This window comes from Plasmodium gonderi (assembly GCF_002157705.1).
Source record: "Plasmodium gonderi DNA, contig: Chr11, whole genome shotgun sequence".
Lineage (NCBI taxonomy): Eukaryota > Apicomplexa > Aconoidasida > Haemosporida > Plasmodiidae > Plasmodium > Plasmodium gonderi.
In genome coordinates, this window is record NW_021628936.1 from 640,473 (window position 1) to 703,729 (window position 63,257).

At 28.9% G+C, this 63,257-nt stretch overlaps 13 protein-coding genes across 13 annotated transcripts; 5 read left to right on the forward strand and 8 right to left on the reverse strand.

Moving 5' to 3' along the window:
* Positions 1-235: 235 nt before the first annotated feature.
* On the reverse strand, positions 236-2,025 carry PGO_111380 (DnaJ domain containing protein; the record flags this gene model as incomplete). The annotated part of the gene is made up of 7 exons (XM_028688477.1): positions 236-260; positions 367-406; positions 561-610; positions 855-1,003; positions 1,192-1,355; positions 1,537-1,692; positions 2,004-2,025. 7 exons carry the CDS (start codon positions 2,023-2,025, stop codon positions 236-238), a joined length of 606 nt encoding a protein of 201 aa, XP_028544278.1.
* A 3,299-nt stretch (positions 2,026-5,324) lies between these two features.
* PGO_111390 (hypothetical protein, conserved) lies at positions 5,325-6,764 on the forward strand (the record flags this gene model as incomplete). The annotated part of the gene is made up of 1 exon (XM_028688478.1): positions 5,325-6,764. One exon carries the CDS (start codon positions 5,325-5,327, stop codon positions 6,762-6,764), a length of 1,440 nt encoding a protein of 479 aa, XP_028544279.1.
* Positions 6,765-8,201: 1,437 nt separating this feature from the next.
* PGO_111400 (hypothetical protein, conserved) lies at positions 8,202-9,218 on the reverse strand (the record flags this gene model as incomplete). Its single annotated transcript, XM_028688479.1, has 2 exons — positions 8,202-8,551; positions 8,981-9,218. The coding sequence occupies 2 exons, from the start codon at positions 9,216-9,218 to the stop codon at positions 8,202-8,204; spliced, it is 588 nt and encodes a 195-aa protein (XP_028544280.1).
* A 1,758-nt stretch (positions 9,219-10,976) lies between these two features.
* Positions 10,977-14,321, reverse strand: PGO_111410 (hypothetical protein, conserved; the record flags this gene model as incomplete). The annotated part of the gene is made up of 1 exon (XM_028688480.1): positions 10,977-14,321. The coding sequence occupies one exon, from the start codon at positions 14,319-14,321 to the stop codon at positions 10,977-10,979; it is 3,345 nt and encodes a 1,114-aa protein (XP_028544281.1).
* A 2,536-nt stretch (positions 14,322-16,857) lies between these two features.
* PGO_111420 (ubiquitin-conjugating enzyme) lies at positions 16,858-18,789 on the reverse strand (the record flags this gene model as incomplete). The annotated part of the gene is made up of 7 exons (XM_028688481.1): positions 16,858-16,923; positions 17,151-17,195; positions 17,372-17,426; positions 17,638-17,707; positions 17,873-18,023; positions 18,276-18,449; positions 18,742-18,789. 7 exons carry the CDS (start codon positions 18,787-18,789, stop codon positions 16,858-16,860), a joined length of 609 nt encoding a protein of 202 aa, XP_028544282.1.
* A 4,464-nt stretch (positions 18,790-23,253) lies between these two features.
* On the forward strand, positions 23,254-24,163 carry PGO_111430 (mitochondrial import inner membrane translocase subunit TIM23; the record flags this gene model as incomplete). Its single annotated transcript, XM_028688482.1, has 2 exons — positions 23,254-23,419; positions 23,826-24,163. The coding sequence occupies 2 exons, from the start codon at positions 23,254-23,256 to the stop codon at positions 24,161-24,163; spliced, it is 504 nt and encodes a 167-aa protein (XP_028544283.1).
* A 2,303-nt stretch (positions 24,164-26,466) lies between these two features.
* PGO_111440 (hypothetical protein, conserved) lies at positions 26,467-29,538 on the forward strand (the record flags this gene model as incomplete). Its single annotated transcript, XM_028688483.1, has 1 exon — positions 26,467-29,538. The coding sequence occupies one exon, from the start codon at positions 26,467-26,469 to the stop codon at positions 29,536-29,538; it is 3,072 nt and encodes a 1,023-aa protein (XP_028544284.1).
* Positions 29,539-31,257: 1,719 nt separating this feature from the next.
* On the reverse strand, positions 31,258-35,670 carry PGO_111450 (hypothetical protein, conserved; the record flags this gene model as incomplete). The annotated part of the gene is made up of 1 exon (XM_028688484.1): positions 31,258-35,670. One exon carries the CDS (start codon positions 35,668-35,670, stop codon positions 31,258-31,260), a length of 4,413 nt encoding a protein of 1,470 aa, XP_028544285.1.
* A 1,912-nt stretch (positions 35,671-37,582) lies between these two features.
* PGO_111460 (hypothetical protein, conserved) lies at positions 37,583-38,833 on the reverse strand (the record flags this gene model as incomplete). The annotated part of the gene is made up of 1 exon (XM_028688485.1): positions 37,583-38,833. The coding sequence occupies one exon, from the start codon at positions 38,831-38,833 to the stop codon at positions 37,583-37,585; it is 1,251 nt and encodes a 416-aa protein (XP_028544286.1).
* A 1,412-nt stretch (positions 38,834-40,245) lies between these two features.
* PGO_111470 (splicing factor) lies at positions 40,246-41,013 on the reverse strand (the record flags this gene model as incomplete). The annotated part of the gene is made up of 4 exons (XM_028688486.1): positions 40,246-40,296; positions 40,427-40,490; positions 40,646-40,705; positions 40,922-41,013. 4 exons carry the CDS (start codon positions 41,011-41,013, stop codon positions 40,246-40,248), a joined length of 267 nt encoding a protein of 88 aa, XP_028544287.1.
* Positions 41,014-49,742: 8,729 nt separating this feature from the next.
* PGO_111480 (NLI interacting factor-like phosphatase) lies at positions 49,743-54,743 on the forward strand (the record flags this gene model as incomplete). Its single annotated transcript, XM_028688487.1, has 1 exon — positions 49,743-54,743. One exon carries the CDS (start codon positions 49,743-49,745, stop codon positions 54,741-54,743), a length of 5,001 nt encoding a protein of 1,666 aa, XP_028544288.1.
* A 2,174-nt stretch (positions 54,744-56,917) lies between these two features.
* Positions 56,918-59,159, forward strand: PGO_111490 (hypothetical protein, conserved; the record flags this gene model as incomplete). The annotated part of the gene is made up of 2 exons (XM_028688488.1): positions 56,918-57,982; positions 58,335-59,159. The coding sequence occupies 2 exons, from the start codon at positions 56,918-56,920 to the stop codon at positions 59,157-59,159; spliced, it is 1,890 nt and encodes a 629-aa protein (XP_028544289.1).
* Positions 59,160-60,274: 1,115 nt separating this feature from the next.
* On the reverse strand, positions 60,275-62,320 carry PGO_111500 (serine/threonine protein phosphatase 5; the record flags this gene model as incomplete). Its single annotated transcript, XM_028688489.1, has 1 exon — positions 60,275-62,320. The coding sequence occupies one exon, from the start codon at positions 62,318-62,320 to the stop codon at positions 60,275-60,277; it is 2,046 nt and encodes a 681-aa protein (XP_028544290.1).
* Between the last annotated feature and the right edge of the window lie 937 nt (positions 62,321-63,257).

Below are 63,257 nucleotides of genomic sequence, written 5' to 3' on the forward strand. Positions count from 1 at the left end.
ATTTTAAATTGTGTATACTCCCTCGTTACAAATGTAAAAACAACACATTTTTACAAACAAAAAAGCAAACAAATAAACAAAAAAAAAAAAAAAAAAAAAAAACAATAAAATGAAATAAAAAATTTTGAACGAAAACTTGAAATTGTTAAGAAACATTTTTAACAAAATAAAAACGGATCCGTCTTGAACTATTTTATAGATGTACATATATATACATGTGTATACACACTGTATGTTAATATTTATCGAATTCAGATGCTCTGTAAAAGGGGGTAAAATGGCATACATAACATAATTGGCAAATTCTCATAATGTTTATCAAAGAAAGTTAAATTTCATTTACTAAAGTTTAAAACGAAATGTTACCTAAATTTTCTCCCATGGATATCTACCAAAAATGCTCTTCCTGTTTTACAGATGATTAATAATAAGAAATAAATATATAACCAGGCCGTTAAAAAAAAAAAAAAAAAAAAAAAAAAAGTTAAAATATTTATACATGATTCCCTAGTATATATATAAATTATTTTATTTTTATTTCTTTCCATTTTATGCGTTACCATAAGAGTCGTATATGAGTATTGGCTTTTCTTTAAAATGACTCTTCAATCTGTAAGAAAAAGAAAGAAAAAAAATAAGCACAAAAGCTTTAATTTTGAAAAAGAACACATATAATGTGCATTATTTTAATAATACAGAGTACTTAAAATAGTGGGAAAAAACAAAAAAACAAACAAAAATATATATATATATAATCATAATGGTGGATCAAATTAACTAGACAACAGGTGCACATACACACATATGACAGTATGTGGGGACGCATTTTTTCTTTTTTTATCCTCTGCTATTACAGGTACTGTTTGTATACAATAAAGAGGAACATGAAAGGGACGACAAATAGGGGGAATAGTTTAAAAATAAGATTTAGGTAAAAATTTTCCCTCGAATATTTATTCAAAATGTCGTTCAAAGTATAGCTGTAATTGCTGTTAGTGTATCTCTAAAAGGGTAACGAAAAATAAAGTAAAATATATCAAAAAATAAATAATAATAATACATATATTTAATAATAGAATTAAAATACGAATAAACAAATTTCGTGGTGCACAAAATAGGACATAAATTTGCATGCTAAAAAGAAAAGCTCTTAAATGGGTACATTTTTTCTGAAAATTTTCTGTGCGTTACTCTGTTCTGTTCCTTCCTTTCGTTTTCTCTCATTTTACGAACTTCTTCGTAAAATGCTTTATGAAAATCGCTAAAATCATCCGGATTGTAGTAGCTGTGCTTGTTCTTTAAATCTTCCGTCTTATTTCCGTTTCCATATGAATTTTCCCCGTAGTTTGATTTTTCTATGAAGGAGTATGTGAATATTTGTTCGTTTGGTATAGACATTCAGTATGTTTCCTTATAGGAACATATTCATATAAACATATATACATGTGACTGTGTATGCATAAACGCAATCATTTATCCCATTGCTACAATGCTAGAAATGTTAAAATGAATAATGGCTCATAAGTGTGTGATTACGTGAATAATCGTCATTATATAGGGCTTGGTATGCTTCTTGGATCTGCTTAAACTTTGATGTGGCATCTGGACTTTTATTTAAATCGGGATGATATAATTTTACTTTTTTTAAATATGCTTCACGTATTGTTTTTTTGCAGGCATTCTTAGTTACACCTGCGTAGGTTCAAGGAATGATCAAATGTCATTTAGCTTACAGGACACAATATACATATATATATATATATATATATATATATATATACAGTGTGATATAGATTATTTAAGTCTATCTGTGTACAAGTTGAGTTTATATATACAATCCCAATGAACACATAGCATAGGTATAGTTATATATTTCTTTTTGTACTTATCTACATTTTCTTAAGCCTTCTGGGGCTTAATGTTGGTCGTATATATGTGTCATACTTTCTTTTTTTCGTTTTTTTCGTTTTTTTCGTTTTTTTGTTTTTTCCCTCCTTTTTTACCTAAGATTTTGTGATAGTTCATTTTTTAAAAAATTGGGAAAGCTCTAAAATTCGTTCTTATGATTAATGTAAGGGAAAAAAAAAAAATAAATTCTTAACTTCCAGGAATCCCTAAATTATGTATAGTAAACTATGATTAAAGTTTCTAACTACTACATTTTTTTTAAGGAAAACTATAGCCTCGCCTTTTAAGGTAATAAATTTTGCTTCATATTGGATCATACATTTGCTTGTTTGGTATACGCACCCACATTTGTATATGAACAAGCATGTGTATATGCGTGTTGTATATTTTGATACATTAAAAGGTTAAAATTAAACGTTCGAGATTTCTCCCCCACATATATATGGTGATGCAATGGTATGCTTATAAATGTATCTATTTATATATGTATAGCTTTTGAATTTGGCAAATTTTTTTTCCCCTCCCCCATATTTGTGCTGAAAACGTAGTTTTTATGTAAAGCAGTTGAAATTTGAGCAAATGTAAATAGATCTGGATAAAATGTGATTTCGACACAATTTTCCACATTATTTGATGCTATAGTTAGACAGAAGCATATAAAATTCTCTCCTAGTGGTTGGGTTTCATACAGATATTGTGTATGCAAAATTGGGTTCATGTAGAAATTATGTCATTTGTTTATGCGTATTTTTATCTGAATGGTTCTCACAATTGGATATAGGCTGTCCAGTTATGAAAAGTGAAAATAATATTATGATGATAGTGTTAAAAGTTTTTTTTTTTTTTTTTTTTCTTCTTCTTCTTCTTCTCCTGTGTTGTAACACTTATTATATAAGCAGTTTTATTCGAGTTATGCAATGATGAACATGAATGTTGTGAGCAAATAGAAATGCCTCATTTTGTTCTTATTCAGTTAAATGGAAAAAAAATTAAGGGAAAAATAAATTGTTCCCAGAAATGATATATGCCTTTAATGCACATTAAAAACTGCAGCAACCTTTAAAGTTTACACTTTGAAAAAAAAAAAAAAAAAGAAAGTAAAATATGAAGCGGATGACGTGCGAATGATGGGAAATGATATGCAGCAAAATGTGAAAATTCCCACAAAATGAGTTAAAATATTTACTCAACCAATGGGAAAAAACGATAGTAAGGATAGTTGCATTCTTTTATCCACAATCCTCATTGTCGAATATGTTTATTTATTGACAATCGAGTTTGATTATAATGTTGCGATCTTTGTTTCGTGTATGTATATATATATATATATATATATATATATATATATATACATTTATATGTTTGTGTTTATATATGCCTACCAATTTGTCTTTGCCCTTATGTTATTGTTTGGTATACCTCATCTGGAAAGAATTTTTATGACGTGGCAACTCCATAACTTTTTTATGTAAAAACCTTTTAATTATCACTCGTGAGGAGTAAGAAAATGCTTATGAGCAAACGGATAGGTATGTTACTAAATACCTAGTATTTCTCAAAATATGGGGTCTTATATGTGCGTTCCTTATTATCTCCACAAAGTTGTGAAAAACTTGTATGTTTTACTTTTTTACGGACAAATGAAAATATCGTGTAAACATGTTTAACTGACAGAGATCGTTTTTGCACACAGGGAAAAAAGTTGTAAAAAAAGGGGAAAGCATAATTTTGATAAGGAAATAAAATAAGAAGTATTAACATCCACATTAGCAATTCATGTTGTATGTTCTAGAAAAAATTAAGCAACGTGTGAATGATACACCTCATTCATTCCCGGTTTAAATGGAAAAAAGTTTCATTCGTTACAGAAAATAGATCAGAAAAAAAAGAAAAATGCCAAAGTACTAACACCCAGAGAACTCCTTTCCTTTTTCTTGCTTTTTTCTTGCCTTTTTCTTGCCTTTTTCTTGCCTTTTTTTTTTTTTTTATCACCATTTTATATCATTCCATAAACATTTTGTAAATCGTAACATTTATTGAGACATAACATTTGTCACTTATTCGCAAAGATCAATGTAGTTAGGGAGATGAAAAAAGTAGCGATAGCTTCATCAAACATTTTCAATTGTTATTTGTGCGTATTTGCAAAAAAAAAAAAAAAAAAAAAAGGCATTTTATTTTTACCATTCTTTTCCTTACATAGTTGTGACACATTTGTGGACTTTTGGCCTTTGCGTGAAACGATAATAAGAAAGAGCATATATGTAAACATGCACATATGGTATAACTTTTATTTTTTTTTAATAAGAAGAGTTATAGATAATTAGCATACCGGAGAGAATATACATCGAGGGCAATTCTTATCACAGAATGCTTCATAAGTATATAAAATTAGGCTCTGCCACGAAAAAAAAAACTGGTAACATGTGTATGTATATGCATTACAACGATTGCTAACACAATTTACATGTTTTCTTTTTTTTTTTTTTTAAAATATTTTGTATGGAAAAGATGGAAAATTGCTTTAGAAAAAAAAAAAAAATAATAATAAAGAGCATAACAATTTTATAAAAAATATTCAAAAAAATTGGGTGTTATATGACTTATATATACTCCCATGTGTATCGTTATATATCCGTAGATGGGTACAAACCAGTGTATAACTTATTCGTATGTGCATGTCAAATTTGTTATTCTGCAAATGAGAATGCATACCATTTTTATTGATTTCATTTGAGCACCTTTTTTCTTTTTTGTTAGAAGCATATATTTTTTTCTTCTCCTCTTAAAAAATTTTCTTTTCTTTACTTTGCATTGCTTTTCTGCACTTTTCTTTACTTTGTATTGCTTCTCTGCAATTTTCTGTACTTTTCTTCTCACTCTTTTTTTTTTTTTTTTTTTTTTTTTCGCATGAAATTTAAGACATGAAAAAGAAAGTCATGCAGGTATTGCGTGGAGCATGCACATTAACACATATTTAGAAGGTGAGATTTAAAGCTTCTTACACAGCTCATGATTTGTGTATTCTAAGCAGTAATTAATTGTTTGACCACCAGGTATATTTCTCCAATCCCCATTTTTCCATTTTTTGCACAAATGTGTATATATCAGTAAATGTAAACATATGGGGGAAAATTGTAATAGCAATTGCAAGTGCAAGATCTTATGTGATAAAATATAGCTTCATGTAACCATTTTGCTTCACACATATTTTGCTACTACGAGAGAATATTAAAAAAAAAAAAAAAAAAAAGCAGGGAATAGGGGGGGGGTACTTTCTCTTGAGGGGGAAAAAAAAAAAAAATAAAATAAAATAAAAAGGAGAATATATTTTGTATCTAACTATATTATCTCGCAGCAGACCATACACCCCCCCCCCCCCCCTATCCACATCCCCGTCCCTGCGTATATATAAAATGCCAAATTTTTTTAAAATAAAAAAGTCCCAAGAAGAAAACGTATCTCAACCAAAACTAGTAACAAAAGCTATAATTTCATCAGATTTCATAAAAAGGCTACCGAAATATGAAGATAAAAGAACGATAATTTATTACTGGGGAAAAAGAGTGATAAATGAAAATGATGATACACCTGAACATTTACCAACTATATACACAGAATTGTGTAATGTAAAAATTAAGGAAATTAGTTGTAATAAATCATGTGCCTTATTTTTGAGTAATACAGGAAATATGTATTCCTTTGGGAAAGGATTACATGGAGAATTAGGACAAGGAAATTTAATCGTATACAGCATCCAACCAACATTAATCGAATCTGTAAATCAAATTAAACAAATAGCTTGTGGTTATAATCATTCTCTTTGTTTATCTAGTGATAATATTCTTTATACATGGGGACATGGGAATTATAATGGGTTAAAATGTAACATGGATAAGTACGAACCAACCATTTTAAATATAATAGATTATGGAGATGTTATTGAAACTACATTAAATGCTTTGTCGCACTTAATTACTGATTATGAAAAATGTGAAAAGAAAAAAAAATTATGTACACAAATTTATGCAAAATACAATCAAAGCATAGCTGTGTGTGACAATAATAGTTCAATGTATATTTGGGGAGAAACATATAATAATTATTTGAAATATATTCCTACCTTCTTTTATAAATTTAAATCAAACAAAATAAAACAAATAGCAATGGGTAAAAATTTTGGTATTTTACTTTTAATAAGTGGAGAATTATATGGATGGGGAGATGGAACATATGGAGAATTATGCAGAAGATCTTTTGACGATGAGGGAGGATGTTATTTTATTTACCCTGAGCCATTAATATTAAGGGATGCTAATAATAAAAAATTACCATGTATTAATAAAGTAAGTGCAGGAGCTAGACATGTGTTGTTAATAACAGAAGATGAACATGTGTGGTCATTTGGAGATAAAATTTCAGGGCAATGTGGAATTTCTGGTTTTCAAAATATTGTAACTACACCTAAATTTGTTGAATTACATGAAAATAATCAAAAAGCAAAAAAAGTTTTTTGTGGAGAAAGGCATTCGGCTTGTATAAATAAATTTAATCAGCTGTACATGTGGGGACATTCTGCACACCATAAATTAATTTTTACAGCTAGTTCAGATTTTTTATTAAATCAAAATGTTCAACCTGGTATTTCTATTCAATCTGGACTCAAGCAAAAGTTTAATAAAGCCACCTTAATCTATTCTATGCTACATCAAAAAGTTACCAATGCATATTTGGGAGATGACTTTACCATCGTCGTTGTAGGTGGTGAGACATGTGAAAATGCAAAACATGGAGATCAGTATTCCGACAAAACATTTTATTCTGTTCAAGAGGAAAGTGCTTACATTTCAACGTAGTTTTTATAGATCCAGTGCTTAACATTTTGATAGGAAACTTAGATAAAATATTTAATGCGCTTGTGATGCAGTAGCAAAGCATACATACGGTGCTTCCTCCGAATAAAGCAGTATCCACAGTAGGAAAAAATATGCACTTGTTTTTGAAGAATCCTCATTTTGCTTTGTTTTGCTTAGTTTTGTTTTATTTTATTTTACATATACTTTTTTTTTTTTTTTTTTTTTTACCTTATTTTATTTATTTTATTTTCTCCATTTCGAATGTGATGCATAATTTTTTTACTTGTTTAATCATCAAATTGTTTGAGGGGAATTTTTGTTATTCGTGGGATTTTATGCAAGAACGGATGACGTACATGTATATGTGTGTCCCGTTCACTCATTTTTTTTTTTTTTTTTTTTTTTTTTTTTTTTTTTGCCACCTTTTTGTTAATTCCTCAAGGGGCACACAAACACAGTACAGTAAAGTTAAATCCCCAGTCATTTCTCAGCTTTAAATATTTTTTTTTTTTTTTTTTTTTTTTTTTTTTACGTTAAAACTAAATTTTAAATTGCATATATATTTTTCTTTTTCTTTTTTTTTCTTGTATGGATAACATCTTTTTTTGATTAATTTATTTTTTTTTAAATGTAGAATAAGTTCACTGTGGGAATTTTGTTTTGATTTTTTAACACCCCACCCCCCCTTCCCCAAGGTGTGTTTATTGTTTTTAACGCATCAACAATTTTTCTACTCCTTGAAGTGGTCAATTTTAATGAAGAATATGTAAAAAAAAAAAAAAAAAAAAAAGATAGAAAGAAAGTAATAAATAAATGATCATTTTTTGCATAACATTTATTTTTATTTATTCTGTCTATATACTTCAACACGCAGGAGATAAGTATTTTTCACTATTTTCTATAACTCGGAAAAAAATAAATAACTTAGCAAAAATGGTATATGCTTATAATGAGTTAGGCAACATTCAAGTAAAAGCGCTATTAAATTTTATAAAATCCGTGTATCTCATTTTCTGTGAGGAAAATATTTACCACTAAAACTGCATGTCTTTGTGTGTGCAGCATTCCTCATGGGTGCCTTCGAAACGATTACTAGATACCTGCGTGGAGGTACCTTCTTCGAGTGGGTATATATATGCATATATGCATATTCGCGTACTAATTTGTTCGCGTACTAATCTGTTCGTGTGTTAATCTGTTCGTGTGTTAATCTGTTCGTGTGTTAATCTGCTCATGTGTTAATCTGCTCATGTGTTAATCTGTTTGTGTGCGTGTTTATATGTAGACGAGGCAGTGTACGTGCCCTACGAGGAAAAGGTAAATGCAGAGAAATTTTTAAAAAATTAAAAAAGGTCTTCTCCACTCCATTGCGTTGTATATGCCTACTGAATTAGCAACCTGCTTTTTTATCCTTTTTTTTCAAGCATTACTTGTTCTCTAAACAATCGTTTCATAATTTTGCACTTGCTTTTTAAAGTGAATTATGGAGAAAAAAGTCAAAATGGACTCAACATACGTTTCAAGAATTGAGAAAGAGTTTATTATTATACAAATTAGCAAAAGCCATTTTGCTACAGAAGTGTGGCATCTTGTCTTGATATTTGCATTGGTTGATTCTATAATTTTCCCGGACATCATAAGGGAAAAATAAAATGTGCATACATTTGTAGCGACCTTAACACTGCAAAACATTATCGTCAAAAATGTCGATATGATAATCTCATCCTCGCTTACAACTTCTTCGCCTTTTATCAATGTAAAAAAAAAATCGATGAATAAGCTGGAAACTGCGAAATTGGAAAAAAAAAAAAAAAAAAAAATAAAATAAACAAAATGAAATGAAGCTAAAAAGGATGAAATGAAAAGCTTGATATTGGCACTTTAGTTGTTGCAAATGTAAGAATGCAAACACGTGGGAACACATTTGTTTTCCTTCATATGCGATATATGTTTATTATTTTATTATTTTACTGTTTTATTGTTTTACTGTTTTATTGTTTTACTGTTTTATGGTTTTACTATATTATTTTGTTCTACTGTATTACTATATTATTTTGTTTTATTTTATTTTTTTACGACGAAAGTGCTTAATAATACAAGCAGAAAATAATAGTGAAGATCTGTTGTGAAGATACAACAAAATGATCTGTGTGTGTAAAAACATATTGGGACACATACACACAAAAGTCGGTCCAAATTACATTTTGAATAATTACCCAAATTAGCCGCAGTGAAAAAAAAAATGGGGTAAATGTCAAAACACTCTTGACGCAATATTATTGAAAAAAAAGATGAAAAAATGAATATATATAACAATATTATGTCTATGTAGAAAAAAATGAACCAAATATATCGAAGAGGTGTTTTGTAGAGAGGAGTGGGACCACTAATTTTTCTTCGAAATAAAGACCCACGAATTTTTTCATTCAATCCTGTAATTACCCGCATATACATTATTCTATCCCCCTTATATATGCATATATATATATATATATATATATATATATATATATCTTTTTTAAGGACAAACACAAGGTCCAATACGTTTCATATCCCTCACTATGATTTTCTATATCGTTGAACTTTCTTCAATTTCCTACATATATAGACCTTTGATGAGCCCCCCCAAAAAATGTGATACTTAAGCAAAAAATGGAAAGATAAACTAAACATAATTAATTGTGTAAGCAATTTTGTTATGCTTCCTGTGATTATACTAAAAAAAAAAAAAAAGTGGAAAAAATTCTACGTATACTTTTATCTATATAAAAAATACTTTATGTGTGGTAATTCTATAACCTTTGAAGCGGTATGCTTGTGTGGGGGGATAATTAAAACATAAAAAAAAAAAAAAAATAATAATAAGGGAAAATAATAGAAAATATTAGAAGATAATAGGAAATTGCGAAAAAAAATGCACGTACTGAAAAATAATAATCGTATGAAAAATAATAATCGTATGAAAAATCATAATCGTATGAAAAATCATAATCGTATGAAAAATCATAATCGTATGAAAAATAATAATCGTATGAAATATAATAGACGTATGAAAAATAATAGACGTAATGAAAAATTATAAATGTAGTGGATGAGTGTTTTTTTTTTTTGAATAAATACATATATGTGTGTTCAGATGAATAAAACATTATTATGTGAAATATAATGATGTCGTATTTCGACACACGTCCAAATTTTTCAGGTGTAAATGATGGAGGTCATGAAGTTTTATTCCAAAACAAAAAAAAAAAAAAAAATTATTCTTCGAAATCATCTGCAAAGCAAATGTGTAAAACGAATTAGCAAAATTAAGAACCACTGTGATACAATTTCAAATGTACAAACTAAAATTAACTTTGCATGGAACTTTAAATTATGCCAAATGCGCTTAAATTAAGCATCAGAGAAAAGATATTAATTATGAATGTAATTCATTATACTTAGTATATAATTAATGAAAAATTGTCATGGGAATGTAAAAAAAAAAAAAAAAAAAAAAAAAACAGACACATTTTTTTCCTACGTTCCTCTATTCAACTGTTCCCTTTTTTTTTTTTTTTTTTTCTTTTAGTGTAAGGGAACTACGATTTGAACATGGTAATTTAGAGAATTTACTTTCGTAAGAAATATTACTCTCAATTTCAAATGTAATAATGGAAGTCATTTTATATATCTCCATGTATTGTTACCCTCCTCCATACAGTTAAAAAGGTTTCATATAATTTTTTTTTTTTTTTAAATGTCCCATCGATGAATATATACGAGCACATACCACATACACAAACACAAAAATTTCCCTGCTGTCAGATTAATTTTATAGTGTTAATTATATGTTTAATATCCGTATTAGATATATAAGTGTACATTTTGGAAAATTCGATTGAGGAAATATTGCTCTTCTTCTTACTAAGGGATATAGCATATTTTTAGTAACACATAATCGGAACTCAATAAAAATAAAGCTCTTCTTCAGCTCTTGTACATGTACTTTTTTTTTTTTTTTGAAACTGTAAACAAATGTATAGCATATTCATTTATGACACTTTTTCCAAAACGAGATAATTTGTCCATATTTGTGATGTTCCCGTACGAATCGGGAAAAAAAAAAAAAATGCAATGTGACATTCAAACAATTGATGTGGGGAAAAATATAGATTTATGATGTATGTGTGATGGAAGTCCATGTCTTCACCTCATCACATTTGTGTCAGATTAGTCTGAATCCATGATATAAAACCTCCTCATATCATACGTGTCAAAATTTTCATCGTAGCAACTTTCATTTTCCATGTAGCATATCTCATCATATTTGGTTTTGCAGAAAATTTCCCATGGGGTTGCGTTGGGGAATTCTGTTTCGATTTGCAGCTCCTTGTAGACATCCCTGCTTTCCCATGCTAATAATTTTGATAAGCTAACTAGACATCCGAAAAATCTAGCAGCATATTTTTTATTACTTTTAAAATCGGATAGAGTAAAATTTCCTTCACTTTTCGGTTGAATAGCATCATTCATTTGACATAGCCAATCTTCAAATTTGGGTTCTTCTAAATAATGAGATTTTAATCTTTCCATCTGTATATTGAAAAATACTTGAATTTCGTGATCTCTAATTACACAATCTGCATCTAAGTCAATTAATTTAAACCAAAATTCGATAGATCGATTGGTAGTCATATCTTCATAATTCATTATAAAATAAATCCAATCGTTAAGGCACATGTATTTTTCATTAGGTCCTCCTAGTTTTATAGAAAGTCTTGACCATATTCGATTCACAATAAAATCATTCAATGAATGATTATCAAATCTGTATAAATCATTATCATCTATTAGCATATCTTTACAACTGCTTGTCTGGCAGAAGGTACTATAGTATACATAAAAATGGGAATAACTGAAATAATTTTTGACGTATTGTACTTTTATATTATCATCTAGGCAGCACCAAATATGAGCTAAATTATGTCTTCTCAAATCTTTTAAATATATTCTATTTGTATCGTTTATGTCAATATGATAATATATTCGAACTATGACAGATTCTATGTACCTTTCTAAAAATTCAGTATGTACTTGTAAAAATTGAAGAGATTTATTTCTTTTCAAAATTTCTCTTATATACACATCGAAATCTTTGAATTCTATGTAATCCTTATCTTGTTCTTTAATCGCATTAAAAAAGTTTATAATGGAACATTTCTTGTATGGAATTTCTATATTTTCTCCCTTCCGGTTGCATGAGGCATCTTCTACTTGGTTCTCCCAAGAATATTCATTCATACTTGTTACATCTGTTTTTATACACGACCCTATGTTAAGATCTTTATTCATATGCGACATGGTAGATGCAGAATCTGAATGAAGACTTTGATTTGATGAGCTACTCACATGATCATCACTTTTGATATTTTCCTTCATAGTTCTATCAAATGAGATTCTATATTTTCCATCGTTGTAATAACTTGGATCTTTTCTCCCATCAATGAAACGATTCCTAAAATATTTCCTAACCTCTTCATACGTAACAAAATTTATATTTCTTTTTGGAATTTTTGAATATAAGGTATGACTCATGTATCTACCAATTTTTAAAAAATTTATCACTATTAAATTTTCGAATAAATCTAAATCCATTTTATTATTACATTGGCTGAATATTTCTTTTAATTTGATATCTGTTTCATCATTCAGTATTTTGTCAATTTTTACAGTAATTTTTGGTATTACAACATGCACATCTCCTGTTTTGTTTTTATCAAATATTTTCTTGTCGTTTAATGTTCTACAAACAAGATTAGTAAACTCTTCATTTGGATTATTTTTTCCTTCTTTTTTTTGCGACAGTATATGTTCTGTTAAACTGTTTTTCAATGGAGTAATAATTTCTTCCTTTTTCGTTTTTTTTTTTACAGTGAAGGTGGGTAATTTGTTATCATCATAGGTGCTTACTCTTTGCTGCTTTTTCATCATTCCACTGTTTGTAAGTTTTCCGAACTCTTGTCCATTACTTAGAGCTTGTTTATCAATTGTTTTCCCATCATCATAGAGGCACAATTCATCCGTATCAGTACAGTGACTTCTGCAATTTGTATCTCTGGATGATGCACCTTTTTGCAAAAGTTCATCACAACTAACAGCACTATCAGAAACCTCATTATTTTCCTTAAAATATTGGGGTTGCTCCTTACGTCTGCTATGATTATGTTTAGTGATTATTTCATTTTTCTTACAATACTGCGTAGAACTAATGGAACTATTTTTTGTTGGTCTGAGCTTTGTTACTGCCTTACTTTTGAGGCTAGATAGGTCATCCTTGAAATTGTCTTTCTCTCTGGGTTGATATTTCTCTACTAGTATTTCCTCCTTCACTTCTTTTTCGAAGGAATTATATCCATTTGTAATTGTTTGTTTTTCTCCAATCTCTTTTTGTCTTTTTTTTATCGAGTCTTGATCATTTTGGAGTTTCAATGAATTATCTAACATTGGAATATGAATAGCTTCATCAATGGGTTCCACGTTGAGCCCTGTTCCATCGATATTTTTTGCTTCCCTCTCACCTTGACACATTCGGATTCTATCAATTCCACTTTGATCATATTCTGATCCAGTACGTGTGCTATCTTTCCCTAAGCCAGATATGCACTTGTACGCAGAACTGTCATACTCTACATCAATATGTTTGTTTGCTTTCTCATCGTTACTATGAAACCTATTCCTCATAAGTATATCATTTATATTAATCCGTTTTACTCCTCGTGAGTCATATTCACTTCCAACGGAGTGATCATCTTTGTTTTGCTCATTTTGTCGATTTGATCCGCTTTGCCCATCTTTTTCGTTTTTCCCATCTTTTTCGTTTTTCCCGTCTTTTTCTTTTCTCCCATCTTTTTCTTTTCTCCCATCTTTTTCTTTTCTCCCATCTTTTTCTTTTCTCCCGTCTTTTTCATTTTGCCCATCATTTTCATTTTGCTCGTGTTCTTCGTTTTTGTGAACATTATGCTTCTTTCCATCTTCACCTTCCTTGTTGTATTCGCTTCCCCCATCGCGTGTGTCTCCCTGATCATGCAAAAGAGAACTTACTGAATCTTCTTTTTCAACTTGGCCCAAATGATCATACATATTTCTTCTCCATTTTTCAGAAAAACCGTTCCTCTTAGCAGATTCAGTAAGATGAACATCATATTTATCAATTTCATTATAAGTTTTTGAGTTATAACAATCGTTTTTTTTTTTTTGTATATGTTCAAATGGTGGAATGTCCGAATTGAAGAGATTACCCACACTAGTTTTTGCTAAATGTAGCTGATAGTCTAACCAGTTGTCAATTTCACTAGGATTTTCTTTTAATTTAATTTTAAAATTTTGTATAAATAACCACACATCTTCATCCATTAAAAATTTTCTCATTAATTCCCCCTTTAAGAATAAATTAGCAAACGTTTTAAAATCTTTCATTTCTCTTTTATCACAACATTCGGGAAGAAAGTTCTTCAAATGGCTATTCGATTTCTCATTCTTCATCCTTGGATTTTCTATGAATTTGCTTCGCTTCATTTTGTTTACCTATATCTCCTTTCTGTGCTATGAAATGTTTCTCCTGCGAGGTGCTGTCTATGTCGTCTTCTTCTTTGCTTCACTATTTCAACCCCGTCTGCAGAAATGCTTCAATATTTCAATTTCTCCTTTTAACCCTCTCCTTATAGCTTCACTTCTTTTGTCTTATCACTTTTTTGATACAATTTTTGTGAGTGCACAGTTTTTTTTTTTTCACCAGCTGAATTTGAAAAATCATGTCTTTGTGTCTGTCTACTTGTCTACCTTCCTTCCTGTCTGAACATGCTAATGTGTTCACTCGAGCATCTTTTTCAATGCATACATATGTACACATTTCATTTTGGGGAATGTAAAAGATGGGTGAAAAATGAAAAGAGGGGGTCTTTTTTCCATGAACCTCTATGTAAGGCGGCAATTCAATTGTTCATTTACTCCTTTCGCGTGAAGGTGAAATTTTGGTGAAAAAAAGAAGGCTTTAATAATATGTGATGATAATCCCTTACTTTTTACTAATAGCTGGACAAAATAAGAAAATTGTTACTTTACTAAGACCTAATTGTGCAGCCGCTGGGTGCGGGGTTGGGTTTGAGAAGACTTACAAAAAAAAATTTTGAAACTAGGTATTCATAAAAAGAAAAATTATATAATTTCGCAATGTCAAAAAGATGGAGCAATTACGTCTTTTCTCTCACAATTTTTTTTTTTTATCATCTCCTTTGATCTCCCCCAACAAAGTATCAACATGAACAATTTTTCTAAAAATAAAATGAAAGAAGCTACACTTGAAGGGTTTGGAATATATAACAAAAAAAAAAAAAAAAAAAAAAAAAAAAAATTAAAGGAAGAGTGAACATGAATAAAGGGTTAGGAGAATTCCTAAGTACTTTCTCATGCGCTCGTTGACATGTTATTATCCTTGTGCATAAGTAAATATAATCCTACTATAATACACTTGAACGCTTAGGTGAGCCCATCTCAATAGATCACAAAATGTCATCACAAAAAAAAAAAAAAAAAAAAAACATACAGAAAAAATTAACGAAAAAGGTAGAGAAAAAACACTTGGGATTCGTATATCCCCTATATATGACATGTGTCAACACACTACTAAACTGTTTGGCAAATTTTTTTATTTCACCTTTTTAAAAAAATGTGGATATTTCTATTCTTGCTCAGAATGAGCAAATATTTGGGAATTTTCTATTTTCCTCAGAAATTTACAAATTCATGACCAAATGGGGCTCACGTAATTTCACCTAAAAAATTCGTGAATTGCAAAATTTCCCATCTATATAAATAAAACAGGAAAAACTGTTCAAAAAGGATTACACTTACAAAAGATAAATTTTCCACACTGCAAAGCATCCAATCGACGAAACACGCAAGCTAAAATTTTTTCAAGTTGGGAAATAAATACAACAAGAGCATTTGTTCATTCCATATTGTAAATAAATGTGTATTAACACATAACAGAAAAATAAATTTGTGTTAATCTTCCAATTCTGAATCTAACGTGCTATGAATACTTTTTTTTTTTTCTTTTTTTTTTTTTCCCTTGTTTATTTTAAAATGAGCTGCCGCGAGGTAGCGCCCTTTGGAGGATATAAGATAACGTGTCTGAGTTCTCTAGGTGTTGCATATTTCGAAAAAAAAAAAAATTAAATAAAAAAAAGGGACAGGAAAGCAGAAGAAATGGAGTATAACGAGAATATAGTAGGAGGGCATAACTACACTTTTTCCTTTTCAATACAAACTATATATATCCATTGACAGTAGTCCAACGTATAGACTTTGACACATTTCAGGTGAAAAATACTTCTAGTTGCATATGCATCAGGGATAAAAACCTGGTATTCATAAAACAACAGTTTTTTCTCTCACATATCAACATTTGCAACGGATAAGGCATAGTCCTCCTCTATTTTACAATAAAAATATGATTGACTTGTAAAAAAAAAAAATATAAACATGAACACTACATAATCTAATCGAGTTAAAAAAAAAAAAAACTATCATGGATAAATTCCGTATTTGTATAGCAGGTTGTGATGTTGAATTGGAATATTTAGGGAAAAGATTAAAAGATTTACATTTTATTATTTTCCTTTTAAGAGAAATGTATACATATATGTGTGTGCACAAAAAACATATATGTAATGTTTTTTTTTTTTTTTTTTTTTTTTTTTTTTTTTTTTTTTTTTTTTGTGTGTGTGTGTGTGTGTGTTCCTAATTGTATTACTATTTTATTTTATATAAGAATCTTAATTTTCTTTAAAGAAGAAAGTTTTCTATTAAATTTTAAACAAATTTATCAGTAGAGAAAATAACATAAATATGCCCTTATTAAAAAGGTGTTATAACATGTGTAAACAAAAAATTATGGATTCAAAATGCAATAGCAACCAAATGATCATATTTGAATTAAAAAAAAAAAAAAAAAAATTTACAAGGTTATTAATTTAATACAGTGTATATAAAAATGTTGTGTATTAACTAAACTGTAATAGGAGTAAACGATGCTTTAAATGTCCAAAAATTAGGAATTTTCAAGAAGGGTGTTTAGTGCCAATGTTTCATTCCAATCTGCTTTCACTAAAGCATTCTGCAGAGGGGGAAAAAAAAAAAAAAAAAAAAAAAAAAAATTATATCAATTGTTTGGGTGAATATGGGAGAACATGAAAGAAAACTGCTTTTTGTACAACACGATAAAGAAGTTTCCTGTGTTGTGAAAATAAAAATGTGATATATTTTCTCTCTTCTCTACATGTGCATGTACACATTTCGCACATGTCTCTCTATGCATGAATGTTCGAATCTTTTCTTAGGGACCTTTGCTTGGTCCTCGGTAAATCCCATTTCGGTAATCTTCTTAATCTGAATGGGACATAAAAAAAAAATAAAATAATAAATAAATGAATGAATATGTGTCCTTATTTATTTACATATATTAGTATGTATGTACGTATGCATTTCCATTTACACTAGCAAAAAATTACACAACAAAGTTTATAATAAAATTCGTTTTTTCTGTTTTGTTTTTCTATTTTTACAATAACTTCTCTTGGTTCGAGCTTCGGCCCTGTTGCAAATGTCTTTGTCCACACACTGAAAAAAAAAAATAAATACATATATAAATATACAAATAGATATATAAATATATAAATAAAATAAAATAATGTAAAAACAAAATATAATAAGAAATACCACTGATAAAGAAAAACAATAACAATCTTAAGAATATAAAGATTTTTCATTGTACGTTTCTCAAAAGTGGTAAGAAAAGTGTGGCATTTATTAAAAATGTATATTAAAAAACCTGGCTGTTTTTATAAAGAGGGAGTAATTTTCCTTGTACATTTTTGCTACTTCAGCGTCTTGAGGATCGTCTACGAAGGGAAGGGGAAATGGATTAATAAAAGAAAAAAAAATTCTTTACATTCTTTAATTCCTTAGCAATGAGGACAGATGTACGCACACAAAAGTGTCTCTCCCTCCTTCTCTCTCTTTATATATATGTCTCCACAGAAGCATCTCTCAATATTCGCATATACCTGGCTGTGGATCGGACAACAACGCTTGAATTGACAAAAGTGCAGTTCTAATAGTCAATGCAGGGCTCCATTCATTTTTTAAAACGTCCAAACATATTGCCCCTGTCTGGCTTGATATATTGGGATGCCATATTTTTGTGTTAAATTTGATCTATATTGAAATGGGTAAGCAAAAGTGTATGTGCATGTGTGTGTCTGTCTGTGCATATGCACGTGCCTATATATGCATGTAAATGTATTCGTATATGTTAACATTTTTGTTACGTAAAAAGGGAAGGTTTTATTTTTCTACGATCATCCCACGTAATGACATCTGAACTCATTATGTACATCTCCCGTTGCTCATCCGGTTGCACTGAAAACAGACAACTGGATTGTGAAATAGTCCTGTGGGATTACTTACCTTTGGAGGATTATATGGATAATCATTAGGTATAGTTATGTCCAAAATAAAATGACCATCTTCATAAGGAGTTCCTGATGGGCCCTTTATAAAACCAACCCACTCAGAAATATTAGAATCTTTTACGTGGGCATCTATTTCTTGCACATTTTCATTTTCGATGTCTTTCAACTCCTGATATAATGTCACATAAGAGAAAAGGACGTTGTGCATTAATATTATTTATTCACTCTATTTTTTTTTTTTTTTTTTCCATTCCTCACAAATGAATGTTCATTTTATTTTTGGTCAACAAATTTACACGAATAGATGCTCAATTAGAGCGTAAATGTATATGTCATGGAGATGTGTATGGGGCTTCCTTCCCCTATACACAAATAGTCATCCATGTAAATTCATTACAATAGATATGATCCTGATCCCGATCCCACTTTCAGGATTTTGTTTTTGCAAATGTGTACATTACCTTTTGCAGACGTAGCAACTCCTTTGAACTTCGAGATGTCACATTCATTTTCCTTTTCTCTATGTGTAAGTATATAAGTATATGCGTGTATATGTGTGTTTATATGTGTATGTGTATATATGTGTGTTTATATGTGTATGTGTATATATTTGTAGTATATGTATATAAGTGTATGTGTATATATGTGTGTGTATATGTACATATTAGTAGTATATATATATATGTGTGTATATGTATACCCCTGTAAAGATACGCAATAATACACGTGAACAATGTGCACGTTGGAGTTTTTCTTAAGAAACATAAATTCGAGGATTGTTTATAGAAATGTCAAAGTGTGCAGATAGACGTACGGTGGCCCATATATTTATACACATGTGGTAATAATAATATGAAAAAGGTTGGGCGTGGCGGCAAGGCGAGGCGAAAAAAAAAAAAAAAAAAAAAAAAAAACAGTAGAATAATATTTCAAACTATATATACTATATTTTTAGTTTCTATTTTGAATACTTTGCACAATCGAAATTTATTACGTGTGTGTATATATGTATACGAGTATATGCAATATTGTGTTTTTGTGTGTATATTACTGTATATATGCATTCTATTATTACATGAAGAGGGGCACAGAATAAAAAAAAAAAAAAAAAAAAAATTACACAAATGGAAAATTGAAAAGGCAAACAGAGTTTTATATGTATATATATATATGCACACAATTTTGCGAAAGTGGGGAATCGGTAAACTCAGAGAAACGAAACGGGAAAAAAGGAATGCGAAAAAGATGGTGGTGAGGGGGCAGACGTAGTGGGAGAGATCAAACGTTACGGAAGAAGTGTAAAAAGTGGCAGAAAAATGAATAAATATAGGACAAAAATGGGAAGTAAATCGGCTAAAATGGAAAATAAGTCGACTAAAATGGAAAATAAATCGGCCAAAATGGAGGCAAAAAATAACCAAAGTCGTCAAATAAAGTACAGAAAAAAAAAAAAAATGCAACAAAATTACTAAATAAATGCAATAAAATTATCAAAAAAAAAAAAAAAAATGCAACAAAATTGCTAAAACAATGCAACACAATTAGCTAAAAAAAATGCAACAAAATTAGCTATAAAAATGCAACAAAAATGGCTATAAAATTCGCACAAAAAAGGAAAAAGGCATAGATCAAAGAAAATATTACAAAATATGGTAAGCGAGTTGTACAGAAATCAGTATTTCTAAAACGTTAACTCAGAATCATTTTTTCCATTCGTCAGTTCCGTGCCCTAATAAAGGTATATATACATGTATATCATAATATATGTATATACATAATTACCCTTCTCGTTTTTATGCTGTACCATTAGGATTATGTTTTTTTATAAAACCGCTATTTATTTTTTCGGACATGAAGGAAAATGAGAAAAAATAATGCATGTGAAATTGTGCCAAGAAGTGAAAAATAATAGGAGAGAGTAATCTCCTCTAAAATGAAAAAAAAATTAAAAAAGTACATTCATATTATTGAACAATTAAATTATGCATTGTCATATAAACGTGCATTGTGCACATAAACATGTATTGTTCATATAAACTCTCGCTGTGCATATGAACTTGTATCGTGTATACGCCACTCGCTGGGTTCTAGTCCCTTTTGAGGAACGAACATATAGAATGGTAATCTAGAACAACATGCACATTAAGCGCATAAAAAGATTAAGGTTATACTCATTCATCATTTATATTTAGCAAAATGCATTTTAAACAAGTGAAGTTGAAAGGATATGGATTTTCTTCCCTTTTTGTAGTTTCTCGGTTTAAAAAAAAGGAAAAAAAAAAAAAAAGAATTATCAAAGGTCGTATTATTTCCAGTTTTTTTTGAATATAAAATATATAGGGGTAAGGACTCTACACACGATGTATTATGTTAAAGCTGCCATTTGTTATACTAATGAAGGCGCCCGTTACAATTAATTCTGTTTCTGTACAAACAGAGAAAATTTACATGTAAGGTTTTTATTTTATTTTTGCTTTTTTACCCTTTTGTGTAGCATTTTGAACATTTTTACTCTTCAACAATTTTTTTTTTTTTTTTTTTTTTTACATAACATATATTTTATTCACCACATTGTGTGTGTATTTCTTTTTGGAGATATTATCGAAATAGGGCTTGTAATGGACAACATATGGAGAAAATTTTTTTTTTGTACAAAATAGAACAAAGAGTTTTTTTATTCATTGAAGAGAATTAAATGTTCTAACTCACATAACTGTGTTTATCAATACTGAAAATATGGTACAAAGTTAAGTAGAACTGCTCCACAAGAAGACTTTCTTCATCACCACCCCCCATACATAGGGATAGATAACATGTGCGAAAATGTTCCATTTTTCATCTTTTTTTTATATCGTATTAAGTATGGTGCGCGAGATAAACACATGAGGTGACATGTTTAAGAATTGATTAACAGGAAAATGTAACTGTATTCATGTTTACACATAAATAAATCTACATGTCTTCCCCGCTTCATGCATTGTAGTTACTACTCGATAGGGTGAGGAAATAAAAATTTATAGTTGCCTATCAGAATTCGAAAAACAAATGACGAAGATATGATGGAGATGAAGAATAATTATGTGCGTTAAGTTGTTTCATGTATTATGGGAGTTCGTCTCGAAAATGGAAAAAATGAAATAAGAATTTATTATAATAAAATGTTATATACAGAATGAACATTTCTAATGGTACCTGAACTAACAGACTCACCCTTTTACTACCTGTATCTTACTTAAACATAAACACACGCCCAGTTTGATCAAAAAATAAACGAAATAGTATAATTGGCATCCAAAGGAATACGCAGAATTTCATAATTTTATTGCTTGTCAATAGTTGTAAAAAAAAAAAAAAAAAGACTTAAAGCAGACAAAAAGGAGATATAAAAAAGTTAATATATAACATATGTAACATTATTGTGGAGAATAAATAAATTTATTTCTTACCTAAAAAAAAGGTGCCTACAAAATTGCTGCACATAAACGAATGAAAAAAAAAAAAAAAAAAAAACACCCTGTATTCATAAAACCTATAATATCGACCCTCCACATGCTAATATATTATTCTACCGTTGTACACACACCGTTATATGTTAAGCTTTATAAACACAAGCAAATATTAGAGATAAAATTTTTTCTTTATCCTTCTTCGTCTCCCCCCCCTCCCCTCTCCATTACGTCCGCATTCATTTCCGTAGCAAAAATGATATAAAAATTAAATTCAGCTGTTTTATTATTTACAGCTCGTTTTTACTACAACGAAAAAGATTATTTTTAATTTTGCCTATACTTTTTTTATTTTTTATTTTATTTTTTTTGAAAAAAGGACAAGGCAAAAAAATTGCTTCGCCGCTATAAGGATGAAAAATTTTTTTGTATGAATTATGCTATGTATACGAATCTGAAAAAAAAAAAAAAAAAAAAAAAAAAAAAAAAAATCCCAATTTTGTTCGCATGGCTTGCCATATAAAAATGACGAATTACCTTATCGTTTTAATCCTTATTTTCATTAAGTTCTTATTCCGTTGCAGGAGTAGCACGAGTGATGCTGAAATAAAATATACATACATGCAATCATACATAGGTACATATATATATGTGTATAAAATATAGGAGGAGCACTGAAACATATTACCCCCGTTGGTGTTGTTTTTATGCACGACAGTGGAACCATTGCCCATTTGTGCATTTTACGTATATGTTATATGGTATATTATATGAATATATACTTTTATTAACATTTCTGGAATTTTTCTTCTTCATGAACACATACTTATATTTTATTTATTAAAAGTGCATACCCTTAAAAACATAATAATTGAAGAAAGAAAGTAATACGGTTTTCAAATTGTTTGCTCAAAAAGTGTAACCGCTTCTGGAATTGAATGTACAAAAAGGAAACAATTTCGAAATACGGTTTGTAACTTGACTAGTTGACACAAGAGAAGAGAGGAATATCATGTATATTTGTGTAATTTTTTTATATAAATATCTTTGCAATTTATGAATATGTAATAACCCCCCATCCGGTTATATTATTATATACGTACAAAAACAACAGGCTTTATGGATTTCTCATTATTCTTGTGCTCCCCTGATTTTTTCCTAGTTTCAGAAATTACTTGTAGCAAAACTTCTGGCCTACATTTATATATATATATATATATATATATATTTATACACTTTGTTGTTAAATACATTTTAGTCAAGAGAATTAAGGGCACTTTTTGCTCCCCAATTTGTAGCAGCAAAGTATATGCTTTTCTATAAATCAGGTAAAGGACAGACGAACGAAAAGGAGCAAAAAATAGGCAAAATATAGGAAAAAAAAAAGCAAAGAGTGCTCAAAAAATAAGAAAAGAGTAAGCAAAAAATAAGCAGAAAAGAACCAAGGGGAAAGAGAGAACCATTTGACTTCATTATTATAAAATAAATGAGTGATAAAAACTACACAGCAAAAATAAGAAGAATATAATGGGTGATTATTTAAAAACAGGATCAATAAATTATGACTTAGAAATATTAAAAAAAAAACCAGAAAAGAAATTATCGCTTGACAAGCAAAATCTATACCTTCAAGGATATGGTAGACAGTGGGGGGAAAAATTAGTTTACAGTGTCGGATTGGCATATGGCTCAGGTAAGATGTGAACAGCGAACCACAGCATTACCTCTTGGGGTGATTCCCCAGTTGCATAGGTGGACACACATACGCTGATAAGTTAATAAGCTAATAACCTATTAATATACTAACCGGTTAATCTACCATTCGGTTATGCTATGCTATACTTCTGCATTTCTGGAATGGTTTCGTAGAGGAGGCCTGTACATTACATGGCTTCCCTCTACTCATTTTTCCGTTGAATAATATTTGACAAGTGCATGTATATAGTCCTAAAAAAAAGAATTTTTTTTTTTTTTTTTTTTTTTTTACTCCCTGTAACATTTCTTATGCGGAAAAGTGTTCTAAAAAAAAAAAAAAAAAACTGCCTCTAGACGTACACACACATGCACATATAAAAATTTTTTTTTTTTACTATTTACAGGCCTATTGCTAGGCGGTAGTTGTGGACTAATTAGTGGAATTATGAAAGGAGGGAAAACAAGAAAACTTTTTTTAAACTCAGTTTTGAATTCCACGTCTGTTATAGGACCAAGTGTTGCCAACCAAATGGCTTCATTGACTATGATATTTTATGCCTTAAATAATATTGTAAAATTATTTACAAAAAATGATGAAGTTTACAATTCTTCCATAGCTGGATTTCTCGCAGGAAGTATATATAAAAGTGCATCAAATTATAAAATAATAGGTAGTTACTCAATTTTATCATCCGCAGTTTTTTCCTTTATAGACTATGGCTTTAAAAGGGGCTATATTTAAGAGGAATAATTATTTGGATACACATTATGAGTCCATTTTATACGCTTGTTATGGTATGAGCCATGTGCTCTTGATTTTGTGTGTGTGTGTGTGTGTGTGTGTGAATGTGTATTAAATCAATTACTTGTCCTATCCAACATTACATCCTATGGAATTCTCTCCCTTTTATCCATTCCTTGCGAATTCACAAAATAAGACAGAAAATAAAATTTTACAAATTATTAATTTTATTTTCCACGTTGTATGTTTTCTATGTTTTACATATTTTTTATTATTACTACGACCACTAGTGGTATTTCTACAACTACAGCTACTTCTACAACTAGAACAATTGTTTTATTTTTTATTTTTCCCCTTATGGTTTTCAAATAAAATTGCTTTTATTTTAACTGCCTTAATTAAAATGGCACATATATTTATCAGCATAGCAAAAAGTATAAATACGTCTCACGACATCAATTGTTACATGTGTAAACAGATTTACTACTGTTTCATTTTTATCCTTACAATTTTAAGCACTAATTAATTTGCACAATTGTGTGTATGTCTACTAAGTGTACACTGCTGCCGAAACAGTCGCCCCCCCTTACGTCCCGTTCCGTTACTTTGCTTTATTTTGCTTCATTCTATTTTAATATGCATGCGATTTCTTAGTACACAAGAAAATGCATTTTCCTGATATATTGACTTACTCACTTTAACACTTTGTAATTTTGCAGTTTTGTAGTTTTTTTTTTTTTTTTAACAAGCTGTCCCACCAATCCATTTTTTCATACAATTCTATCCATTTCACCTTTTATGTTACAACTTTTTTTATAACATAACGTATAATATAATGTATTTTAAATTGTAAAAAAAAAAAAAAAAAAAAATCGACTTTTCATCAAGTTGTCACATATAACTGTATGAAGTAATGGGGTTGGCTGTGTAGAGTAATAAACACATAACAGCGGTCTTTTTTTTTTTTTTTTTTTATAATTCTTATTTTGAATAATATCTTAGAGGTGTAATCAGTTCGTGTGTAAAGTTTACGTGTGCCGTTGTTTTTTGTTACATCATTAGGAATTTTTACTTGTGTTTCTCTTCCTTTTTAAATCTCCTCTTGTAGAGATACCTTCATTAAAAAAAAATATATCCAAAATTAAATAAAAGCAAAAAGGTACTTCTTTATTTCTTTTTCTTTTTTTTTTTTTTTTTTTTTTTTTTTTTTTTTTTTTTTTTTCCTGCTCAATAAGAGAGAAAGAAGGAATCAACAAAGGAAAGTAGATATAGTTGTGTGCAAGCATGAAAAATAAAATAAACTATGTTTAGAGAACAAAAGGTAAAATGGAGTATGTTGAATTCGGTGAAGTGAAATGAAATAAGATGGAATGAAATATATCCAATCGAAATGAAATCAGGTGAAAATAAATGTAAAAAAGCTAAATCGATGAAGGAATACAACGTAATTTTAGGCAATACATAAGAAGGAACTCAGCTCAAATTCATCCTATAGCCATGTTTACTTTCTTCTTTTCTCTATTTAAAATAAAGTGATACATTAGTATGCATACATATATTATGTACTTTATATATGAAGATATGCATGTGTTTATTATGTATGATTTTTTACACTTTTCCATTTTTTTTTTTTGCTTCACCATAAGGTTATACTTAACACCTTTGTAACATGCCTTATTTTATTTTATAATTATCATATCTGTATTCCCTTTTTTTTTTTTTTTTTTTTTCCTTCCCTCTGGATATATTTAGATTACGCCTATTGATATGACATATTCTCAGTGAAGATTCATTTCTTTTGAACTTTTTTTTTTTTTTTATAATAAAACTTGATCGCTCTAGTTAAATTATATTCATTTTGTATAACTCTCAGTAAACCTAATTTTTTCCTGTATGTATTTTTATACAAGTATTTCTTGTTGCACACCCATTGACCGTATGTATACCATTAGATTTGACATGCGGAATAATAAATGTGATCATATTGGACTATATCTAGGAATATCATTCATTATTGAATCATAGAGGAGGTATGTGCCAATGCCTTGTTATATCGGATCCATTTTATGTTTTGTGAGAGAATCGTAAAATGCATTTTATATGATATGCCAAAAAAAAGAAAAAATAAAATAAAATAAAAAGAAGGCAAAAAAAAAAATCAGCAAAACAAAAGTGAAGCATTGATCTTAGGGGGAGATCTGCTGGAGCATCCTAAAAAGGAAAAAAAGTCCAGACAAAAAAAAAAAAAAAAATATTAATTCTACAAATAATTGTAAAAGTTATCAAAATAAGAGAATGAGAAAATGAATAATCCAATTAATGTTAGAAACAGTACAGAGGAAAGCAACTTGCATGAAGACAATGAAAATAGTGTATATGAGAAAAAGAAAAACTTCTTTGAAGTGTACAAAAAATATTATTTTATAGAAATGACAGAATATCATAAGAGCAGAGAAAATTGCACTAACAATTTTTTAAACTTTCTCGAAAGAATAATTGAAAAAATGATAGAAGCATTAAAACATGGAACATATAATATTAACAATTTAAATAAATTTTTTAGGGAATTCCTAAAAAATGACACAGTGTATTATAATAGAACCATGTCCTTAGGAAATACAAGAATAAATAATTTGACGCAAAGTTTTTTAAATATTCCAGATGATGAATTCATCAATAATCAAATGGAAAAAGTAGGAGAAAACCAAACTGTGTCTATTTCATCCGAAGACAAAATAACCAAATTGTCTAATCGCAATGTTGGTCATGATCATATGAACATGGATGAGAAAAAGGAAAAAGGAAATGCAGTTTCATGGAATGGCACAGGGAAGAAGCAGAAAGAGGGTAAAAATATGAAAAAAAAAAAGAAAGGAAAAGCAAAAGCAAAAGCAAAAGAAGAAGAAGATGATGACGATGATGATAATGATGATGAAAATGGAGAGAAGGAAGAGGAAGAAATCGTCAAACAAAAAGAACAAATCGCTTGTAGCTCCACTCAAGGTTATTCCCAGAAATGTGATCCGAATAAACCTTTTTTAAATAAAAACAGTTGGAGTAGCACATCAAACAGAATTCAGGAAATTGCAGACCGTGTTATCGACGTGAGCTCATATATGTGCAACCTGAACCACAACGTCATAGATGAATGGATTCAGTACGGGTTCATGAACTACACGAAGATTATGAAAAGCATGAAGATAAGTTGTGATGTAATAGATAACAAAATAAATCAAAAAATGTTAATTATGCTGAGAGATAGTTATATGAAAGAACAAGAAAATTTAATAGAAATAATGAAAAAGAAAAAAAATGATTTCCTTAAACAGTTAGATGTATGTAAAATTTATTGGAAATATTTTGAAAATAGCTATTCAAATTCAGAAAAAATAAGATCAGATGGAATAAAGGATAGCAAAAAAATAAAATGTTCATGGTTATGTCAAAGAAAATATTTAAAAAATGTAAAAGATTTATTAAAAATACAAAATGAATATTTAGACATTATATACACAAGTGTAAAAACATTTTTTCAATTAATTGAATGGAAAAAAAATACAGTTCGTGACATTTTATGTTCATATATACTTTTATATAAACGTTTTCTAAATTTCTATTTAAATAATATGAATATTTTATATGATTCTATTTTATTAGAAAAAAGCATAGATACAGCACAGTTTCAGAATCTATCCTCTGTGAGCATGATAGATGATGAAGATTTAATCAAAAAAATTTCCCCTTTTCAATTTAATGATAATTGTGATACCATACCACAATTAAACAATGCATTAAGTTTAATTAATTCTTCTATCATATTTTATAACAGCGAAATTAATGTCAAATCAATACTTTGTTTATTCTGTTCAAATATCAAAGGTCATCTAACGAGTGTTGGTTTTTTTAACAAATGTATTGAGGGTGTAATAGTCATCACCTGGGATAGATATATTCATTTTTTCGCAGATCCTGAGGATGCTTCTCCTCAATGGTCTTACTATATGGATGACATCGAATTTAAGCTTGTCAAATGTAAAAGTGATTCAAAAAAGAATTCAGTAGATCATCACAAGAGACACATCGATTGTGCAGCTGACCCAACAGATGCAGCTGATGCTACTAGTGGGGACGTAGATCCAAACCACAACAGGGGAATGTACAGATCGAATAATAAACAAGAAAGTAATAACTCTAAAGAAAAAAATACAACAGGTAAGACCACATCACTATCCAACTCCTTATCCTCTGCGAACACGTCACCAACAGTTGCCTCATTCAACAAGAATGGCCATCCTCATTCAAGTTCCAAAGTTGTGAAGGAGGATCATTTTGAGAATTCTTCCACTGTTCAATCTAATAATAATGAAGAAGATGATGTGGAAATTCAAATGAAAGATAAAAAAAAAACGCTCCTCATTAGTGGGTGGTCTTTCACATTCAAATGTCCAACTGTATATTTAACAAATGTCTTTTACGAATTATTAGATAACCATTTGTGCTCAAAATATTTTGAAGATGAAAATGTCTTTTCAAAGTTCACAAATATTATTTCTAGTGGCCATGTTAAAAATGATTTACTATTTTCTCATGAAATGGCTTCTTTTTACAATACATATTTGGAAGAAATTCCTCAAGACATGAGAGATAAATCCGTTCTTAAAAGCAAAATAGTCAAAATGCAAAATCAAAATTTCACAAGGGAGCGCCTATCTGTATCTGATCAAGGCGAAAAGGAGAATATACGACAAAGTTATTTTGCAAAAATGGACAACAATGAAGATAATGGAAATGGTGAAAATGATGAAAATGGTGAAAATAGCGAAAATGGTGAAAATAATGAAAATGGTGAAAATAGCGAAAATGGTGAAAATGATGAAAATGGTGAAAATAACGAAAATGGTGAAAATGATGAAAATGGTGAAAATAGCGAAAATGGTGAAAATGATGAAAATGGTGAAAATAGCGAAAATGGTGAAAATGATGAAAATGGTGAAAATAGCGAAAATGGTGAAAATGATGAAAATGGTGAAAATAGCGAAAATGGTAAAAATAGCGAAAATAGCGAAAATGGTGAAAATAGCGAAAATGGTGAAAATGATGAAAATGGTGAAAATAACGAAAATAGCGAAAAAAATAAAAAAAAATCACAACAAAAAAATCTCGTTAAGGCCTTTCAAAAGAAGAAAAATGAGCTAACGAACAATACTAAAGAAGACAAAAAGGAAAGTATAACTACAAATGATTACCCAAGGGGAGAGAAACGACACGACAAACCACATCCATTAGGGGCGAAACATAAAAGTGACGTGGAATCTAACAAACATAAGAACAAAAATATGAACATTAAGAAAAAAAAGCCACAACAAGACACATAGCTCTGGTAAGGTAAAGCTTCAGAATAAGTGAAATGTATAAAATGGAGAGGAAACTTAAAAAACCAAAATGCGCAAGTGGGCATTTGAATAAGATAGATATTCACTTTTTTTCTACTCTAAGGAAAAGAGGAATGGTAAAAAAGGGGTATCTGTGAGTGCACAATCAAGAATTAGTACCTAGGAGCGGATGTATGAACTATTCAAAAAAAATAAATACTAGAAGTTTTGTCTTAAAGTGGAATATATTAGGAATCTTTATATATATAACCATACGAAATGGAACTCTTAAATTTTTTTTTTTTTTTACTTGTTAAATTGATCGTGTCAGAGTATACATGTGCATTTAATGAACTACAGAAAAAAGAAAAAAAAATGTATATATGTATATAAATATCGAAATTTTCGAGAGCTACCTCATCACCGTATAACCTGATTGGTTAGTCTCACATTTAACAAAAATGGGTAATTCCTGTTTGACTTTATTCACCTCCTTTTATTGTTATTACTCTTGTAATTTTATATATATATATATATATATATGTATATTTTCTCCATTTGAAAGTGAACCTGTATTACATCTATGTAGCCCTCTATTTTCATCCTTCAGCACAGTGAACTTTGCCCTTTGAATATATTCTGACCCAGTGACACCTATAGATGTGTCTAGACGCCTGAGAATTATAATTAATCTATTCTACAATTTAATAATACAAGTTTAGTCTGATTTATTTATGAAAAGTTATTTTTCAGCTTTTTTTTTTTTTGTTAATTTTACGAGAACATATTTGGCAGCAAACCAAATAGCAAGAGTTGATACCCCCAGAGCAAAAAAAATCCCTTATTATATGCATATATTTATTACGTCCATTCTTGTAAACCCATTTTTCTACTCTGCTGCGTCTGCCCCCCTTTATGTAATTAAGAAAAAAAAACACATTTTTTTCTGTACATATCCATATTTATTATACAACCGAAACTCGATTGATATTTTACTCCATTTTCAACACTGCTGTATTAATTCTAAAGACATGAGTGAGGAAATTAACTTAAGAGGTTTTATTGAGCATTTATACTACATGTGCTTACTCATGTGTTGTTATTTTTTAAAAGTTCTAATTAGTATATTCTTTATAGATTTCCTTGATTAATTTTATTACCAAAGAAAATCTGATTTTCGCACAAACTACCCAAACAGCTATATATTTATAGTATATATTACCTAGTTGAAATGCGTGGAGAGGATGTGGCGATAAGATATTAGATAGCCATCATTTCGTTCATGTTAATATATATAACATGCTTCTATTTGTAATGTAGAACTTAATGTTACGTGTTCACTATTTTGTATTTTTTCCAAGAGAATTCATGTAAATTTATTCACAAAAAAAAAAAAAACAAACAAACAAACACAGACAGACAGACAGACAGACAGACATGCATGAATGCATGGAAAAAAATACACTTAAACATGCTTATGCTCCTCCTTTTGGCGTAGAAAAAAATTTTGTTCAGCTCAAATATGTGAATAATCAGGTTGGTATGTAATATATATATTTTTTTTTTTTAACAACAATTTACATATATATACTTTTACATCCCTTACACATAAAAAATGTTGAGAATGGTCTTAGAGCTCAGACCAAAAAAAGCACAGATGTGTGTGAAAAAAAAAAAAAAAAAAAATCCTTCCCAATTTGAACTATTTGATCGATTTGTTCATCAGTCTTTGTGCAAAATTGGATTATAAGAATAGCTTTTGATCAAATTAAGAGGCAAGTTGAATCTAGTATTATTGCTGTAATTGTTCCTTTCCCTTGCATCATTGTAGAAATTTTTATTTTCCATTGATTTATCGAATAAGTTTGAACTCATACAATAATGCTGAACACCTCTTAATTTTGAATATTTCTTATATTTATATTTATCATTTCCATTTGATGTAGCATATGTATCCTTGATTGTTGGTATTCTACTAATACATGATTCACCAGCTGATTTTAACTTATTTATTTTATCTTTTAATGTTTCATTTTCTTTCACAAGTATTTCAATTTTTTTTTCTTTAATTTCATAATTACTCATGTGGGTGTAATGTTTTGCATACCTTTTCTCATCTGTTATCGTTCTCGTTCTTGTAGCCATTTGTTCAATTTGTGAATTTTCTCGTAAATCCCCTCTAAATAATTTCATTACTCTCCTACTAACAGATTCCATTTGAATTCCTTCTTTCCTTTTGTTAATTTTTTCTCCTCCATATGGTAGTACATTAGGCATCGTTGCTCCATACGCGCTGCTGCACCTTCCTGTGACGTTAAAACGGTTAATGTTTCTGACAACACTTTTTTCTTCCTCATTTCTAGACACTAAATCCGTTTTCATTGAATTCTCCATGGTCATTGTCCTCGTCCTCGTTCCCCTTTTCCTCCTCCTTCTCGTCCTTACATCTGTGTCTGTATATACCTTTTTTTGGCTCACCTGGCTGTCTAATTTATTTTGATATGAATCATCAAATTTAAGCAAGAAATTCATTGTATCGGTTTTTTTAAGATTATTTTCAATTTCTCTTAATTTTTTATAACAAGCTTTATAAAGAATATTGGTATTATTATTTGAGTGTTTTAATTTTTGTATTTCAACTATTTTTACATCTAATTCCGTTTTATACTCTTCTATGATGTTATTTAGGAATTCTATTTGTTTATTTTTACTATCTTCTGGAAATCCACAATTCATTTTGAATTTCTTCTGATGACTATCTGTCCTCATGGGGATATGCTTATTCTTGCCATATTCTCCATAATCGTTTTTTTCTTTTAACTGTTTTTCTTTCATATTTGTTATGTTATTTGGCATATTTTTTACATCTTCCTTCTTTATTTTCTCAAAATGGGTATTCATAAGGTCGTCCCTCCCTACATCTGGCCCATTTTCATTACTATCACTATCACTACCATTATCACTATCACTACCATTATCATTATCACTACCATTATCATTATCACTACCATTATCATTATCACTACCATTATCATTATCACTACCATTATCATTATCACTACCATTATCATTATCACTACCACTATGTTTATTATCATTTTCTTCAACCTCGTGATATGTACTCCCTGCATTGTCTGCACATCTTATTTTTACCACATCCTTTATTAGACCTCTGCTGCTCATCCCATCCACCATTATATTCTTACTTGGGGAAATTTCTCCGATTTGGGCACTTGTTATCGCACTATGCATATAATTCTGTTCGTGGTGAGTCGTGCTAGAGATATTCGCATAAGTTTCTTCTGATATATTGACATTCTTATATTTGCCCCCATCTTCCTCTCCATTTACTTCCTCTCCATTTTCTTCCTCTCCATTTTCTTCCTCTCCATTTTTTTCCTCTCCATTTTTTTCCTCTCCATTTTTTCCCCTTCCATTTTCTTCCTCTCCATTTTCAACATTATTGAAGTTTCCACAAACAGGGAGATTATTTTTAGGTTCATCACTGCAGGGGTCTATGTCAATGCTTTTATCAATTGTACAGATCCGTTTGTCATTTTCTCGTATGCTCATACCTACATTGCATACACGAGGACTTCTACTAAAGCTGTTTCCATTGCTTACGTTTTCCACTTCTAAGCCATCTTCCACTTCTCCCTCCACTTGGGCGTTACTCATCACCTGCTGAGTGATCAAATTGGTTCTATCCCACGTGGGAGATTTTTGGCTAGCTGTCCTTAGATTTCCTGAAGTTTGATTATTAGTTGCACTTGTAATTCTTCCGTTTTTTGCATTCTTCAATAGTGGAAAATCCTGAATGAAGGTGTATATTTGTCGAACCATATCTTCCAAGTATATGATTTTTTCTTTGGCTGTTACAACTTCACCTGTTAAAATGGAATCATGAAGACTTTTAGAGATGTTCATTTTGTAGTTGATAAATATTTTAGATTTTAATACATTAATTTCTTGTTTGTTGAATGGAGGAGTGTGGAATGAAAAAAGGAATTCATTTTTTTTTAGATTCTGTTTTTTAGAATTTTTATTGTCATCTACTGGGATAAACATTCCTCCCTCCAGCCCTGAATTTACTAAATTTTTAATACTAACATAGGAGTATCCAATTTCTTTTTCATTATTAAGATAAATAAATTTTAGCACATTTGTTTCTTTTATATTAATTAGCTTATTTTTCATTTTGGCTAGTAACTTTTCGCTAAGGATATTAACCGTGTTCTGCACAACTACAGAAAAATTCTGAGGATATTCATTTATGTAAACACATTGAAGTAGTTTATTATTTATGTATACCTTTATCTGACTAACATTTTTCATAAATATTGGTTTATATATCTTAAAATCAATGATAAAATACATTTTGGTATTAACAGGTAGATGGATATTTATTTTTTCATCTCCAGTTGCATCTAACAGATGTAACCTTGGATTTTCCTCCAATACATTTTTAGACACTGCTATATACTTTTCCAAGTTCTTAGAATTATTTACATTTACATCTATATTTAGATCAACACTTACATCTTTAAGCATCATGCATTCTGAGAAATCCATTTTCTTCGTTTCATATTTTTCCAAGTACATATCCATTTTTTGTTTACCACTTGTTCTACTCTTCCAACTGATAATTTGTTTGTTTACTGCTACATGATTTTCTCCGTTTTGCTTTTTCTCTATCTTGGAATCTGAGATGGATTTTCCAAACACTTTGGCATCTAAACATTCCTCATTTGTTGTACCTCCTTTATTGCTTTCGTTCAGGAAAATATTTAATTCATCCCCCAAATTATTTTTGTTTTGCTTGCAATTTCTGAATGGTTTTTTATTCATATCGATTTCTTTAGATGTAGACATGGTATTTCCAGTGGAGTTAAGCATTTTACTCATTTTTTCTTCCTCAAATGACATAGACTTTTTTTCATTTTTCTTACCCCTGTGATTAAAACTGCTACTCTGTATCTTACTAACGGATGCAGACTCAGAACTCAAATAGGAATGGAGGTGAGATTCATTTTCTGCTTCTCCCATAGAATGGGTAATATATAAATAGTCTCTCATATTTTTCTTCTTTGTCTCAATCCGATTGATGTTTTTTTCTTTCATTTTTTTAACATCATATATGAAATATGAGTTCCTATTTTTATCAGACATCATTTTTTCATCTATCGAAAGTGTACATAATTTGTGTCCATATGAAGTTACTTTTTCTTCTATGTGCTCATTGGGGACGTGATTCTGATTTGTGTTGTCATTTCCTGGATAACTACTAAAATTATTTTCTTTTCTGTATTTGCAAAGATCAATATTTGTTTCTTTTTTTTTATTTGAACTACTTATAAATGGGTGGATGTTCTTCGTTTTCATTTTCTCAACATGGGCAATGTCATATTTTGGCTTATTTCTTTGTGCAGTTGCATGTTCGGGAAACTTATAATTATCATGCACTAATTTGTTAATTTTTCCCAACTTGTTAACTTTTCCAAACTTGTTAATTTTTCCAAATTTGTTAATTTCTTCCAATTTGTTAATTTCTTCCAATTTGTTTATTTTTCCAAATTTGTTAATTTTTTCCAATTTGTTAATTTTTGCTCTTCTTGTATGCGCTCCTGATGTCGTGTTAACAGTTATGGCTCCATCATTAGGTGAGTTATGCATTACATTTTTTCTTTTCAATTCACTATCATTTGATGCTTTATCATTTATATGTCTACATAATACAAGTGGCGATAATGTACCACCACAATTTTCTAATTTCGTCGTACCTTCAATGCTTGTCTCCATAGGATTAGTAGCATTTGTTGATATTTCAATTCCATTGTTTTTTTCCTCATTAGAGTCAGAAATTTCTTTGTTATTGTTTTCCAAATTATTGTTTTTGACATCTCTACAAAATAAATAAGCTCCTTTCTTCTTCTTAAAGCTGCTAGTATCATACCATGAATTATTCGACACCCTTTCGAAACATTCGTTACTTAAATTTTTAATTTGATATATTGGTACATTAAAATATTTAGGTTTTATTTCATATCTACTAAACATATTTTTCCTCAAAATTGAGCTCATACAGAGATTTTCCTCTGCAGCATTTAACTGGCTTTTTTTGTATAACCCGTTCATGTTTTGCCTTGTTTTTTCCCTTGTTTTATGTCTTGTTTTTTGTCTTGTTTTATGTCTTGTTTTTTGTCTTGTTTTTTGCCTTGTTTTTTGTCTTGTTTTTTGTCTTGTTTTTTGTCTTGTTTTTTGTCTTGTTTTATCTTGTCTTATGTTGTCTGGTTTTGTTTATTTTTTTTTCTCCTCTTTTCCCTTGTTGAGATTTTAAAACATACTAGTATTCAAATTTTGCTGATACTTTAAAATCCCCTCCACCCTCAAAAAAAAAAATAAAAAATAAAATAAAAAATTATTTAATTGAGAATAGACAACCACTGCTGTTGATAATGTATCTCAATGAGTATATAAAAATAAAAGTTGTAAAAAGTAGACACGTACTTATTCTAAGTCTTAACATAGTTACTAAACACAGACATGGATTATCCCAGCATGGTTTATGATTAACTACTTGGTGACATTAATTTTTTTTTTTTTTTTTTTTGCAGTAATATTTTGCAACGGTATACAACAAAGTTGCATTCACAAAAAAAAAAAAAAAAAAAAAAAAAAACTACAATTCAGTAGAATAGAAAAATGTCTAGAGAGGTACATACAAGTATGAAAAGACATGTATAGAAGTGGGGAATTATGCATTAGCATGCGTGTAATTTCGAGTGCACGTATAACACACCGAACACTATTTCTACCCATTCCAAACCTACGCGTACAAAAATAAGTTCATGCTGAGAAGGGGATAACAAGTTAGCACAAAATTGTTGTCACAAAAAAAAGACAAAAAAAGTGTACATATTCGAAGAATTATATAATAAACACATATAGATAAAAAAACATATATATATGCACACATATATATTTGTACATTCCCATGATTTATCACAAATTACACATGAAAAATCTAACAAAATTTACTCTACAACATTTTGAGTATGAGTCACATTAAGTAAAAATGTTGTATTGGCTAGGTTAGTCATTCCTTCTCCTTTTTTTTTTTTTTTTTTTTTATTCTGAAAATAAGATAATTTTATTTTCTACAAAAAGGGTAAAATAACATGTGAGCGTATATGTGCGCATGTCATTTTACGACATAGGACACAGTTAAAAAAAAAAAAAAAAAAAAAAAAAAAAAAACATATACATTTGTATATATATATATATATATATATATATATATATATATATATATACATGAATATATTCACAAACGTAGCATAAATGTCCTTTGAGTCCTCATAAGGTTGTATGTGCACACTCGTGTTAATTCATAGAAGGGTAAACGTACGCATATACATGTGTATATGAGTTTCCAACATGTTTTTTTTTTTTTTTTTTTTTTTTTTTTTTTTTTTTCTTCTAAATAAGCTAATAAAAGTAAAGCCTTTATTTTTGAACAATGCTTACATGCATATAGAGCACACACATATACAACTTTGTCACATTGGACACATGCGTAAAAGTATAGTCTGCGAATATAATCCTTTTTTAAAAAATTAACAATTTGTAAAAGGGCTAATATTATATCATTTCTTACTTCATCATAAAGATATACAATTTCAAGCATAAATTATTTTTGCATGATCCTGTGCAGAACCCCCTTTTTTTTTTTTACGATAACATTTATGTTACGCGTAAACTCAGGTGGGGAAGACGTAATTAGAACGAAAAAAAAAAGGATGGATTAAGGAAAAAGAAAAAAGAAGCAGAAGAAGGAAACAAAAAAGGAAACAACAAGAGGAACTGAAAAAAATAAAAAAATAACAAAAAAAAAAAAAAAAAAAAAAAAAAAAAACAAATAAACAAATAAAAGGGTAACAGCCCCAATAGGAAAAATTGCCGTTTCCCCATTTTATGTACCGATTAAATGTTCATGTCTTTTTACTCTGCTTTATACTGCATGCAGCCTCTCACCTTGTGCATGTTGTCATTTCTTCTTTTTCTTCTTATTTTTTTCTTTACTATTGATATTCGCACTTTTACCCTGATCAGCCGTGGAATTTTTTTCCCCAGATTTGTAAATCTTCATGCTTGTTAAAAAAAGATCTCGTAAACCACATTCAGTGCAGATATTAGACAAAGTTCTCATCCCTTTGGAGTCTAGTTCGTACATAGTCCTTGGAAGAACTCGAGCATCATCCAAATCATCATACTCATTTAGGACAATATCTTCCATTCCTCTACAATCGAAATGTTTCCACCTCAGTTTATTTAAACTGTTAATATAAAAATCTACTTCATCTTTTGATCCTTCACATATAATTATGCCTGGGTATCCAATTTTTGAATATCCCCCAATTTTCAATTCTTTCGCCCATTTAATTATGTATGTTCTTTTTACTAAACTAAGGATGTGATGAGAGTAGCAGAGACGTCTAGCTAATACTTTTCTGTGGTGGAAGTGTGACATTTTGTTACAATAGAGAAATGCAAAGTTGTTATTAATTAGGTGTTCTTCTGAATGATCTAGTGATGTTTGTGCTTCTAGCATATCTCTCCTCACCTGTACTTCCTCCTCTTCACCCTCTTCTATACCACCTGTATTTTCCTCCCTTTCATCTGATGAGGAGTTACTACAGCCAAGAATGGATCCGTTATTATTTTGTATATTTTCCACCAATTCGTTTACTCTATAAATGATATTTAAGATGCTATTTTCTTGCTCTATATAATTTTGCATTTCTTTATATATTTCCTGATTGATATAACTGTTCATGTCAGGTGTGAAATTTTTTACATTTATATTAATGAGCAAAAAGGAATTTAAGGGATAATCCTTGGGTAATTCAAAAATCAATTTTATAACATTATCATTCATATTTTCATCCTTTAAAAGCATGTGTATTACAGTGTCATTATTTTTATCATTTTCATTTTGAATTGTTAACTCATTATCTCTCACATAAATTAATTTTAATGCTTCTAGTTCTTTTCTTTGCAATTTTTCACACTCAATCAATGTGCTATTATCTCCTTCGCTTTTTTCCTCTTTCGTGTGATGTTCTGCTTCTTTTGCACCTTTTCTCTCCACCTTTGCAATAAACTCTTCCCTCAACTCTTTTATATTTTCTTTTGTTTCATCTGAATTGTTATAGCTACCGGATTCACTTAATTTATTCTTTAGTGACGTTTTTTCAGTCAAAAGTTTAGTAGGATTTGTTTTTTTATTATGCAACATAGTACTAAAAAAGGGCCCCCTAAATGCTTCAAAAGTGAAATGGTGACAAAACAAAAAGAAAAAAAATGAATTCTACCCTATTCTTTCTAATCTCGCATGCTAATCTCTTACGCGAATCTATTATGTTAATCTCTTACGCGAATCTATTATGTTAATCTCTTGTGCGAATCTCTTATGTTAATCTATTGTGCGAATCTCTTATGTTAATCTATTGTGCGAATCTCTTATGTTAATCTATTGTGCGAATCTCTTATGTTAATCTATTGTGCGAATCTCTTATGATAATCCTTGTTTTGTCATGAATAATCACTTCCGATGTAGTAATTATACCATAAAGAGAAGAAAAGAAAGAAAAAGGAAAAAAAAAAATATATGTACATATATAGGTAGATAAAAGATCACATGAACCTTCTTAATTTCCTGTGCATTACAATTTTTTTTTCCCTTTTTTTTTTTAGTGTGTTTTTGTGGGGACAAATTTTAACACCTAATAAGAAATATCGCCCTCGTCCCACTCGTGCCACTTGGATAGTAAAATATTATTTGTATTTTTTATAAGTATTAAATTGAGAAATTCGCAGCAGTTTTTTTTTTTTTTTTCGCTTGGTTAAACTAAATTCAAAACAGCATTTGGCATTTTTACCCCCTCGTCGACTCATTTTCAAGTGTCAAAATAGTCACTCATATGCATGAACGAAGTAGAAATGGGTATACATATATATATACTACAGATACTGTAACCATGAAAATCATTTCAGTGTTAAAAACAGATCCTTGATTAGTCTGTTTAAATAGGTTACATATAAGGAAAACCATCCCACCTTTATTATGTGAACAATTAGACTTAAAAACTACTCTTTTTTTTTTTTTTTTTTTTTTTTTTGTCTGACATACTATGTTAACAGACCTTAAACACATGAAGAATGTTTTACCAAGTTGGAATTTCTCCTTAAGCAGATAAAAAAGGAGAAAATAGTTTATCAAGTAAAATAGACATTCGGCATTTATTCCATAAACGTGCTTTTTCTAACTTGCTTAAAACACATCCGAGCAATTTTCAACACAATTTTTAACACAATTTTTAACGCAATTTTTAACACAATTTTAAACACAATTATTAACACAATTATTAACACAATTTTCAACTTGTTAAGACATTAGTACTTTTAAGTAAACAGTATTCTTTCAAATAAAATACGATTTGTTGAAATGCTTAAAAATTGTCATTTATACCTCTTTCTTTCATTTTTTATGTTATCTTTTAAGGCTTACTCAGACAGGTTCCGTTTTGAAAAAAAAAAAAATGATAAAACGAAAAAAAGTTGTATATATATATTTGGACAAATCAAATTAATAGCATAATTAATTGTGTAACACGCATATGAAAAAATAATTGGGAGAAAAATAAATTCTCATTGCTTTGGCTCCTTTTTTGAATTTGGAACTATTGGTAGGGACATATTCTGCAAAGAAAAAAAAAAAAAAAAAAAAAAAAAATATTGCCTAAATATTGTATCTTCACCATTAAACGCAAAAATAACCCAATATAATATATAAAAATGTATTCAGAGTGAATCTACAAAAAGGGCATACCTGAAGACAGCGATATCTTATTTTTGCAATTGGTTCATTCTCTACAATGGCAAAATAAGCTAATCTGAAAGGTAATTTAAAAAAAAAAATTATTTGAATACACGCTCATGTTTCATTACAAAATGGATTGAAAATAAAATTTATATCTATGCAAGGTCATACTGTTTACTTAATTTGGATATGCATAACTAATTTTAGAAGTCTCCTTTTTAAAAATACCTAGAATAATGTCCTACATGAGATGCCAATGTGTCTCTGTGAATATTGGTTAGCCATTCCCTACATTTCAAAAAAAAAAAAAAAAAAAATGTACCATGTAAATATAATTTGCTTTACGAAAACTGCTGAAGCTGGGCGTCTAATGAAGTAATATATCTTTTTCTCGATGCAATGTGCACTAGTTCGTCCGTTCATGCTTATATATACATATATGATATAAAATAAATGTAAATATATATATATATTTTTAAACTGTTCTATATTGCATCGGTATACCATCTAGTTGTGTCGGAGTGCCCAGATCCTTGGTATTTACTTTGTAAATGTTCCAACTGAGCATGAATGTTAAATCTATCAAATGCAGACATTTTATGTTATATAATATACCACTTTTTAGCTTTACTTCTTTCGTTTTTAGATAAATTTTATTATTCCACCTTAATATTATGTAAGACGCATATATTATTAAGCTGGTGGAACTTATTTATGAAGCGTATTGGGGGATTATTCTTTCACATATATGTATGAAATAAATGTGACATGTTTGGGTTAGATCCGTTTGCATTAAACTCTATCAAAGTGGTCTTTTCGTAAAGGTGTTGAAGGCAATCAATACCATATTATAGAAGATTAGTAGACGGGGAAATCCTCTAACAATGTTTATCAACAAGTATATATAATATGCTACTTCTTATTGTAAAAGGGAAAAAATGTACATATACAAACACATGTATACATATATATATAAATTCATGTTTATTCATGTATATCCATGTATATATTTATGAACAGGTGTCCATAGCCATTTGCCCATCCTTTCGTGTCCCTTTACAAATTAATAAAATATTATTCTCCTAAAAATGTTTCCCATATATATACTTGTAAACATTTTGTTGTGAATATTTTTGTCACATGTACGTTGATTATTATTATTTTTTTTTTTTTTTTATGGGGCATTTATGAAACTTCATTCATTCACCAAGAAGGTACATGAATCGTGGAGATAAAAAAAAAAAAAAAAAAAAACTTGATGATGTTCCTCGAAAAATGTTCTCTTAATAAGCGTAAGGCAAAATAAAAAAAGGAAAAAATAAAAAAATTACAAAGGAAAGAAACGAAAAAGTTGATATCATAAAAAAATTAACTTCATACATGGCAACTCTTTTTTCTTTTTTTCGCAAACGCAATAAATAAGATTTTATTATTCACTTGTTTTATTTTTGGCAAAAAAGAGGTGGAAAGAAACAAGATAAGATCCGTGGTGCAAGTTCACAAGTAATAATTACATAAGCTTTTTTTTATTTTTATTTTTTTTTTTTTTCCCCATTTTTGTATGAATTCTTTTATGCTATTCTCCTAAGAGGAATGTTCACTCTACCCAAGTGAATGCTACGACAAACACAAAAATATATAGCACTAAAAAGAGCAACATTGTGCATTCCTTTTTTTGTCTTTTCACAATTTATAAGGATGCAAAAAATATACCTCTTTTACATAAAAAAAGAAAAGAACTAAGATATCAGAGGAGTGTTATATGCTATTCATTTATCAGTTGATTGAATTCTTATCATCATCTGTGCCCCCTGTTCTGTTATGTTATATTTTACTCTTCCGGATTTTACACTAGTCGAAATAATGTCAAAGATAGAGATAAACATGTGGCAATAAATATATGTAAAAAATTAGCAAAAGAACAGTGAAAAGTGGGTATATAAATATTTTTTACGAAGTTTTCTCACCGTCTCCACACAAACATGCTCCCCTTTCGAGTTTCTGTATCGCGATAACATTTACCTATACTTACATACATACATACGTACATACATAAATACATACGTACGTACATACATACATGCGTATGGTTCATTCGGTGCAGTGGAGAGAGGAACATTCCATAGGCGGAAATGTCGCATATGAATTCTCAAAGGTTGAAAACATATCGAGCATAGTCTTTTCTATTTTAATATTCCCTTTTTAAGAGCAGCAAATAATGTGTAAATCATTCTTAATTGGAATGCAAATGAAGAATTAATCAATCGAAAAATGTCCCTAACGTAAAAACACATGTATAACTTACATATATAATCAAAAATATGTAAGTATTAATGAAAAAAAATTGTTGCAGGGAATTTTTCCTAAAACGTTGTTATCATAATATTCGACTCCTTTCACCACATTATTATATTATTCCACCATGTATACACAAAAAGCCTCAAAATATGTATACAAAAGAACAAGAACAAAAATAAAAAAGTCAAATAAGGGTAATGAAAAAGTTAACAAATTATTGAAGATTCAAATATTTACACTGTTGTCACCATGATTTACATATATTAAGACTCTTGATAAAGGGTAGATTTTTTCTTCTATTTTTGTCTTTCTCCACTTTTTGTATTGTTCTTTTAATAGCTCTAATGGGTAGTTATTTACGACCATCACACATATCCTCTCCCCATCACTTGATAATAATTTTGTCCAGTATATTTTTAAGCTATAAGATTTAAATATATTACCATTTCTAATTTGTCATGATGGGGGGCAACGCTTTTTTTTTTTTTTTTTTTTTTTTTCTTTTTTATTAAAGTGCAATGTGTGTAAAAACCACTTACTGCAAAGTTGGACTATTGAAAAAAACCAATGCACATATGTTTAAATTTTACATTATATTAGAAGAAGAAAAATTCTATGAATCACTCTTTTCTTTTTTTTTTCCCCCCATGTATGCAAAAATGTAGATCTTTTTTTTTTTTTTTTTTTTTTTTTTACGTTTATTTCTTTATATGATGTGCTAAGGGTAAGGAACGAGGATTTTATTTCCCACTTCTCTCCTTAGATAGAATATATGTACAATTTATCACTAAGATTACTTACGTGCTAAAATATGTTGTATATACATAACGAATTTAAATCTATGTACATTTGCTGCTATAAATTTCACTAAATTATTATATAAAAAAAAATAAAATAATAACACCAGGGGGTAAAAATTCATCCCCAATTAAACTTAAAAAGAACATATTAAAATGGACTTATGAAAAAAAAAAAAACAAAAAAGAAAAAAAGCAACCTAACAATCAGCAAAGTTTAGCAAGGATAAATAATTATTTTCATAACATAACAGGAATGCTAATTTTATTTTATAATTTTGCTTATTATTTTTACGACTCCTTACATATTTGATTCTTTGATGAAAAAAAATAAAAAAATTCAGTAGAAATAAAAATGTTCAACAAAAAAAAATAATAATAAAACTAAAAAAAAAATAAAAAAAAAAAATAAATGTCTTATATATATTCTTTTTTTCACTGGATCATTTACTACACATATAGAATGTGCTAATCGAAGAGTCTTACATAAGGGTGGTACATGTCATAGAACATAAATAAAAGTATATAACCATTCTTTGTATGTACATATGAATAATAATTATGATGATATATGTAAATATGTCAAATAATTTTGAATGTAAAATTAAGTTATGCTGCCCTTCTCTTCTCTATTCTAATTCTACATTTTTTTTTTTTTTTGCTTTCATTTCTCTTTTGCCCATAAAGTCACGTGTGTTATGCAACATTTGTTCATTCGTGTTCAAACACATTAAAGCAATTTTTTTTCCATTTTTTTCTTCTGTTATTCATTCGATATTGAATGAGTGTTATTATTTATTTGCATAATAATCCAGAAAATCGTGTACTTTTTTTTTTCTTCTTTCTGTGCATATATACATATATACACTTGTACATATATATATATATATATATATACACAACATATATATATGCAAAACATACATTCAAGCTTTAACATATGGAACAATTTCTCATTAAATATGCTTTTTTTTATTTCTTAACAAAAATGTTAAATATATTTTTTTATGATGCTGCTAATAAGCTATGATGCAAAATTTTTAATATGTTTCATGCGCAATCCTTTTTTTTGCTTTTTTTTTTTTTTTCACTTTTTCATCACCCTTTTTAGTACTGCCATTTTTATTCATTCGTTTTAATGTTAAAAATAAAATATCTTTCATTTATTTAGATTTATTTGCAAAATTTTCATAATACATATATATAATCAATCCCATTATGCGTACATAACCATAAAACGTGCATCCACCCACCATCACCGATGTTTAAAACCTCACCTTGACTCACATTTTTTTTTTTTTTTTTTTTTGCGTTTATATATATATATATATATATATATATATATATATAATATAATATATATTAAATATGGGTGATGCTCAAATAAACCACATCATCATAAATATGCAAACATTAGCAGTTACAGCAAGGACAAGTAAAAAAAACGATATGCATAATATTATAAATATATATATAAATCGTTAAACTGCTATAATAACGCAAGAGTACTTTTTTCCCTTAGGGTTTTTTTTTTTTTTCCTCCTTTTTTAATGAGGAATGAAAAAAAAAAAAAAAACAAACAAACAAACGAATAAACAAACGAACAAAAAAACGAACGAAAAAACGAACGAAAAAACGAACGAAAAAACAAAAACATAAAAGCGTTAAACTTTGATTAAAGTAGGCCCAAAGAATATATTTAAAAAAAAGAATTTTTTTTTTTTTTTTTTTTACAATATTACAACCCTTTTATTATATATATATATATATATGTATACAAAATCGTTTTAACATTTTTTCTTTTGAATTGGCTAACATGATTTATATATTCAAAATGTACTAGCAAAATAATTTTATAAAATCGTATTAATATATATACATATATATATTTATACTCAATTAATATATATATATATAATAAACATGGCTAATAAAGAGTAAAATTTACACTGTTTTAACGACAATTTTAAAATATCTTACTTTTTAACCTTTACTGATAGGAAAACGCAAAAGATAGAAAAAAAAATAAAAATAAAGTCATTCGTAGTAAATACTTATTCCATATCATTATGTATATATGAGATCCCCAAAGAAACACAATTTTTTTTTTTTTTTTTTTTTTTTTTTTTTTTGTTCAAGTAAATTTCGAATTTTATAATTTCTTTATAAGCATTTCCTAGAGAGCATGAAAACATAATTACTTGGTGTTTTATATATACGTCGTGTACACCTGACTACGCACCTTTTATTGATTGCATTTTTACATGTTTGATTGAATGTTTACATGCGTCCTATCATGTATCTTATATACGTATCTTAACTGCACACGTACTCGTTATGTATATAACACGTCCATTGTTGTTACTTTTCTTTACAATACACCTTCCTGCAATATGGATTATTTATTTGTATTTGTATAGAATATACCAGGTGGGTACATCACACGTATATATATGGGTTATATATGTGCATGTGTGGATGTACCTACTGATACACGTGCGTATACACCTTCCACGCACCCACCCACACAACAGAGATTACACTTCTGTATTATCTTCCCATAAACACGCATCTGTACCTATGTCCAACAAGATCACTGATCGAAAAACAAAAATGTAAAAAAAGTTTAGTAACAATTGGGTATCGATAAGCAGAATAGTACATATGCTACAATAAGAATTATGTAAAAAAAAAAAAAAATAATAATAAAATATTAAATCTTTGGTGAAATAATAGGAATGAAATAAGGTTTTATAAAAGATTAAACTGTATCTACTGTACAGGGAGGGAAATATATATATATATATATACCCCTATGAACAACAGTAGTGCCCGAATGTGCCAAGTTGTATGAATTATAGCTATATATGCATGTTATACTAATCTTACATCCTAGTGACTATGCCCACGTATATGCTCATATGAATATGACATCATTGAGTATATTTTAATTTAAAATTTTTTATAAAATAGCCACAGTTAACTTAAATGAGGCAAACTATATTTATTTTCCACAATTGTGTAAATCCAGAATTTGTATGCTAGTGGAACATGTACTTTTTCCCCTTTTCATTCAGGTTCTAAGCATACAAATAAAAAAAAAAATAATAATAAAAATAAAACAAATTCACAATGCGTGCTCATCGTATATATATATAAGTATATATAAACATGTTTATATATGTATTTTTACATGTACAAAAACACTTATGAGACCAAACACAATACAACTCACACGTGTCCACTTATATATATTTGCCAATGTACATGTATGCATGCAAGAATGAAATGAAAAAAAAAAAAAAAAAAAAAAAAAAAAATTAATACACATGTTCATTATGAATATAATGGACTAATTATATTTACATTGGTGTACATCATTATATGCATATCACAAAGAGAAGACAAATGCCATTTAAAGGGGGAAAAATATATATATATATATATATATATTGCTACAGAATGAAAGAGTAAATAAAAATATTATTCTAAAATTAATTTTAGATTTATTCTTAAAGCATAAAACAGTACTTCATAAAGTCGATGACATTTCTGCATCGTTTATAAGAGAGAGTTTATTGTACGTTTTATGCATATGCACTTTTGTATCATATATATAGGCATGCATAACCCTCATGTCGCACACCTTTATACATTCACGGGCATATGAGTATAAACATGCTATTTTGCACATATAACGCTAATATTTTAATAACTCTCGTTACATTTGATGTTACATTAAATATAGCTCTTTATATATAGACAACTATACTATAGTTATATTTCATGCACTATATAAATACCATATACTATGCACCCATCATCCTTCTCACCTTTCCCACTCACATACGCACACAGAAACCCTGAACTTTTATCAGAATACTACATAAAAGTCAAAATGGCATATCTTGTAGACATTCATATAAGTTAATGTTACATAAAACATTTTATATTTCGTGCATATAAAAACTGTGCTTAATATTTTTATCTTAGAAATTTGTTTCTTTTCAGCGCGAAATGCACGTTTTTAACTATATATACATATGATTATATGCAATACCCATTTGCTAACCTCCTAACCATATACGAATCCCTTTTTTTTTTTTTTTTTTTTTTTTGCAAAAAGTAGAAACGATACATACAATATACTCGTTTTGTGGAATTTTCATTATATTCATAAAGGGACATAATTTAATGAATTGAGATGAATAATGCATACCGTATTATACAATTAAGTGCACCACATCTGTGTATATATATAAAAAAAATGAATATAATGAATTTGTGCATTCTATAATGTAACCTATTTTTGCATCTGTAAAAGGAAAGAAAAAAAAAAAAAGAAGGAATTTTAAGAGAAATATTTTAATTTTTTTTACTTTTTTTATTTTCTTTACTTGTACAAAGAATGGTTATAAGGGGAACGTAAACTAAATCACAAGCTTGGAGGGGGGGGGTGCAATGGCATACAAAAGGAAAAAGCTAATTTGTGCACATGTAAATATATATATATTTACATGCCCACAAATATATATGCTTGCTTTTTTTCCCCCCATCTTATCAACCATGTAGAATCTACAACAATATATAAATACGCAAAATCGAACTAAACATATTAATGTACTTTTTATTCACAGTTGTATAGTTATACATGTGCGTTGCTATGTAGACGAACGTGTAAGCATTAGTTCCTCCAGAGGTTTTGTATTTTGTGTCCCGTTTAATTATATAAACATGTAGCTATTGAACACGTAGATGTATGCAGCTCATGTGATTTTTTTATTTTTTTTAATTTTTTTTTTTTTTTTGCATTACTCTTTTTATGTGTAAATTTAGGTGCACATATTTGTGTGTACATTTCTGCATGTAATATTTTTTGCTCATTTTCCCCTTTAGTCATATATATATATATATATATATCATATTTCAATTTTTTACCTTACCACGTGCTGTATTGAAGTACGTGTAAACAATACGTGAATGCGTACAATTTTAATACATTGCAACCTGTGTATTTCGAATATATTTTTGCTTATATGTGTACCATTTGGATTAAGTATTTTTCTACTTATAGGATATATTTACAAATATGTAAATTCCCCCTTTTAATGTTCCCGTGTTTAGCATATTTGCATGCATATATGTTGTATGCATTCAAGATCAGCCATAACAAATTAAGTTCAACGAAATTTTTTCTATATGAATATTGAATATCTACATTTATCTTTTAAAGAAAATTACAACAATCAAAGTAATCAGTTTATTTATTTATGTAGTGTTTTTTAGATTTTTACATTTTCATTTTATTTTTTGTACTATTTTCCTTTTTCTTTTAATTGTAATATTTTATATGAACGAATAAAAGGACAAAGTGAGGGATTGTGTGCACCTTTCTCAGTTTTGTTCATGCACAGTGTTGTACCAGTATACAAGTGCAATTTTTCTTTTTGCTTCTGTACTTGTTTTCATTTTTGCTTCTTCGCTTCTTCGCTTGTTTGTTTTTTTTTTTTTTTTTTCCCATATGTGGATATATCGCACAAGGTAGCTACGAAATAATCGAAAGGGATATAAAAAAAAAAAAAAAAAAAAAAAAAAGAAAAAGTTTTAACCTTTAAGGTGACAACCTTTTTGTATATCTATTTTTTAAGGAAAAGGAAAAAGAACAAGACATTGAGAAGTCAACGTAATTATTTAACAATAAAAAAAAATATTTGCTAAAAAGGAGAAATAGACAGAGATAGAGACAGAAACAGAGAGATAGAGAGAGAAAAAAAAAAAAAAAAGAAAAGAATAAGAATAAGAATAAGAGGGATAAAGAAGGAGAAAGAATAATAATATAATTTAAACGAAATAAATACCACAATTATGCTGTCTTTAATATAATTTCAGGTTTTAGTATCGCACCACAGTTGTGCAGCGAAATACCTTTTTTTTTTTTTTTTTTTTTTTCTTCTTTTTATTTTCATTAAAAGTATCAAGGTACATAATTTTAAAGGATATTAAACATTAGAGGGGTTAGACCAATATAATTTCTTTTTTTTTTTTTTTTTTTTTTTTTTGCTTCTTTGTATACGTCTTTGTTTTTTTAATAGTTTTCCCCAGAAGCGGTAAGATAACGCATGCATAGACGTGTGGTTCATACATGGATTTATACACGGTTGTTTGCGTGAATATACATGTGTTAACACTCCTGTTATCTTCAATCATTTCATATTTTTGTCATGCTGGAAATGGAAGCAAGGGAAGGTTCTATCGATGCAGAGGTTGATTCAATTGCATCTACATTGGGGGAACACAAAAATAAAATATATTACAATGAAGGAGGTAGTAGTAATAGTGGGGTCGGGGACAATTTGAGGGAAAATGAAAACAGTAGTACGAGAAATGACCAAATGAATAATGAAAACCAAATGAATGAAGGAAATAACGATTATGATTGTGGTGTAAATAATATACACAATTACGAATCATTTAATAGTGCAAGTTATCAACCAAACACTAGTGCAGCTAATGTTGTTACTAGCAGTTCCGGTGTCACATGCACCGATAGTAATATCATGATAGATTCTGTAAAGAATCAGGTTTACAATAATATAAACAATTCTTGCAGCAGGAATTACAGTGCTGACAAGGGAACCAACATTTACGACCCTACCAGTGAAAATAAAAACATCTCCGCTGTTGAAAGCACAAGGAACTTTTATCCATATAAGGAAGGTTTTCTTGATAAGCCTGAGATGAATAATATGAATGGCAAGAATTTTGCCCTTCCATATAGTAAAAATGTGAATACAAGTGATGCAAATTTAAACAATAATGGTAGCAGCCAAAGTAGCAGCCAAATTAACAGCCAAAGTAACTACCAGAGTAACCAATATGAAACTAACAAAAATGCAAAGGCATCTAGGAATCGATTCAACTATTTTAACAAAAGTGAGATGAAGAATAGTATGGCAAAACAAAACATTAGACAAGAGAATAAGAATAATGGCATTGATGGAGGTGGTACATCCGTTGATGATAACACTATCTCTTATGAAAATGAAATCAGCAATGAGGATGAGCAACAAAGACCATTCTCACTATACAACCGCAAGAACCCATACGGTCAGGTTAATCAACTGAATGAATATTACCATCGAAATGATGAAAATGAAAATGAAAATAATGAGACAAGGGATATGTTTAATACACCAAATGAAGAAGGATTTTATGAGGATTATCACACAAGAAATAATCAAGGGAAAAATAAAGTTCATTTTAAAAATCTGTGCGAAAATAGAAAAAGAAGAAAAAATAGAAAACTTTATGGGAATTTAAGCACTGATAAAGAAAATAAGGTCAAGGGAAAAAAGCATATAAGTGGAAATGGTGATTCGGGTATGGAACAACTAGAGCATGAAGTTGGTAATAATAATGATGATAGCAATAATGACAACAATAATGATAGCAATAATGACAACAATAATGATAACAATAATGATAACAATAATGATAACAATAATGATAGCAATAATGACAACAATAATGATAACAATAATGATAACAATAATGACAACAATAATGATAACAATAATGATAACAATAATGATGACTCGTTCAGAGTAAGCACTAGTGTGCCGCTCGAGGGAGAAAAAGAATCAGACGTGAAAATCATGAATAGCCAAATTATGGTAAAAGAAATGCCACATTCAAATAACAACATACACATGAATCGAAATGATAAAATTATTGTAAATGTAAACTATAACAATAATGGAAAAAAAAGAAAAAATGTGAAATTTGACACAAGCACATTTTATAAACACAAGCAGAAAAGAAATTATTATAAATTTTTTAACGACTCGTTAAAAAGGTACAGTAACAATTCCTTAAAAATAGTCAATAGAAATGTAAAAACAAACAACGATTCGTCTTCTTATGCCAATAAGGAGAGTGAAAAAGTACACATGTTTTTGGGTAGGAATATGATAAAGACGAGCAGTAACCATTTGGACGTAGATGAGAACGATAAGGATGAAGTTTCAGCAACAATGAATGATGCAACAGTGAATGTTGTAACAACGAATGCTGTAACAACGAATGCTGTAACAACGAATAATGCAATGAATGCAACAAGCAAGGACATAGCCAGCGATACATCAGACGTGGTAGCTGGGGGAGTAATTAAACCAAGTGGCAGAAACAGTAATGCAAATAATTTATACACAAACATGAAAAAAAAATCGTTTAATAATATGACCTTTTCGTTAAATAAATACCTTAATTCTTATGTAAATTTTGATAGAATTAAAAGCAAAAAAACGAACAATGGAAATAGTATCAACAAAGACAAGATAGAAAATATGTGCAAGGATGCAAGCACAGTGGGCATCACATCTGTGGTGAGTGGAAACAGCACAAACGTTTCTATCGGATCTAACAATGTTGTCAGTAGGAACAATATAGACAACACGCATGAAAACTGGTTGATGAATCCAAACCAGAAAATATATGATGAATCATTGGACACGTATAGAAAGGGGGAAAACGAATTTTCGCAATCCAATCATACAAGCATAGGAAACATTAACAAATTTAATGCTTGCACACAAAATCTTAACTTGGAACTATTGAAAAATTTAAGAAATAATATTCAGAACGAATTGAATGCTAATAACAATGCAACAAAGGAGAGTTTCACTGTAGAACCGAATCTTAGAGAAATGAAGATGCATAAAATGAAACACAAATGTCCCAGTTATATTGAATATTTGAGTGATGTTTCAGAAATTAGTGATGAAGCTGATTCGCAGGAGGAGGTACAAGTCCATAATGACGATTACTTGGGTACAGATAGGAACAGCGTCCACAAGTGGAGTAATAGTAGGATAGAAATGAAAACAGCAGCATCTATGCATGGGATCAACACTGTAACAGCTACATCTGCTGCAACATCTGGTTCAGCTGCCTCACCCCTTGGATGCGAATCAAACATGGGCCTTTATAGAAATAGTAATTCGGATTTAATGAAAACCTCCTTATACAATTTATATAATCAGAGCAAAGGAATGGATGCCAATTCTAATACCTATGGTAATACCAACATGACAGATTCATTTTCGAACAGTGGAGGTAATTCAACAGTTACTTACTCGAAACAGATGACCATTAGAAATGATTTAAAATATTATCAAGAAGTGAATGGAATTTCAAACGTGTTCCATCAAGACATAATAAAAAATAAAGATAATACATATAAGGAAGATATTATAAATTATCATTACAAAGGTGATATGGTTCCATCCCATTTTACTATGAACAGCAATATGATGAGTTATTGTCATCCATATGATATCAATCGAAAAACTCCAGATGCACAGATGGATACCCAGTATACAGATTATCTACGGATGAATGGGAAGAATTGTTTTAATGAATCTAATGTGAATATACATATAAAGGAAGAGATGAAGAATAAAGAACGATTAGGTGATAAAGAATTTCAAAATGAAATTGAACCAAGTGAAAATTACCTTACTTATCGTGATGATACTAATATTAGTGCAAAATCGGATAATAGAGGAGAAGAAAAAGTTACATCTTCTGTAAAACAAAATAGAGTTGATATGAATAATGAATCTGAGGAGGATGACAAAATGGATGAATTTTCTCAAATAGGAAATGAAGATATGTTCATAAATTCCTATATGCCATATCCACCAGAAAAGTATAACAATATATACGAATTACATGAAATTAAAATTCTCTCTCCGCATGTATTAAAAACAAAATTTCGAAAAGAAGGGGGAAATAGTTATCACTCATCACTGAAAGATGGAAAATTAATTTTGTTACTTGATTTAGATAATACATTATTACAAGCTACTTCATTTGCTAAATTTAACATGGAATTACCGTTAGAAAATTTTTTAGATGAAAATGGAGAACCCGAATTATATAAATTTTTTTTACCATATTATAACTTTTTTTATTATTTAAAATTTAGACCATATGTACGTCAATTTTTACAGATTTTATCATTATACTATGAATTATCGATATATACAAATGCAACAAGAGAATATGCAGATGTAGTTATTGCTATTCTTGATCCTGATAGAACCCTTTTTGCAGATAGAATTGTTGCTAGATGTAGTTCTGCAGATAGAGAAGAAAATAAAAATTTTTCCAAAATTTATCCAAATGTAGATGCTAAATATGTAATTGCTTTTGATGATAGAAAAGATGTATGGATAGATATTCCTCATTCTCATATTTTAAAAGCTGAACATTATAATTTTTTTGAATTAAGTAAATATGATATTATTTCTCATTTTAAAGAACCAACGACTTGCAAAAAAAGATTTGTAGATATGGATATGCACCTACATTTTATGACAAAAGTTTTTTTAAAATTACATAAACAGTTTTTTGAAAGACCGTTAGAAGTAGATGTAGGAAAATTAATTGATAATATTATGCTAAATACATTAAGTAATGTTGGTGTGTACTTTACAGGTTTTAGAAAAAATTCCAAAAATTCGCAAAATGTATTATCATCAGATTGTGAAGATAGACAAAAAGAAATAGCATTAGAATTAGGAGCAAAAATTTATTCGAATTATGATCTCCCTGGTGTTACACACATTATTGCTGCCAAAAATTGTACAGATAATTTAATCAAATCAAAGAAATCGAATTATAATCATATACAGAAAGTACATACCTTGTGGTTATATCATTGTAGAGGTACTCTACAAAGTGGAAATTCTTCCTATTTTGATGCTGATGAATTATGCAAAATTTATAATAACAAACCTCCATTGCATCCAAAAAAAGATCATTGGTTTTTTGGAAATAAAGACGAAATGAGGAAACAAGATGATGACAGTGAATGTGTTAAAATTGAAAACCTTAAATCAAGAATTTTCCTTGGAACTGGTGAATACACTAATGACGCTGTTATTTGTTCCCCACTCGAGCAAATTAACATCAAATGGATTGAAAAGGAAGTTAAGTTAAGGCAAATCTATGACACTGTTGCTTCTAGTACTGTTATGCCCATGACTGATATGTCTCCTGATGGTGGTGCTGGATACGACACAACAAATGATAAGGACACAAATGATGAGAAAAATCCACACAGTGACAGGAGCCCACTAGGTGAATATTTTGACGCTGACGATAATTTTTCCTATGAAGAAAGTAATATGGAGGAACAGGAACGAGAAGAAGGAAAAAATGATTAAATCTGCTTCTTCACTTTTGGCAATGGAGTTCTCAGTTTTACTGTGATCTCCCCCCCCTTCTGTGCCAAACATGTGCTTATTTTGTTTATGCACTTTCATGGTGTTCATTAGTTCATGTCAACTCCTTGTTTTTGCACCATTTTGAACAATTGTGACTATTTTGAACAATTTTGCACTATTTTGAACAATTTTGCACCATTTTGAATTTTTTTTTTTTTTTTTTTTCTTTCTTTTTTTCGTATAATATACTTTCCCGATGCATGTATATGTCATGTATCTCTTACTTACTTCTCCCCACGTTAGAGATACGCAAAAACAATATGCTTTTTGTTCCTGTACCTTTTTGCGCTTGCCATATTGTGTTACCACAGTTTTTTATTTAGGTCTACTTTTAGAACTTCCCAGTTAATCAGTTTGCTTTATATATATATATATATATATTTATTTTTTCTTTTTCATTTTTCTTTATTTTTCCTGCCCCAGCGGGACACATCAAATGGAATCCAAAATTAATACCCCCACATTTCATCACTACATACATTAAAACTGCTAAATTTTGCGCAGTTTTTCATCAACAGAAAAAGAAATGCTATCATATGTGTAGCACGCATATGATATGTTATATAGACATGCACACAAATAGCTTTTTTTTAAAAAAACTCCTTTTGTAAATATTTAATTAAAATTATATAAAATACTGTATATTTTAACAATATCACTTTTCTGGAGAATTCCCCCCCCCCCATTGTTTCAATTCGAAATGAAGGATGGTATGCATATAAATCTAGAATTCTTGTTATAGTTATCCAGCTGTTTTATTTTACTTCATTTTTTCCATTTAACATATCATTGTGAGAAATGCCCAATTTTTTTTTTTTTTTTTTTTCAGACAATGTGCAAATGTATCTATTTGCAATTAAAGCAGCAGATGAACAATGTAAAAAGGTGAGAGAAAAAAAAAAAAAAAAAAAAAAAAGAGATTATTTGGACACAACATTATTATAATATAACAACCTATTAAATACATTAACAAAAATAAAGATATATGTGTGATTGTCCAGACAGGTTTTTAACCATACCTCTCCTATACCACATGACAAATTCTTTCCGATAATTAATTTTGATTTCAAACTAATAAATACGATTCCCCCAAATGGCATAGTATGCACACATATAGGAGAGTAACAATTTCGTAAGTGAAAAGAAAGTATATTATTAATGTAGAAAGCATGATTTATAAGCTCACCAATGGGAGCTTCTTTAAAAAAAAAAAAAGTTAAATATGCACATGAAAAATGGAAAAAATTGCAATACCACACACCCACACACATGGAAAATGACATTTTCCCTATAGAATTACATATTCTACAGGAGAGGAGTTCATTTTTTAAAATATAAAAACAGATGAATATTTTACATGCACATTCAAATCCAAAAAAAATATTAATCTGCGTGTATGTATATATATTGTATGTCTATACACATATTTATCTATTATTAACTTTTTGCTTCTGGATAAATCACCCTTTGAAAAATGACAAAAGTTCAGTAAAGCAATAGGTAGGGAGGAACTTTCCATTATAACTTTATGTTGATCTTTTATAGAAATATTTATGCTGATTAAAGTACATATGCATTCAGATAAAAAAAAAAAAATAAAATAATAACAAATGTCAAGGAAAATTTAGGGATATTTTAAAACCATTTTATAGCATGTGCAATACTCCCCACTACATAAATTATTACTTTGTAATATGCTCTCCCGATTTATTTTGCCTGAACACACAAAAATATACATTACTTCTACACACTATAAATGTGTGAGGTAAGTGTGCACAGATAAAATATTATTCCTTTTTTTTTTTCAAGGCAAATAAACAACTCCTACTGATACGAAATAGCCAATAAATTCTTATAATTTGCATAAACAGTAAGATGAAAAACAGGGATAATCCTTTTTTTTTTTTTTTTTTTTTTCCGTGGTTTCAAATCCATCCAATGAATGAAGAGAAAATATCAAAAACCATCTCCAAATATATACCTTGAAAAAGAGAGAGAAAAAATATATATATATACAAATGAACAAATAAATATATTCATAATTTAGGAAAGTACAGCAGTATTTGCTTTTAGTTTATTTCATTTGTTGAGAATATTGAACAGTTTATAAACACATGAATCAAAGAAGAAAAATGGACAGACGGAAAGACAAAAAATATATTACCGTATATTACTACAGTAATGACAGATCTAACAAAGGAAAAAATGACAGGAAAAAAAAGGAAGAAATAAAAATGGGATATGTAACTATAGAAATAACTAGGATGAAGCACAGAATATATCCCCATAGCAAAATAAATAAAGAATTCATTTTTCAAAAAGGAAAAAATATCTCTGGAGGGAAAATTTCAGGCATACATTTTCTAAAAGACAATTCTCAAAACATCAAACATGGAGGAATAGGCACATACAAATGCCGAGATAAAACGAGAGGATTCATAGCAAATTTTATAAACTCCTTTTGGAACAAAAATATAAAAGGATATTGGACATACATACTATTCGATGTGATATTTGCTACAAAAAAGAGAATAAATGAAAAGATCAATTATTTCTATAAAGAGTTCGTTTTAAATAATGATTATTTTTATAGTGAACTGAAAATAAATAACAAAACTGTGAATATGGATAAAGTAAATGCTGCCTTAAATTCTTTCAATGTAGAACGTGCAAAAATGTTTTTAGAATCTGCATGTGTGTATGATAACATCATTAATATAGGAATTACAAGCAAGGGGAATACGACTACTTTTCCACAATATTTAGGACTAAATAATAGTTCCTTTGAATATAGTAACCTTAACGGGATGTATAAAAATACGAGCACAACTGATAATTATTACGCTCAGAATATGATCAATTTTAATGGTTTCAATAATTTATTTTTCAACCAAAATTTTTTTTCTCAATCGAATTTTTCTCATTTCAACTGCAGAGATGATTCGTGTCTACATCAGAAATTTGGAAACATTAACTTTCACACAGATTTGACCCCTACCATAAAACAAAATGTAAAACATTTTTACATTTCTCTTGTTAATAAAAAAACGAATGTAAAAGAACTGAGGAAAATTAGCTTAATGGAAATAAGCAATTTTCCCTCTTTTTTCTTATGTCAAGGATTTTTATCTGAGGTGGAGAGCTACTTGGCTTTAAATCATTGCCTTTTGTATGTTAAGGTAATGGGATAAATGATATTTGCAAAAACATTCTTCTATATTCTCTCTACACCTTCAAGTTTTCATCTCTCTGTGTACTTATTTTATCTGACTAAATTCGGATAAATGTCCTACACAATTATTCCACAAATGTATAAGTCTGGTTCTGCATTCGCGTAAGGCACATTTATATGCCTCTTTGCTTTGTACCAATCACTGCACCTATCCATCTCCCGTAATGCAGAAGTACACACATGCATACATTCCCATCGTTTTTCTAATTCTTCGAGTGTACCAATTATACGCAAGAATGGCTGCTTCCAAAATATATTCACAACGACCATCATCATTTAAATCGTTTCCTCTTTTTCAGAAAAACCAAGCAGAAATGTCACAAATCCACTTGAACTTGTTTTCGATCCTGATAGATGTAGACGAAGTTAATTTTTTGGAAGAACGCATATCCAAATCTATACTCAGACATATAATTAATAGGCTGACTACATTATTTAAAATTTCAACTGATGATATACAATCGGTGCATTTCTGTATATACATAAAAAACAACCAAGAGATGGAAACCTTAAATTTTGTGGAAAAAAACATATACAAATATTCTATTTTTATATTTTTAAGCAGCAAAAATGGGAATTTTATAGAATTCCCCTACAATGGATTGAAAATTATGGTTATGATTGGTAACTGCATGATATATGAGTGTACTGGGAGGAACAAGTGTAATGGTGGTGAGAACATGTCAAATAGCAATACCTTCAAATTTGAACTCTCTGAAGAAAAATTGTTTTTTCTAAAAATTAATCTCAAAGAGAATGTAGATTTACATCATGTGGTAGTGAGCGAAACAGATACTACTGAAAAAGGTATCGAGCAATTTTCTAATGATGCTAAATTAACAGGGTTGCCCAAGACAGTTGCTTCTAACATTTCATATTCCTCTAATAATTCTATTAACAATAATGTAAATGATCGTACTGTCGAAGGATTGAACCCTAAGGCCAATTCATTTTCAAGTCTTCAAAAGAACGTGGACAAAATTAATAAAGAGATAGTGGACCTTAATATGAACATAATGAAGTATTTATATTTAAGGACAACAAATTCTAAAAACTGTGAGATTCTCCCTGTCGTATTTGATTCTCAAAGTGGAAAGGGGAGGAACTGCAGCCAAAAGAGGTAGTAAAAAGGATACACATATATATATATATATATATATATATATATATATTAATTAGTAGGATTAACAAATAACATATTTTAGAAACGCAAATTATCCAACATTTTTATGTATTCTTTATATTATTTCACATGTCCTATGCATACGTAAAAAAAAAAAAAAAAAATATATTATTCTACTGAAATGTTCACATTTTTGCACTCCCATTACTACCATGTGGAACGTTTTACACGTTTTTTTTTTTTTTTTTTTTTTTTTCTGAACAGTCATGTTGTCTTAAAAATAATTTACTTTAGCTGTTAACAAAATTTAAACACAGCAACTCTAATAAGATAACAGAAATATGTTGAAAGAAATTATTCCTAAAATGAGTTTTCTTTTTTTGCAGTAGCAGCTGATTGTGATATAATATTATTATTATTTACTTATTTGTTTACTTATTTGTTTACTTATTTGTTTATTTATTTATTTACTTTTTCTTTTTATTTATTATTTTTATTAGCTTGCTTGTTAAGGTTTTTTTTAAAAAAAACGTATGCACACGCAAAATGGTTATTCGGATATATGCACACATAGGGAGAAAAGAAAATAACCATGCACAATTGCTTACATATATATTTGTGTACATGTCTACACATGCATAAATCGGGGCTTACGCATTTTCCCACATCAAAGATGTCAAAGTGGGCATGCCCTTAATGACAAAATAGGGGAAAAGATAATTATACCAACAAGTTATAAAAGTGTGGTAACATTTCAACATGTTTGATTTTAACATGTTTGTGCTACCATTTTTTGTTTTTCCCCCTTTAAACCTTTTTCAATCACATGAACAGTCTTACGACACAGATATATCAAAACGGTTTATAAAAATCGTACATAAAAATTTTGTTAAAAATAATTTTAATTTGCATGCATCGTTAATATAGGTACACACGAAACATGGTAGTTTGTTTAAAAAACGTATTGTAATTTTATTTTATTTATTTTTATTTCATTTATTTTTATTTTATTTATTTTTATTTTATTTATTTTTTTTTATTTTTTTTTGTTTGCTCTCTTTTGAGCTTTTTTCTATTGTTCCGTTCTTTTCAGCATTTTCCCTGCTTTTCCCATTTTTATATATTTTGATACAAATTGTGCGCATATTTAAGCGACGGTACATTGGGGTGATACACTTCAGTAAATGTGACGCATTTCGGTTTAATCGATTGTCCCTTAAATTTTAAAAAGGCTCCCTTATTTTTCATAATATCGCAATAGTTAGGAGCACTAAAAACAGTGTAAAGCATTCCGTTTTGTTCAATCGAATATCCTTCATCCCTAACTTCATGTGATCTAATTATAAGACTTAAGTTATTTCTTTTTAAGAAACTTTCTGTAATATCCTTACCAAATGAAAATCCAATTCCCCTTTTGGAGGGCTTAAATCCATTTTCTTCATTTGGATCAGACCATAACAAATCTGTCATAATACCCTCATCCAAGGGTTCTGTGTTTCTATCAATTTTTTCAATATCTTCCAAAGTTGTTTCAGTTTTACTTGGTATCCCCCCATGGCATATAAAAATGGAGTCATTCAGTACATATGCTAAGGGTAGAAATTTAAAGGAATCCGAAAATAAGACATGCATTTTTTCGTCATATTTTTCTTGTAATTCCCCCAAGAACCCGTATAATTTGTTCATATTATCAGTTTCATGATTTCCACGTGTTAAATGTACATTATGTGGAAAAGTTAGTTTTGCTAAAAATAAAAAGATAATAACTTCAACGGAAAAGCTTCCCCTATCTACAAAATCTCCATTAAACAAATATGAATTATTTTCTGATGGGTATCCATTAATTTTCATTATATTTAATAGATCGTAAAATTGGCCGTGTATATCACCACATATGGTTAAAGTTTCTTCTGGTTGTAAATTTAAGCGAACTAATGTAGGTAGTTCTTTAAGTAATTTAATAATATCTAAAACGATAGCACAAACACATTTTTTATTTAATTTTTGATTGGGTACACTTATGTAATCCACAACCTTTTTTAAAAACTCTATGCTTAAATTATTCCTATCATAAATTGGTGCTCCTGCGTTTTCAATTTTAAGAGAATCTAAAACTAGTGTTTCGTAATATGGCATTTTTTGTTCTAACTCAATAGCTTTTTGAAACTGTTGTTCAAATAATAATTTTTTACATTGCTTTAATTTTATTTCGGAATTTTTATCCTTGGTTAATTTTAATACCTTTTGAAAGCAATCGGATGCACTTTTCAAATCAGACAATAATAAATAAGAGCACCCTTTTCTGTAGTAAGCTTTCGCATAATATGGATTAATTTTTATAGCTTCATTTATGTCTTCGATTGATGAGCCATAATTTTCTAACTTCATATGACAAAATGATCTGTTTGTGTAATATATGTGTATATCTGTTTCTTTTATACTAATAAAATTTTTTTTTTTTGAGATGGCGCTGTTCTGAAAAAAAGCACGTAATAATTCTACGTCTTCCTCCTCTAATGGAATGTCACCTGGTAAGTCTTCTATATTTATACTGTTCAGGATTTTCGTGTATATAGGATCATCAATCTCATACATTTTTTTTATTAGATCAATGGCTTTCGTGTAATATTTTAGAGATAGCAGGTAATTATTTTCATTAAAATATTTATTACCCAAATTTTTTAGAGCATCACACGTTTTTAGGAGTTCGATGCTTACCTCCTTTTTTACATCATCCGTTTGGTCATCGTCCCTTTGGTGGTCCTCGGTTTGGCGTTCATTCGCTTGTGGTTCATCCGTTTTAGTATCACTCGCTTTCATCTGAACAGCTTCCGTTTCAGTTGCTTCATTCTGAATCACTTTCATCTCAACTGCTTCCGTTTCAGTTGCTTCATTTTCATCACTACCCCCTTTTATAGCAGTGTCTGCTTCTTCACACGAATTTTCCCTTGATAAATTTGGTGAATCATTTTCGTCCTGTTCCCTCTCTTTGGCACCAATATCCTCATACGATACAGCTCCATTAGAAACATTATCATCAGTACTTAATTGGGATTGGTAATGTTTTCCATTTTCATGGGTTACTGTATCATGATAATCACTAGCTTCATTTTTTTCTTCCGTGTTTTGATTCTCGCTACATATTTCTTCTGCGTTTATCATGTTTTCTTTGGTATTCCCTATAGGGGTATAGGCTTTATTTTCATTAAAAGTTGTTGAGCTTGCAGAATTGTCGTTTTTGGAGTTTTCCTTAACCGTGTTGTATATCGTTTCTTTTGCTTCAAGCAGATTCTTTTCTAAACAACTTTTATATTCACACAAATTGGTTTCTTCAATTTTGATACTTCCCTTAATTTTTTCCGTTAGAAATGCCATTTGTTTTTTCTGCTTTTTCTGTTTATTTTATTTTATTTTATTTTATTTTATTTTATTTTTTTTTTGTTTTTTCTTGTTTTTTCTTGTTTTTTCTGTTTTTTTTTTTTTTTTTTTTTTTTTTTTTTTTTTTCCTTTTTTTTAATTTTTTTTTTTTTTTTCCTCTCCTTAAATTAAAATGACTAGCATGTGTTTGCTTAAAAATATAAAAGTTAAAAATTTTTTTATCCTTTTTTCCTACGTTTTTTTTTTCACAACTTTTTAATTTTTTAAAAGCAATACAATTTTTATTTTTTTTTTTTTTTTTTGTAAATTTTTTTTTTTTTTTTATTTTATATGTGGCTTTCATGTTTTTTTTTTTTTTTTTTTTTTTTCTCCTTCCACTTTTTATTTTCCCTTTTTTTTTTTTTTTTTTTTTTTTTCATTTTAATTTTTTTTTTTTTTTTTTATTGTTAATTATTTTTTTTTTTATTTTTTGAAATAAGCTTTGATTTTTTTTTTTTTTTTTTTTTTTTTTCTCTTTTTTTATTTTCCTTTTTATTTTTTATTTTTTATTTTTATTGTGTCATGTTTATTTTTTTTTAAACAAGTGCAATTACATAATAAGTATTGTTCATATATTCGTTCATATGTACATATTTATATATTTTAATTTATATATAATTTATATATTCATAAGTTTATTGTGTATATTACATAATTTTCTTAAAAAAAAAAAAAAAACCTT